The sequence below is a fragment of the Muscardinus avellanarius genome (assembly GCF_963383645.1).
Source record: "Muscardinus avellanarius genome assembly, chromosome: 14".
Taxonomy (NCBI): domain Eukaryota; kingdom Metazoa; phylum Chordata; class Mammalia; order Rodentia; family Gliridae; genus Muscardinus; species Muscardinus avellanarius.
Window position 1 is genome coordinate 7,025,671 of NC_137800.1, and position 61,235 is coordinate 7,086,905.

The 61,235-nt window shown below is 54.7% G+C and overlaps 1 protein-coding gene across 1 annotated transcript; it reads left to right on the top strand.

The window, feature by feature from the left end:
* Positions 1-15,597: 15,597 nt before the first annotated feature.
* On the top strand, positions 15,598-42,745 carry RP1L1 (RP1 like 1; the record flags this gene model as incomplete). Its single annotated transcript, XM_080710191.1, has 10 exons — positions 15,598-16,206; positions 20,050-20,191; positions 22,635-27,245; positions 34,095-34,265; positions 34,814-35,010; positions 35,597-35,666; positions 35,972-36,154; positions 38,045-38,143; positions 39,996-40,060; positions 42,689-42,745. 10 exons carry the CDS (start codon positions 15,598-15,600, stop codon positions 42,743-42,745), a joined length of 6,204 nt encoding a protein of 2,067 aa, XP_080566317.1.
* Between the last annotated feature and the right edge of the window lie 18,490 nt (positions 42,746-61,235).

A 61,235-nucleotide genomic window follows, 5' to 3' on the forward strand; every position in this document is an offset into this window, starting at 1 on the left:
AGTAGAACCCAAAGACAAGCAAAATGCCAGATCCTTGGGGACCCTGTGGCAAACTCATCCCAGGGATGTCCTGCCGGCACCACCCTAAAGAGAGGAAAATGCCTCCGGGCCTTTGCTCGCGCTGCCCCTCCTGCTGGGAATGCCCCCATCTCACCTTTGCCACGGGAAAAGCCCTTCGTCTCTCAGGCTTGCTCTGTGGAACTTTGATGCCAAGGAGGGTTTGGTCCAGCTTTCCCCGGGGCTTTGAACCAGAAAGCATGGCAGTAAGGCGCCCCACTGGCGCGGCTTGTTAAATAAATTCTAAAATCAGTAAGAAGCAAACAAATCGGGGACAGCTCGCCCATGGGATGCATCCCATCGACAGAGTACCGCGTCATGCAACACATGGGCGTCCCGTCTCTCCCCTCCTTCCCGTGTCGTTGAGGTTGCATGGGTCACATCGAGGGATGGCAGGGGCCTTCGCAGAGGTCACGCATGCTCGGATCGCGGGCCCCGCGGCTCTAGTGTCTCCATCCCTCTGTTGAGCAGCGGACAGTTTCCCCGAGTCCTTTTGTATGGTGACCCCCCCCCCCCGCTTACTTATCCTTAGCTTTATTCCCAGTAATTCCAACCCTTCAACAATTTGAGTCAAATTTTTTATCTAATTTTTTTGAAAAATAAAAAAAATCAAGGGCCTTTTTACAATTCTTCCTTTAAATTTTTTTTTTTCCAACATGATACAAGACACCAAGTTCCTGGCTGGGCCCCCAGCCTCTGCGGGAGGTTGCCTCTCATGGAGGCTGTTTTAAGACCCCAGGGGGCCCTCGCTGAGAGTCGGGAGGACCCGCGGGCGGACCAGGCTTTGATGCACTGTCTCGGGGGCCCTGGCACCCTTAGCCAATAGAATGGAGTTCACACGCGTCATCCCCACGCGGAAGCCAGAGCTGCAATCAACCAAACAGTAAGCCCAGAAAAGCAGGTCTCTCCCGGTGGCTCTCCTGGGCTCTGGCTCTGCCGGCTGAGCTGCCCGGCCTCTCAGGCCACCCGGTGGGCACCGTCCACCGCTCTGGTGGCTGAGCGACCTGGCCCTCGGGTTTCAGGAGTGCGAGGCTGACCCAAGAAGCAGCTCCTTATCAGGAGGATACAGAGCCCTGAAAATCCCCCACCCCCGGAGTCTGTGTTTCCTTTCAGATCTCAGAGCATCTTTTGATCTTGAACCTAATCCCATTTTTCCTCTCTCTCTTCCTATCCCCCTCCCCCATCTCTTTCCCTCCTCATCTCCACCAACTCAGGGAAATAAACTCCTATGTGGGAGATAAGTCGCCACAAATAACAGCGACATTAACTCTTTCTGGGCAGGAGAGCTCAGCCGAGGCTGTAAATAACAAGAGACCTAGTAGAACGTCTCTACCAGGTCATGTGGCGATACATGGGGTGTCCTTTTTTTTTTCTCCTCTTTTTTGGTACAGGAACTTGAGCATCTGAGCTACAACTCCAGCCCTGAGTTTTCTTTTGAAACAGGTCTCGCTAAGTTGCTGAGAGTCTTGTTAAGTATCCGAGGCCGGCTGTGAACCCGTGGATCCTCCTGTCTCAGCTTCCCAAATACTGGCATCACAGGTGTGCCCCCTGTACCTAGGTATGGGGGGTCCTTTAAACTGTATTTTATTGCATTTACCCTTCTGTTAATGCCATGCTCGGCATAGAGGGGCTTTCTGATCCTTACATAATGCCACACACAGTAGGTATCATAAAATTTTTGCCCAATTGATTTGATTTGGGGGCACTAGGGAAATACAAGATTATGTGCACAACTCTGGGGCAGGATGCCCAGTTGCTCTGATTCAAGGCTGATCCTTGAGGACTGGTGCCAGGGGGCTGTGCTAGAGGCAGGGGCTCGGCCCTCCTTGCTTGTCCTGCTGCCCAACAGGTCTCTGTCCGCTCTGGGCTTCTCTACCTAAGGGCTCTGCCTACCTCTCTACCTCAAGTTCCCCTGAGGTTGTGGGAGGGTGTGTAACCATGCTCCATGCATTGTTGTGTGTGTGTGTGTGTGTGTGTGTGTGTGTGTGTGTGTGTGTGTTGGGGGTGGAGCCCAGGGTCTTACTACCTCTGGGCTATACTCCTAGACCTATTATATTTTTTTTGGAAACAGGGTCTCACTAAGTTGCTGAGAGCCTCACTAAGTAGCTGAGGCTGGCTTCGAACCCATGCGTTGATCCTCCTGCCTCAACTTCCCAAGTACGGGATTACAAGCGTGCGCCACCACGCCCAGCTTTGCTTTGTGCATTAAAGAGGACACTGTACAAGGTCTTGTTGTCCTGGCTGCGGGTCAGTGGGGTCCAGAGGAAGTGTGGACTTCGGAGGGGTCTTGGGGTGCCTGGAGGACCAGCTCACCCTCACCCTGCTTGCTGTGGCTCTATCTAGGAGACCAGGACCTTCCTGGGGCCACACAGCCCAGAGAGTCCCTGTGATGAGTGGCCTGGGCTGCCCATCACCTAACCCCAGCTGAGAGCATTTTTGATTGCTTGACCTCTGACCTCGCAGCTGGATTATCAGATGCGGCTTGGGGGAATGGCCTTGTTTATAATGCTGGGGACAAAGGACGGAAGCAGAGGGAGGGGCAGCAGCAATCCTTCCTGCGGCCCAGGCCTTTTGTGGAGGTGGAGGAGGAGATCTGGACTCCTTGGGCCAGCCAGCCCGAGATTGCAGGGACTGGGAAGGAAAGAGATCCTGGCCCACAGGAGGGGCTGTGGTCCTGGTCGGGCACAGCCCTGAGGGGCAGGTGTCCAGTCTTCACTAGAAGCCACATCCAGGCCCGGGGTGAGAATTCACTTCCCCGAGGCTGCACTGCGGCACAAGGGTAGCCCTGGGACTTTGCCAGGGATCTGATGACTCCAAACCTGCTTGTCCCCACTTTTCCTGGTGTGGACCGCTTCACCTGCCCCAGATGGCCAACACAGAAGGTGTCCCCTGGTAGACTCAGAAGGCGCAAGCCTCGGAAGGACCTAGAGCATCTTTGAGTCTAAATGACTCGCTTGACAGATGAGGAAACTGAGGCCCAGGGCGGTGAAGCGAGTCCTCCACACACACCCCTTGGGCATTAGGTATCCTGCACAGGGCAGGTGGCCAGCAGAGAGCTGGCAGCAGAGGGCCAGGCGCAGCCCAGCCTACCGCCCCGGTCTCGTAGGACTGTCTGGGGACATGCCTCTAAACAGACACACACCAATCCGCAAAGGTTCCTGAGGTTCCCGTGACTTAGTGCAGGTCTGGAGTCTTCCTGGGGTAACCTGAGTCACACCCTAGAAGTCTAGACCTTCCCCCATGCCTGGGTAGGTTCCTTGATGTCTGACCCTGCAGGATCAAGATGTCGGCAGGATCTCCAATGTTTTGACTGACACCGGGAACCCTGGGCTCCTCTGAGCAGGCTTAGAATGCCCCACGGACTCCCAGTGTCACCTGCACATAGTAGGGCCATGCTGAGCATTAATGGAGCTGATACAGGTGGTTTGTTCCCAAAGGTCTCCAATGTGGTGGTATTAAGAGAGATAGTAGAACTTTTAAAAGGTGGGCTTAGCCAGGCATGATGGATGGCCCATGCCTATAATCCTAATACTTGGGAGGCTCAGGCAGGATTGCAGGTTTGAGGCCAGCGTTGGCAACTTGGTGATAGTTACAGCAACTTAATAAGATCCTGTTTTAAAATAAAAAGGGCTGGGGGTGTAGCTTGGTAGAATGCTCCAGAATTCAATTTCTAGTACCAAAAAAAAGATAAAAGGTGAGACTTCATGCAAGGTAAAATTAGGTCATTGGAGGTGCTGCCCTTGGAAGAGATTAATGTAGCTCTTGTAGGACCCCAATTAATTCTCTTGACAGCAGAATGCTTTAAAAAGAGAAAGCCAACTCCTGAGTGGCTCTGTCTCCCACGTGACCCCTCTTTCACACGTGCTCCCACTAGGATACCCTCCAGCCCGCCATGAAGTGATGTGGCCAAGGGGCCCTCACCAGAGGCTGACCCATGGGGATGATCAATCTTGGCCTTTCAACTTCCAAAACTCAGCTAAATAGACCTCTTTTCTATGTTCCCAGCTTCAGGTGTTTTATTTTAACAATAGAAGATAAACCAAGGCAAGGCGAGGGGCTTATGAAATCTCCATCCCCCACCCCAGATTATTCTTAACTTCTTCCTCACCCTCTGGCTTCTGGTTTGGTTCAGCCCATGGGCAGCACTGGCGGGACAGGAGAGGGCAGGAAAGGGGGAGGGTGCAGTCCTCCTTCTCCATCCCCGTGGGCGCAGCCTGAGCTGTGTCAGGTAGTTGAATTGCTGTCCCTCGTTGGACATAGAGTATCTGCCCACATCTCTAAACTCTCCTCCTGTGCTGACCCTCGAGCTCAGAGTGGCCCCCAGGAGCCTAGCCCAGCACCCTAGAGGGTCGAGGGCAGGGCGAGGCTAGCATTTCCCGAGCCGCAGCCGATGGAGTCCCATGATTCTGGCTGACACGGACTGAGCAGCTTCTCCCAGTAGGCCATTCTTGGCTCCCACCTGTCAGAGCCATCAAGAGCCTAGAAAGCAGGGCCGACCATATAGCCCACCAAGCCCAGACTGGGAACCGGTGCCGTGCGTTCACGAGTGTGCATCTGTTTACTCGCTCAGTCACGCAGACATTCCCTCAGCACCTACGGTAGCTGTGCTATAAACTAAGGACCCCCAGATATCCATGGATGACCTGGCCTTTCCTGGACTCTCCTGGTCTGGAAGGAGAAAGAAGTCCAGCATGCGTATGACAGGGTGCAGCTGTACGTCAGCGTGGGAATGAGAGGAGCTCAGCGGCATGGCCACCAGGGTGCAGCGGGCACCTCCGCCCTGAACAGTGTGGGACTGAATAGCCAGGCTAGCTGTCTACCACTGAGCTGGACTAAAAGAATTATTGCTCTCCTCTCTTTTTTATTTAATTGCTACTGGGAATTGAACCCAGGGGCATTTTTCCTCTGAGCTCCAACCCTAGCCCCGTTTTATGTTGGAGCAGGGTCTCACTAAGTTGTGCAGTGCCTTGCTAAGTTGTAGAGGCTGCCTTTGAACCTGTGACCCTCCCTTCTCAGCATCCCCAGTACAGGCATATGCCGCCATGTCCAGCTGAGGGAACCGCTCCTGATGGCTGACTGTGCGAAGGTAGTGGCAGCCTCAGCTCCGTCGTCCTGGGAATCAGTTGTCCGCACCAGGCAGGGAAGGGAGCGGAGCTTCCAGGACAGACAGTTGCCCCGCCACCTCCAGCTTCAGTCTGCGTCCCAGGCTCTTCTGAACTGTCACACTGACCGCCATCATCCATTTCGCTGAGGAGAAAAGGCTGAAACAGAATGTTCTAGCATGTTCCGTCTCCATCCCAATGAGTTCCGTGTTACCCAGTCATCACTTAGCCCGAGCAGGGTGTTCGGGTCCAGGTTGTTTTGGGTCACTGGGCGGTGAGATGTGGCGACGGGGCTCTCCCGGCCTCTTCCTCGGCTGGGGTCACCCCCTCTCTGCCTCTCTTCTTCCTCCATGGGCCTGCCCTCTGGTGACCTCTCAGGTGCCCCCTACTTCAGCGGGTGACACGGGGACAAAATGCTTTGAAGGGATGGAGCTCTCTGAGCACGGAGGCCACCGCCTGCCAGGGACCGGCTGGACTCCGGTCTCTCAGGGGAGCTCCCAAGTCTGCTCCCTGCAGGCTCCCCCTCCTGACGGCTCAGTACCAGGTCTCTGCAGACGGGGAGCCTGGGCCCTGCGGCCTTGGCTTCCAGGTGCCAGGGAAGGGCGCTCCTCCGCCCTGCGCGGCCTGAGCTTGCCCCCAGCAGAGCGGGAGGAAGCAGAGCCTAGGTCTGAACCTGCAGTCTGAGGGCGGCGCTGGCCCCGGGCACTTGGGAAGCAGAGGCTGGTGTGGGAACCTGGGGCTTCGCCAGACCACCAATTCCTCCTTCGTTGAGGGAATTTCCCGGCCTCCTCCCCCTTCCTCTTCTGTCAGTAATTGTAGAAACAGTTGAGATGATATTTATGTATGTTTGTAATGTACGGTCACTTTGTAAACCAAAAAGAGCCTTATGCATGCCTTTTTAAAATTTTTTGTACTGGGGATCGAACCCAGGGATGTTCTACTTCTGAGCTACACACTCAGCCCTTTTTTATTTTTATATATTTATTTATTCTAAAACAGGGTCTCAGCCGGGCGTGGTGGCGCACGCTTGTAATCCCCGCGCTTGGGAGGCAGAGACAGGAGGATCGCGCAGGTTCGAAGCTAGCCGCGCGCGCTGGCTTAGGAGACCCTGTTTCCAAATAAAAATGTAAAAATAGGTCTGGGAGTGTAGCCCGGAGATAGAAGGGCTTCCAGGAACCCCAGTGCCACCAAAAAAATAAAAATAAAAAATAAATAAAACAGGGTCTCGCTAGATTGCTGAGGCTGGCCTCAAACCTGCAGTCCTCCTGTCTCAGCTTCCTGACTACTGGAGTTACAGGCATGCACCACCACACCCAGCATGTCATTGTACTTTAAAGAAGCACCTCTTCCCAGCATGTGTGTGCGCGTGTGTGCAAATGTGGGGCTATCCTTGCATGACGGGCCCCCCCTCCGCACAGTCCCTCCAAACCATCCTGCTGGTTGATCTTGGCCGATCACCTTTCCCAGTGGGGTCACTTTTCCCAAGCTGGATTGAGCTTTGGACTTGAACTCAGAGGCCCAGGGATATAAAGGCCTTTGCCCACCGTCCTGCAATGAGGCAGAGCCACAGGCCAGGCTTCTTCTACTGGGAAACAGCAGGCAGGTCAAACGCCCCTCCACCCCGAATCTGACTCGAGCTCGGCCTTGCTAGGCCCTCAGCGGCTCTCACACGTCACGCTGCTTTCTCACTTCTCCATCGGAGTGTGGTCCCTGCAAATGTGCCCCGTGAGAGCAGGTGCCCACACAACTCTGGCGGTGGGCTGCCGCCTCTGGGGCTGGCGCAGCCCCTCCTCCTCCTGGACTGTCAGGGCAGCGGGTCAAGCGCGGTCCCTGGCTCGGCGGTCCACTCGCACCTGGGGTCCCTCAGAGACTGCGGGAGTCGGGAGACATCTCCCTGAGGGCAGGGGCTCTTCCCAGCCAAGCACGTGACTGGCTGAAGGAGACCTCTGGCTCCCATTCCCGCTGCCAGCAGGCCTCGCCCGGTGGGTTAAGGCGAAACAGGGAGGAGGAGGTTCTGACGTTCTGTTCCCTTGAGCTACGTTGGTGCTCATGGGTGTGGACAGGACCACGCAGGGCCAAGGCCAGGCAGTCGTGGTGAGCAGAGGCTTGGGGCAGGACCACCCATGCCATGCCGCGTGGTATGCCAGTCAAACTGCAGGCTCGCCGCAGCCCTTCCGTGACGGAGGAGACTTAAGGAGGAGATCTACAATCAGGACAGCAGGGAAGGAGGATGGAAGGAGCCAGGGACATCTGTGTCTCCATCACGTCTCCACGCCAGTCACCCTCCGGTCACCCTTAGTATCTCTAGGGCATTGGCTCTAGGACCCCAAAGAACACCAGTATCTGAAGATGCTCGACACTCATATAAAATGGCTCCGTATTTACTATAATCTACACAATTCTCCCATGTACTTCAATTTTGTGTGCGGTTTGGGGGATTAAACCCAACAGCATTCCACCTCAGAGGTACACTCACTGCATTTTTTAAAAACTTTTCATCAAGCCGGGCGTGGTGGCGCACGCTTGTCATCCCCGCGCTCGGGAGGCGGAGACAGGAGGATCGCGCAGGTTCGAAGCCAGCTGGCTGGCTTAAGAGACCCTGTTTCCAAATAAAATATAAAATAAGCCTGGGAGTGTAGCCCGGAGGTAGAAGGGTTCCATCCCCAGTACCACCAAAAACAACAACAAAAAAACCTTTTTGTCTTGAAACAGGGTCTCCCTAGGTTTCTGAGAGCCTCACTAGGTCACTGAGGCTGGCTTCGAACCCACGCTCCTCCTGCCTCAGCCTCCCGAGCACCAGGATGGCAGGTGGGCGTATGCGCCCCGGAGCTTTCTCTCTCTCTTCTCACCATGGCGCAGGGCCCTGGGCACCCTCATCTCCATTGCGAACATTTGTCAAGCACGAAGGGGGCCCCGAACACGGGACGGGAGACCAAGCAGACCCACTTCCTGCCTTCGGGGGCCCGGGGGTGGGGGTGGGGTGGGATTGGTGACCAGAGACCACCAGCATGTAAGGGCGGGGCAGGAAGCCCCTCTGACCCTGGTTTCTGTTTCGTTTTCTGACAGTTTCCAAGGATTCTACTTCCTGTGTCTGTATCAGGTCTCTTCCAGGCCTGGACACCTTTCCTGAGCCATGGAGTCGTCTGTCCTTCCTTTATTGCCAGACAGAAAGCGAGTCGTCACTGGGAAATGCCCCCCACCCTAGGCAGTACAGGCCAAGCGGGACAGCCATCCTTCCTGTCTCCCTGCCGGGGCCCACGCCCCCTCCCTCTCTAAGAGACAGGGCTTCCCCAGCTGGGCGCTCTGGCTCTTCCAGGGGGCATTTGTGGGTAGCTTCAAAACCCAGGCCCCTGAAGCTGCGTGCTGGATCTCATGCTTAGAGGCTCGGGAGGGAGTTTCTTGCTTGAGGGTCTGGTCACAGTTTTGAAGGGGTGGGGGGCACGTCCTGCAGACGTTTACACTCACGCCTTTGATAATTCTCAGGCTTTGATAATTCTCTGGGTTCAAGGGCAGCCTCTGTGGCACTCGCAAGGCGGGCAGCCTCAGGGCCTTCTGGTTAGCGCCATCGTTCTATGGTTGGGGTCACGGAAGCAGAGTTGTCAAGTAGCTTGCCCACACCGTCAGCTGGCTCCTGGCAGAGCTTTCTAGAAGCGGCCGGGTCACTTAGGACCCAGGTGGCAGAGTCTTGGGGCTTTCTCTGGATTCTAAATTCTGCAGACCAACGTCTAGCACACAGTAGGTGGTCCATGGTGGCTGACAGAGTGCTTGGTGCCGAGTAGCAGAAAGCCCTGTTCTCACTCGTTAAGCCCTTCTTTACCACGCATTCTGCTATCTTCTGTCTGAATGCGACACTCAGAAGCCTGAACTCCAGGGAGCGCCTGTCCAGCTGTGTGGTCTGCAGAAACACTTCCTTACCAAAGCACCTTTTTAAAAATAAGAACAATCATCCAAACCCCTATCACCTTTAAAATTTTTAAATTATGCCGGGCGTGGTGGCGCACGCTTGGTAGTCCCACGCTTGGGAGGCAGAGACAAGAAGATCGCACTGGTTCGAAGCCAGCAGTGCTGGCTTAAGAGACCCTGTTAGGTCTGGGAGTGTAGCCTGGAGGTAGAAGGGCTTCCAGGAACCCCAGTACCACCAAAAAAAAAATTTTATTACTTTATTTCATATTTTATTGTGGTAATATGCACATAACTTCAATTTTGAGGGGAGGGAGGGAGGTGGTACTGGGGATTGAACCCAGGAGTGGTATGTTTCCAAGCCACAACCCCAGCCTTATTTTATTTTATTTTGTATGTATTTATTTATTTATTTATTTATTTATTTATTTATTTATTTTTGTGATACTGGGGATGGAACCCAGGGACATTCTACCTCTGAGCTACACTCCCAGCTCTATTTTTTTATTCTTTATTTTGAAACAGTGTCTCACTGAGTTGCAAAGGGTCTCACTAAGTAGCTGAGGCTGTCCATGAACAGCGATCCTCTGGTCTCAGTCTCCCAAATGCTGAGATTACAAGCGTGCGCCACCACGCCCGGCTTTTTTTTTTTTTTTATTTTGAAACAGGATCTCACCAAGTTTCTGAGGCTGCCCTTGAACCTGCGATCCTCTTGTCTCACCTTATCAGGTGCTGGAATTACAGGGGTGTTCCACCAGACTCCTCGGCTTCAATTTTACCTTTTCAATTACTTTTAAGTTAATGTTGTGGAACCAGCCTCACCATCATCTCTAGAACTTTCCACACTGAAATCCTACACCCACTAAACACTAACCCCTCTTTCCCATCTCCTCCCAGCCCCCGGCAGCTCCCTTTCTGCTGACCGTCTCTGAATTGACTGCTTCAGGGACCTCTAAAAGTAGGATCATAGCTGAGAGTGGTGGTGTTCCCCTGCAATCCCAGCATTTGGGAGGCTGTGACAGGAGGATTATGGTTCATGGACAGCCTCAGCCTTTACAACTAGGTGAGGCCCTCTTTTAAAATAAAGAATAAAAAAAAAATAGGGTTGAAGGTGTAGCTCAAAGGTAGAATGCTCCTGGGTTCCATCCCCAATATTGCGCAAAAAAAAAAAAAAAAAAAAAAGTGGGATCATACAGGTCTTGGGCTTTCATGGCTGCCTTTTTTCACTTAGCAAGATGTCTTCAAGTTTCATCCATCACGTAGTACAAGTCAAAATGTGTTTCCTTTTTAAAGCTGAACAATATCCCATGCATGGCTAGACCATGCATCCGTCGAGTGCACTGGTTGCTTCTCCCTCTTGGCTGCTGGAAATGACGCTGCCCTGAGCATTGGTGCACAGATACCTCTTTAGTCTCCTCGTCAGCTCTCTTGGGTACACCCAGAAATGAATTGCTGGGTCCTAGGCTAATGCTGCAGTTAATTTTTCTGAGGCCTGCCACAGGTTACAGGCTAGCAGCTACGTGGACACGGTGCTTGGCTCGTGGCCGGCCTGCACCCCTCTGACCGACACACAGTCTGGGTTTCTTTGTGTTTCCACATGTCCGATATTGGATGCGTCTTGCAATGAGTGGTACGCCTTCATCTTAGTTGCTCGGCATCCTTTCCCCTTTCCTTCCTACTGTTTCATGAGATCCTGGCGCTCCTTACAACCCAAGGCAAAGACAGGTCCTTGGAAGGTGGCCTTGAAGACGGCTGCCTGGCCCCCTTCAGCGTGGCTAGACCTGTGTGGCAGCGGGGGACCTTACGAGGGCCTTCGCCCTGCTGGGCTCTGGGGCTCTAGTCCTCCCTGGAGGAGCACGCATGCCCAAGCACCTTTCCTGGCGATTGGCACCATCCCCAGGCTCCATCAAGCTGTCCCAATGCGATGCCCACGGCCCTTCGGGTTCTCAGCCCCGGCACCATCTCCGCTCCTCCTGCCCCTCCCTTTAAGGCCTGGCCTTGCTGCCCCTGGGTTGTTCCCGCAGGCTTCTCTCACCTTCCCCTTCCTGAATCTGCCCCTCCAGCTGCCACCCCTCCTCCCGCGCCTCCCCAGGACTGCTCCCCAGGACTGTTTCCTCCGGGCTGCTCTGCCCGACCCCTCACAGGGGCCGCCACCTTTTTTCAGTATTTCCTGTGTTTCCTATTTTTTTCTTCCTGGCTCCTTAATCTGTTTTTCTCTGCTTCCCCGTCCCGTCCACCCCCACAGCTGGAAGGCCTCTGCTTTCTTCCGGCTTCCTCCTGAAATCCCCGCACTCCCCACACCTCGCCCCTCCTGGCCCTGCAGCCTGGGCCCTGGGCTGCTGGGATCCAGCACAGAGTGGGGGCTCCCCACCCTGTGCTCACCAAGACCACCAGCCACAGCTTTCCAGGCCAAGCTCCCAGCCCCTGTGTCGTCCGGCCCCTAGCCTAAAAGGCGGAGGCATGGCCTCCGTCCATTCTGTCTTCATGGACCAGAGGAGGCTCTGCCTCGTGGGAGGCACGGGCTTCTAGGGTACAGTCATGTCCTCGGCTGGTCAAGGGCCTCTGCCTTGTCTGTCTGTCCCCATCCCTGCAGACCCACTGACGCCTTGTCTTACCCGCCCTTCCTCCCACAGTGCTCGCCCCCGGGAGGCTCAGGCCCCTCGCTGTGTCCTCGTTCCCTTCTTGAGGGTCTCCCTGGTGACACTAACGGAGGCAGAGTACCCTCCCTCTGCTGTGGGACAGTCCCAAGATCCCAGGCTGGCCTGGTCTATGACACGCTACAGAGGAACCCCGGGGGTGCGGGCTCCTCTCTCTGGGCCAGCTGGTGTCGGCGTGGCTTGTTAAAGAGGTCACAGCTTCTCCAGTGGCTCCTGCTCTAAGATAAAACCTGGCAGGGAAGGAAACGAGGAAGGGAAATGGGGGTGGGGGTGCTGAGTTCCATATTAGCCAGTGGCTGTCCTCGTCCCGCATCTGAGAGCCTGCCTGGTGGCAGGAACGGGCGGCTGTCCCCTATGGTCCATGGGGCTGCTGGGGACGGGACAGGCGCCTCAGCCTCTCCGCCAAGCTCCTCTAACTCAGATTCAGCCTCTGTGTCTGTGAAAAGCGGGTGCCACTGCTGCTCCCCGGGCTGGCCCACACCACGCAGGCTCCTTCAGCTCACCTGGCAGATCCCCCGGCTTAAGTCCATGAAGCAGGGCATGCAGGGAGAACCATGCGGCTCTGGCAAGTCCACGTGTGGGGTTGGAACGCCTGTGTCAGGAACGCTAGTGCCCAGCCACAGCGTGGCCTTCTCCACCCTGAGTCAGCACTGGGGGAGCCTCGGACCTTTGCCTCGCATCCTGCCAGCTACCCACCCAGCTGGGCAGTGGGGGCACCAGGGCCATCTGCCTTGCCCGTCTCCCTTTGGCCTCAGCTCAGGAGTCTCCACATCACGTCCCCCAAGGCGCCTTCCCTGATCTGCCATCTCCCCCTGCTTCCCGCACGCCCTGTGTCTAGGATGGTGTTTGACATAAGTGTATATAATATAGCATAAGGGTGTCCACTGTCACACAGGAACGTGGCAACTCTGCAGATGGGTGCCGTGTCCTGCTGTCTTTGTTTTCCTGAGGCCCAATAGAGAGCCCAAAACACAATAGATACTCAGACATCATTGTTAGTGATGTCAGGGAATGAGCAGACACCTGGCAGGGCCAGGTGACTTAGAAGGCAAGGGACTGGAAGATCCGTTAAGCCTCTTCAAAGGAGGAGATCTTGCCAGGCGTGTTAGCGTACATCTATAATCCCAGTACTTGGGAGGCTGAGACAGGAGGATCGAAGGCTCAAAGCCAACCTCGGCAACTTAGTGAGACCCTGTTTCAAAATAAAAAATACAATAGGGCTGAGGGTATAGCTCAGAGGTAGAATTTCACTGGGCTCAATCTCCAGTACCAAAAAATACCTGATCTTCCAAGCCCTGACTGCAAGAGAAGTTCAGACTTGGTGCTTCTCCACAGAAGTGAGCCTGCACACCTCTGCGTGTTGAGGCTGAAGAACAGCATGGCCTCTGCCCACCACGCACAGGGTGGGGTTCCTACATGGGCGACCTCACTTTCTGAACCCCGGCCAGCCAGCCCCACTCCTCTCCTTCTCCTGGGCCCCAAATTCTTTCTAAATACATGTGTATATATGCAAGTGAGTGTGTGTGTTTGTGTGTGTGTATGTGTGTGCTGGTGTGAGTGTGTGTTTGTGTGGGGAGTAGAGTGTGTATGCAGTTGTCGGTGTGTAGGTGTGGATGGACCACCCACATCTATCTGCAGACTTGTCGGCCCCGTGAGTGCAGGGAGCGTGCTTGGAGGATGACGAGGACTCCTTACCAGCTCTGGGTATTTGGTCACCCTTGTAGGACACCCCAGCTGCTGTCGGCCTGATCTTCAGCACTTGGCATCCTGCTTTTTAATAATAATAAAAAAATCCAGCTAAAGGTCAGAAATTCTAGTTCTGAAAGAGATTATATTCTTGAGGAAGGGGGCAGCCTGGCACTTGAGCTTGGGGCCACAGAGGGCCAGGCTCCAGCAGAGCTTCTTCCCAGAGGTCCCTTCAGAGTCCCTCTCTGCCAGGCGGGCTGCTGGAGCAGAAGGCCTGGGGCATGCTGAGAGACACTGTGATCCTGAGGGACGTGATGATGCTGGGTGCCACGGTGCTGGGGACATCGGTGGTTTCTTTTCCTCTGGGTCCCTTAGGGAGGACCATGGTCACAAGTGAAAATAAAAATCAGGTAAAAAGAAAAGCTTTCCCTGAGGACTTATCCTGGAGTACCTGCTCCCGGCAGCTGCAGGGACATTAGCTCAGACCTAATGAGAGCAGCTTGTAGGATTAGACACAAGGCAAGAGGTCGAGAAGCTAATTATAAAGCTGTGCCAGGGAGGAGAGGATTACCAGGCCTTCTTGTGCACTGAGCTTTTGAAAACAGAAGAATCTTTCCCTCCAGGTGAACAGGGCTAAATGGAGGGGAGAGGTGAGAGAGGCTGATGCGGTCCTAGTCACTGTGAGTGGGCATGGCGTGGCTGCAGAGGGAAGACGGCCGGTCTCTGTCGTGTGCACGCTAACAAGGGTCCACTATGAGTCTGCTTCTGGGAAGCCTCCTCACCTGACCGTTGCTCACGTGCCAGCTTATCTACAGCTTATCCTGGCTCTGACATGAGGCTCTGGGAAACACTGGCACTATTAATCAGTATGCATTCCCACACACTACCCTGTGCCAAGCTTGGGGCTGGGTACTCTGGACAGGAGAGGTTCTGCTTACCAGACCTTGCTGGAATGTGACAGAAGGGGCACAGCCTGGGAGCCAGGAACCATTGAGAGGCTGCCTTGAAATAGGGGTTGCCACAGGTGTGGGGACTGGGGAGGCTCCCCCAGGAGAAAAGCCATGGTAGCATGCAGAGCAGGGCCACCACACAGGAGAACACCAGGGTTGCACAGTGGTAAAGAAGATGTGAGCCTCGGGGAGTTGGAGGGGACAAGGTGGGACATGCAGGAGAAATCCTTGGATTGCAGATAAAGAGCTGGGCTGTTTCTGTAGAGAGCAGGGAATCACTCCAAGGTTTTGGAACACAGGAAACATTCAAGGGAGAGCTGAGTTTCAGGACCACCTGGCTGGCAGATGCTCAGTAACCTGGGACAGGAAATACACACAGAAGGCATTTGCAGGGCTCCTGTTTGAGGCAATGAGGTTCCCCTGCCATGGAGCAGTGGGAATAAGACTGGACGATGGCCCTGACCCTGTCACAGCTGGTCTGAGCCCCAGTTTCCCTTGTTGATAGCAGCAGGCTGGGATATCCACACATGGGGTTCAGCGTCTTGTAAAGACTTAGGGGTGGCGAGAGGCAGCATAACTTTGACATGAAAGCAAACACCATACAATGAAGAAAACCCAAGACATCTTAGTAGAACATTACAGACACAGTTCCAAGGCTGTCTGCCCCCAAGGAGTTTGGGACCAACACCTTCTGCCACAGCCCTCCTACCCAGCAGCTGGAGGGATGGAGTCCAGAGAAATGGGAATCCCTGGACCTGCCCAAGGTCTCCTGACTCTTCCTCCTGCATTCTTATTCTGCTTTTCATAGCCTTTGCTTTGTTTTTCTACCTCTTTAGGAGAATATCTGAGGGTATTCACAGAAGTTTAGGACTAGGAGGAGAGGGTAAAAGAAACAGCAAGAGGAAGGAGAAAAAGACTTCGGATACTTGCTCTGTACCTAGTGTGTATATGCAGTCTTTTATTTGATGATTATAACCTCTATGCAGAGTAACTGTAGGGGGAACTTTAAAGATGATGGTATTATCCTACTGAGCCACACAGGTCATGAATGCTGAATTTGAGCTTGAATTCAGATCTGCCCAGTGTCAAATCTTTGCTCCTTCTCACACATGGAGGAGCCTACCTATTCAGGGTTGAGCCATTTGGAACTCTTCTATGAAGGATTGAGACAGGAAATGCAAATCCCATGAGCCACCTTTGACTCTTCTCTTCCATTGCCCTTACAGCTGCCCCGGCCTCTGCATCATGAGCAGTACCCCGAGGGATGCTCAGGCCCCAAGCCACCCGCTGTGCCTCCCGCCCTCTGTGGCTCGCACCCCATCTGTCACCCAGGTCACGCCAGCCAAGAAGATAACCTTCCTCAAGCGAGGGGACCCCCGGTTTTCTGGGGTCCGCCTGGCTGTTCACCAGCGCGCCTTCAAGTCCTTCAGCGCCCTGATGGACGAGCTCTCTCAGCGTGTGCCTCTCTCCTTTGGGGTGCGTTCTGTTACCACGCCCCGGGGTCTGCATGGCCTCAGTGCTCTGGAGCAGCTGCAAGACGGTCACTGCTACCTTTGCTCTGATAGGATACCCCCCAGGACCCCTGGTGGGCCAGGCCGGCCACAGGGGAGAAGCCCCTCGGTTCTGCAGTCGCAGGACTCCGAATGTGGGCATGAGGCATCAGGACAATCCTCTTCCTTGAAGGGTCCCAAGGGCCCAAGAAGGATAACACTGGTGAAGAACAGGGACCCCAGATTCCAGGAGACTGTCGTTCTCAGTCACAGAAACACCAGGAACCTGGCAGCCTTTCTCAGCAAAGCCTCAGATCTCCTGCACTTTCGTGTAAAGCAGCTGTACACGACCAGTGGGAAAAAGGTAGGCGATTAGGTTAACGTTTCTTAAACGAGTCTTTTGGACCTCAGATCAGAATCCCTAGATGAAAGCCAGTCATGGTGGCATACACCTGGTAATTCCAGTACTTGGGAGACAGAGGCAGCAGGATCACTGGCTCTAGGCCAGTGTGCAGAAACTTAGGGAGAACCTGCTTCAAATAAACTAAGAAAAGGGGCTGGGAGTATAGGTCAGAGATAGATTAGATAAATCCCCAGTAACACACACACACACACACACACACACACACACACACACACACAGACAACACACACACTTAGATGAAACGGGAGGCTATTCCTGATTGTTCCTCTACTAATTAGAGATGAATGGGGTGGATAAGATGAATTCGGTTAAGTAAATTAATAAACCAGGTAGTTGCTACTCACAATTTTAGTTCCCATTTACTGAGCACGTAGTGAGTGCATTGTTTCTTTCTATGAGATTTCTGTGCAGAAAACAATTCACTCAAGGTACCTTGTGCAGAAAGTGATTCAATCCAGGCACTTTGGAGCTCCCAAGTCTTTGGAAAGCCAGAGAGTGAAATTAAAGCCGGGTTTGCTAGGTTGGCTCCCCGATGCCCTGCAGGAAGCTACTGCCTCTGCTGGAAGCTCCTGTGAACACATGCTCAAGAACACTTCATGGTAAGCTGGGCCCAGGAAGCCCTGGCAGCTGCATCTTCACTCCCAGGCGCACTGGAGTCCAGTGCTGCTACTTTCTGGTCCCCACATGCCGGTCTTGCAACATTACCCAGAAGCAAGAAGAAATGCTACCTGCCCACCTCTGCTCCCCAGTCTCGATCAAGTCCTGTGACTGAAGGAGAATCCAATCTGTGTCTAGACCAACAGCAAAGAAGGCTAGCAAAAGTTACATTTGCCTTTCCAGCTTTTGCAGAGCACGAGTTTCCACCCAAGGTAGGCAGAATGGAGATGGAGGTTGACTGAGTTCCCGTACAATCTAACCCCAGAGCTCCTGAGCTCTGGGCTACACCATTTCACCCGTGCTACATCTACAGACAATGGCTGTAGCAATACGTTTCTAACTGAGAATAATGCAGCTCAGCTTCCTCCTTGTCCAAAACATATTCACTTTCTTCCCAAGTCCCATCATTGCTGGACCACCTGCCTTTTTATTTAGCCATAATCCCACCTTGCTATCTTCTATTGTAAAATTTACCAAAATCCTCAACCATCAAAATACCTTATATAAAGTAGTCTAAGAAATCAAGAACAAAAAATAGAATATTGGTGAATATAGTATATGCCCAGCAGAGATGTACAGAAAATGAGGCTACCTCCCATGAGGCCATCGCTGGTGTTTTAAGCTTCTTTCTGCCCGTCCCATGCCCCTCCTGAGGGAGTGACTGAGCCCTAATGCCGACAGGTGTGGGCCATCGGAGGCCCTCCCTGTGTGGCGCATCTGTGGCCTTGTGTTAACTCTCATTGCGTGGAAGCGGCAGTCACGGAAGGCACCCCGACAGGTGCCACGTCCCCACTGTGGGTCAGCAGCCCGCTTTCCCTTGATAGTGACAACCAGTCACCCCACGCAGCGCAGAAGCTCTTGTTGACTTTGGCTCGTCTTCCTGCGGAACTCCACGCAACCAGGCGACTGTCTCACCTTCCTGCTCTGAGAAGCCCATTGTGTCTCCCAGAGGGAATGTCCTCCCGGGGGTCCTGGGGCCTCTGAGCCAGCAGAGCCCAAAGTTGCTGGAAGGGGAAGCAAAATATTTGCAGACATAGGTGCAAATGAGTGCGAGCCGGTCACAGGTGTCATGACGAGAGAAGCCATCCTCATCTCTTCCCCTTAGGTATCTCTGGTTTGTGGAGAAGTAGCACTACGGATCAGCCACCAGTCTGAGCACCCATCACATGCTGTGAGCTGATGCCGCAACACCATGAAGGATGCCCCAGCTGGCTCCCAAATGGGGGCTTCCGAGAACAGTGCACTGTTGTGGCTGCTTTGGGGGGTGAGGGGGCGTATGGCTACACGGAAAATCCCATGGGTGTTAGCCCACTGCCTCAAATTCTTTGCTTTAAAATCAGTCCTTTGGCTGGAAGTGCCCTTCCCGGGTCACGGCAGTGATGAGTAAGGCACTCAGTGAGTCCGTGGATGAGGATACCTGGAGGATTGTGGGAAAGGAACACAGGTCTGGCCCTGGGAAGATGCGGCAGCCAGATCTCTGCGAATGAGAAGGAGGCAGAGTCTGCACTGCTAGTTCATGCAGCCGTGCCAGCTCGTTTGCTAGTCCATGCCCTTCTGTTCATGAGCTGACTGAGCAGGTCCCAGGTCACCGCAGAAAGAAAGAGACTGGTGTGCACCATGCAGGCTGATTCGCCCACATGATCACAACCTTCTGGTGGACACACACAGGACACAAATGTTCTCACCCTCTGAGCCAATCCAGAGGGATCCTTTCACACATTCATCTTCGGAATTCCTTGCCACCAAGCCTCTAGTCCTGTTTCTTGCGAGCCCTCGATCATCAGATTGGACTGCTAACCACTGTCCATAAATGGCTATAAACCCTCTTGCTGTTGGTCCTTGCATGAAAATAGCCAAGAGTCACACCACCCCCTGCGCTTTCCTCCCCTGCCGTCCCCATGGCCTCCAGTACGTATATAATGCTGCCACGGCCAACTCTGGGTCACATTGGCATATTCTGTGCAGCCCTCTGAGGCCAGGATCCAGTATGCTCTTCTTTAGTAAACTGGTCCTAGGGACTCTCCCAAGAAGACACAAGTGTGTGGCGAGGGGAGGCAGCATCGCAGCAGGCTCAGGGGAGCTGGGGATGGGAGCCACCTGCCCCATCAACGTGCTCGTGTCTTCTTGAGTTTGGTCCAGGGCATGTCACCTCTGCCTGGTATTCAAGTGCAGCTCCAACAGGGGCTCTACAGCTTGATAGACCACAGAACCCAAGTTTAGCTGGGTTTCAGCACCCGGCAGAATCAGCTTGTGCATCTGAGTTCTGACTACAAAAGAGAAGAGATTCTTTGGTGATGGTCGCAGAAGCTCGGGGTCCTCTGGCGGTTCTTGAATGGAGTTTAGATGCGGCGCCTGCCACGGCTTGGGGTCGGAGGCAGCCAACCTTCGCTTAGTCCTCACAGTTACCATCCTTATGACGAGGGTCATTGCAGGAGCCAAAGTTGTGCTCTCAGTGAGCCCTGCTTCTGTATCAGAGCTGATTATCTAATTATAGTGAATCCTAGCAATAACGCAAAACCTCAGATACGCCGGCGCCTCTGGAGCCAGGGAAGAGTCTCTAAAAGCAGGGGCCTGTTTCCATGAGCGGAATCCAGCGGCAATATTGCCCGCTCAACTGGAAGCTGGGGGTGGGCAAGGCCACACCCTGCTCTGGGTCTGGGTGGACAGGGGTCAGGAGCCTGGACCACTATAGGAGCCAGGAAGGGAGGACAGCCTGGAAGAGGAGCGATTTGCCATCTTCGCGCCACTGGGGCACCGGCAGAGACAATGGGCTTGGATCATACTGGAAAACATGGCTCAGGCACCGGAGAGGACTTTCCCATTCAAGAGGGTGGCCTCCTGGAGAGAGAAGAAGCCCGACCGCTGACCTCTTTTTCTTCCAAAATGGCCCATGGTCTTGGCTCACACCTGGTGGATGGAGGGCTATAGGCAGAGAGTGGCCCCATGGGAACACCTCAGCCTCCAGCTAGCGATGGAGGTGTCATGGGGAGTGGGCAGGTGTTTCCTTGGATGGGAGGTAAGATGTGCAGACATTAGGAAGGACTGAAGGGACGATCTTCCTCTCTGTGGCCTTCCTGGGCAGGAGGCCCTGCGGGCCAGGCCTCTGCTCACACTGTCTTCCTGCAGGTGGACTCTCTGCATGCACTGTTGCGCGGCCCCTCCATGCTGGTGTGTGCTGGGAACGAGGCCTTCAGACCTCCAGAGATGGAGACCACCCAGAGAAACAGGACCAAGGCTTTATCTGAGCTGACTTCAAGGAACAAAAACAGTGAGTTGGCTTTGGGCTTCCCCATTCCGATTTGCCCTGGATGGTGGTTTCACAGGGCCGGGCAGAATATCCCCTCCAGGCAATTCTGAAAATGCATCCTGGGTATTCCAGTCCTTTGGGGTCCCTGGTGCTTCTTTCTCCTTCTCATCATCCTTGGCCTTGATTGGGTTGAACGTGTCAGGGGGATATGAGATAGCAGAGTGTGGTGTTTAGAGGCATTAGGAGCTGGGCATGGTGTTGCATGCCTGTAATCCCAGTACTTGGGAGGCTGAGACAGGAAGATCGCGGGTTCAAGGACAACCTCAGCAAGTAGTGAGACTCTCATCAACCTAGCGAGTCCCTGTTTCAAAATAAAAATAAAATAGGGCTGTGGGTGTAGCTCAGAGGTAGAATTCCCTTAAGTTCAATTCCTAGTGCCAATAAATAAATTAATTTTAAAAACTAAAGGCACTAGAAATTAGAAAATCTTGAGCTTCAAGTTTCTAGGGTCTAAAATAGCCTTGGCTGAGCAGCGTGGTGGGCGTGGTATGGAGTGCTGGGCACCCTTTAAGGGTCATGACTGTCTTGGCAACAGTGGTGGCCTGCAGCAAGGTCACACAGACTAAAACCCTCCCTGACAGTGAGTCAAACATCCAGACACAGCGCCAACCAGGTAGCCATGCAACCAGCCTGCACCGGGCCCCGGCCTAGGCTTTGCTATCAAACATGTGATTTAAAAAAGCACAATTGCCGGGCGTGGTGGCGCACACTTGTAATCCCCGCGCTTGGGAGGCGGAGACAGGAGGATCGCGCAGGTTTGAAGCCAGCCGCGCACGCTGGCTTAGGAGACCCTGTTTCCAAATAAAAAATATAAAAATAGGTCTGGGAGTGTAGCCCGGAGGTAGAAGGGCTTCCAGGAACCCAGTACCACCAAAAAAATAAATAAATAAAAATAAATAAATAAAAAATATATAAAATAGGTCTGGGGGTGTAGCCCGGAGGTAGAAGGGCTTCCAGGAACCCCAGTGCCACCAAAATAAATAAATAAATAAATAAATAAATAAATAAATAAATAAAAATAAAAATTATATATATATATATATATATATATATATATATATATATATATATATATATATTAGGTCTGGGAGTGTAGCCCGGAGGTAGAAGGGCTTCCAGGAACCCCAGTACCACCACCAAAAATAAATAAATAAATAAAAAATAAAATAAAAAATCACAATTAACAAATGCAGAATGAAAATGAAGGCGAGATTATTGGAATGACAAGGGGCACATTTTGATGAGGTAACAAAGCGCTGTTAAGAACATCTGTGATGGCGACACTGCTGACTGTGCTTTGGTGATTGTGGCAACCGGAGCCTGAGGCACAGACTGGTCCAGGCCCATCCTCAAAGAGCCCTGAGCTCGTTTTATGCCTTCTTCTCTCCAGATGTGCTTGTGAGGTGTGTCTTGCTGGCTCAGCCTCTCTCCAGGTGTGGCCAAGGAGACGAGATGAGAAAGTGCTCGGGGCTCCGCCCTGTCCCCAGTGGCCTCTTCTCTTTTCCCTGGCTGGGGTGCAGGCTGGACTATTGGGGTTTGATGTTATATGTTCAAACCGTTCTTGGAAGTTGTTTATGAGCTCACAAGCTTGATGAATGTGAGCATGGCCCATCACTACAAACCATCATGGCGTTTTACATTTTGCAGGCAGGTTGGAAGGCAGCTGTGTACTGAGCATGCCCCGGTGTTGCAGGTGGGCGAGGGCGACCTGCAGTGAAGTCGCCTGCAGCCTTCTTTCTCTCCAAAGCCTGTGTGTGAGGGCAGGTTTGCAGCAAACTTTCCATGCACGGCCCACACAAACCTACCCAGCTGATGCTGTTGTGCCTCTTTTACAGCTTAGGAAATGGCTCTGCCAGCTTTACCCAGCTGGGAGCTGGCAATGCAGAAGTCACATTCAGACTCAGAGGAGCATCCAAGGAGAATCTGCCTTCTCCCCTTGCAGTGTCTGATTCCCTAGGAGCTCGGCTACATCTCTAAGTTGATAGGCTTGGGTCATGTTTGTATTTTTTCTTCAGTACTGGGAATGGAACCCAGGGACATTCTGCCTCCGAGCTACACCCAAAGCCCTATATTTTATTCTTTATTTTGAAACAGGGTCTCACTGAGTTGCAAAGGGCCTCACTAAGTAGCTGAGACTGTCCATGAACCACAATCCTCCTGTCTCAGCCTCCCAGATGCTGGGATTACGAGTGTGCGCCACCACGCCCGGCTCATGTTTGTAATTTTGAGGTGCTGGGCTCAGTGGGAACTCCTGACAGCTCTGCAGATATATAGTCCTAGAAAGCCTCTGCCTCTGTGGTGTGTGGCTGCGGCAGTGCGGAGGAGGCGGTCGGAAGCTCCTGGCCCCGATGCTCCCAGCAGCTCACTGTATTTTCCTCTTCTCTCACTCTGTGCTGCGCTCCAGGCTGGGGGCCGAAGGCCAAGCAAAGCGTGATGCACCCCAGGTCCCGGCCCAGCAGCCGTCCGCAGCGGTTCTCCTTGCCATCGGAGAGGCCCGGTGTCAGCGACGCCCCAGCATCCCTGCACGGTGCCTGGGTGGGGCCGGGCCCTGACAGGCACCCTCAGGACACGCCTGGCCAGCCCGGCCCCTTGGTGGCTGGCGAGGACATGGAGAAGAAGGTGCACATGAATGAGGATGGCAGCCTGTCCGTGGAGATGAAGGTCCGCTTCCAGCTCCTGGGCGAGGACACGCTGCGGTGGTCCCAGAGGGTGGGGAGGGCCAGCGTCCTGGCGGGAGCCAGTGCGGAAGGCCCGGGCTCGGGAGAGGTGGACACCCTCTGCTGCAGATGGCGGGACCACCCTTGGGGCTTCTCAGAGCCAGGGGCACAGAGACGGAGTGCCTGTGAGGCAGGGTGCCAGGGAGCGCTGGGTGGGGGCCAGCAGCCAGGACCCGGCTACGAGATCTGGCGGAACCCCCTGTACCTCCCCCAGGGAACAGGGCCAGCTCCCCAGAGGACTGTGGGGCTGGCGCAGCTCACTCACCGCCGGGGCCGCTGGAACCCAAGGGACACGCACGGGAAAAGACAGAGTAAAGATAGCGATAGCTCGGCCTCCAGTGCTGGGCGCCCCGAGGGCTCTGGCCCAGAGTCCTGCAGCCCCGGGACCCCTGGGGGCAGCGGAGGCAGTGAGAGCCTGAGTCCAGCCTCTACAGCAGCTTCCCAGCACAGAGCTGAGCAGGAAGTTGGCGAGGGCCCGTGTCCAGAGGGAGGCGGACAAGGGCAACCTGGATGTCCCCGCAGCCAGGCTGCAAAAGCGTCCCATCCTGGCTCCTCAGCCAACGCCGGGCCTCACAAAGAGTCCCACGAACAGGGCGACCAGCGGCAGGACTGCCTGAGCCCGGTGAGGGCTGTGACTTCCCGGGGGAAGGCCGTCCAGGACCGCAGCCCTGGTGCTCCTACCCCGAGTCCCTCGTCTTTGAGCAATGGGGACCTGGGAACAGAGAGGAGTAGGCAGGTCCCCAGATGCCCTCAGGCGGGAGGTGGGCCTGTGATGGGCCTGTCCCCGGCTCTGGACCACTCTGGCTCTTTGGATGCAGAGGAAAGCTCTTGCCCACTCCCTATCTGCAGCTCAGCCCAGCGGGGGAAGAGGGGACAGCAGAGCCCAGCTAGAGCTGTGTCCTCGCCCAGTGTTCCTGGCCTCAGCCATGAAGCCCAGAGAGGCCATGCCAGGCAGTGCAGGGACACCCACCTCCCGCTGGACTCGCCTGTAGCCCCACAGGCCCCAAGGCCAGGTAGCCCAGGACCGCAGTTTCCTCAGAACCCATCCAGGGGCAGGGAACGGGCCTTGGGGGACCTGCCGTCCTCCTCCCCTGGGTCTCTTGACTCCCAGGACCTGCCAGCAGCCACCGACTCCAGCGTCACACGCGTGAGTTACCCTGACAATGCTTCCAGCCTCTGCCACCATAGCACCCACTCTGCGGGGCTGGAAGGGAACACCCAGGGCAAGGCCTGTTCCCTAGCACACACACAAGGGGCTGGCAGCCAGGGGGGCCAGGCAGGGAGCACCCCCAGACTCTCTGTGCCCTTGGCTTTGCCACTCAGATGTCCTGAGGGGGAAGAGGCAGGAGCCCCACACACTGAGGCATCCTCCATTCCCAGGAGCCCCACTGGTGAAGCGCAGGCCCCACCGGGACCCTTCTCTGAAGCCTGCCGGGTGTGCGGCAGATACTGCCCCGTTCCCCCCGAGGGCCAGCCCCGCACCAAGACGCAAACTTCAAGCAGAGGCAGTGCCGATGGCGGCCACCAAAGGGCTAATGATGGGGGGTCAGGAGGTGTCAGGCTAGGGGAAGAGAGAGGGGAGGTGGAGTGTATATTGTCCCCCCGCCCGAAGTCGGCAGCTGTGGGGAGAACGAGCATCGTGGTAGGAAGAAGCAGCCCCAGGCCTGTTGCTGGGCGCAGGAGGGCGCTGCTGGGGGAGCCGGCTGCTGATGGGGAAGGCCCAGAGAAACAGCGGGGAGAAGGCAGCCGGACACCTGGCGCATTGCCCAGCACCTCGCCCGACACCGTGGTCCGTGAATGGCTGGACAAGATCCCAGAAGAGCCCCTCCTCATGAGATATGAGATGGTGGATGAGACCACACACAGGACAGGCAGCCAAGTCCCCAAGGGCCCTGGCGAGGACCCCAGGGACGGTCCTGCTCTGCCCGGCCTGGGAGAATCAGCTCAGGCCAGACAGCAGCCCCCAGGAGGGGACCCTGAGGAGCACCCAGGGCCAAACAGAGCCTGCCCAGGGACTGGGGATGTGGGCCCCATGCCAGGAGATGGCCCTCACCAAGGGGCGGCTCTGGGTGAAGCGTGCAAGGCCCCTGTGGCAGTCGGAGTGGGAGAAGAGGCCCCTGGGGGCCACAGCGTGAGTCTGGGTGTCCTGCCTCGCCGGGTCTCCACCTCCACCCGGATCATGAAGGCGCTGATGGGCTCCAAGCAGGGCCGGCCCAGCAGCCTGCCCGAGGTGTCGGATGCCGAGGCCCGGAGGCTGAGCTACTCCGCCGGGGCCCTTCTCGCCTGCCTCGAGGGGCTGCAGTTCTTCAGCGAGGATCTTGGATCTTCTTCCGGAAAAGCGAGGCTCGCGGACTCCCCTGGGTACCAGGAGCTGCTGAGCCTCTCACAGAACCTGTGGCCAGGGTGTGGCCTTGGGCGAGGCCAGCTGGACTTGAGCCTCGGAGAGCTCGCTTCCCGCCAGGCCCTGCCGGTGACTGAGAACTTCACGCCTACCTCCTCCTCCGGCGTGGACGTGAACAGCGGCTCGGGAGGCTCTGGGGAGGGGAGCGCGCCCTGTGCTGTAGACTGTGGCCTGGTCCCTGACAGGATGGAGCTGTCCCCGAGGATCTCCCAGAGACCAGATTCCAGTGCCTCGGAGCAGCTGGCGGATGTAGGAACCCCGCACCTGAGTTGCCCCGGGGCCTCTCCCGGGCCCCCAGCCTGGGAGTATGCCTCCTCGAGCAGAGAAAATATAGAAAGAGGCAGCGGCGAGCAGACTTCCAGTGACAACCTGGGCCAGCTGGTTGAAAGTGCAGCGCAGGCGGGAGGGGTGCACTTAGAAGCAACAGAAGAAATAGACTGCCAAAGACCCCAGGAAGAAGGTGTCGAGGAGGCGGGGCTTCCAGAAGACCCAAGAGCCAGCCAGCAGGAATTGTCAGGGGCTGGCTCCCGGGATGGGGAGGGTCCCGGAGAAGACCTGGGAGAGGGAGCAGGAAGAGACCCTGCCTCTCCAGGGCTGTGCCCCCCTGCAAGAACAGAGACGGCCACCCAGCATCCCCAGCACCCTCTCAGTGAGAAAGACTCAAAGTCTAGTGACAGTCAGGCTGGGCCCAAGTCAGAACCCAGTTCCAAAGAGCTGCCCAGAGCCACAGTGACCGTCTGTGGGCAGGGCCGGGCCTGGTCCTCCCTGGGGACTAGAGAGATGAGCACATCCGGGGCCTCTAGAGCGTCCCCAGACCCCGACCCCATCTGGCTGGCCCAGTTACTGACGAAGATGGAGAAGGCCTTCCTGGTTCACCTGTCCCACGCCACGGCCGAGCTCCGAGCCCGCTGGAGCCTGCAGGACAACTGCCTGCTGGACCAGATGGTGGCTGAGCTGGAGCGGGACGTGGCCCTGCGGCTCCAGGGCAGCACGGAGCGAGAGATCCGGAAGATCCAGAGCCGGGCTGGGAGGCGGGCCCTCAGAGGGCAGGCATCCCTGCAGACCGAGCAGCGCCGGCGCCGCCTCCAAGGCCTGCGCAACCTCTCTGCCTTCCCCGAGGCCGGCGGGGGTCCCCCGTCCCTCACCCTGGAGGAGGGGTCCACCCTCCGTGCAGCCCTGGGCACCCGGCCGGGTGGAGAGGCTGAGGGGGACGAGTTTTGTCCCTGCGAGGCCTGTGTGAGGAAGAAAGTGACTGCCACGTCCCCAAAGGACACAGCAGAGGCCTCCAGTGCACCTATCAAAAAGGCCTTTGACCTGTGGCAAATTCTGCAGAAGAAGAAAGGAACTTGTGCTGAGGGGGAAGGGGAAGAGGGGGATCCTGAGAAGATAAGGGCAGAGCCACCCCAGGATGAGACCAGGGTTGCTGAGGCCCCTGATGGAGGGCGAGAGCCAGGGCTGAGCTCGGATCGCTGGGCAGGCAGGGCAGGGGAGGGCCTCAGCGGGAGCCAGAGGCCCAGCAGAGGCAGAGAACCAGAGCTAGTGGAGGCCACTGGGGCTGGCTACCAAGATAGAGAGGAAGATGGAGCAGCTGGGGAGAGGGAAGGCAGAGTCCACACTAGCCTCTGCAGCCCCCGGGAGGAAGCTGAGCCGCTGGCAGAGAGGGAAGGAGCCTTGCCTGAGCCCCCTGGGCATGCCGACACTTCCGAGGCCACAGGACGGAGCGATGGTGTGGACGCCGCAGAGGCCCAGGAAGCTGGAGAGCCCAAGTCAGAAGGAGGAAGTCAAGGCGAGAAAGAAGGTGGCCCTGGGGCTGGCCCAGCACAGGGCCAGGGAGGGGAGAGCTCTGGAAACAGCAGCACAGACCAGGAGGGAAAGCCTGTGCTGCCCCCTGCCCCAGGTGGGGACACCCCTCCTGCAAGGCCAGGCCCCCAAACACAGGGTCACTCCTCCAGCTCATTATCTCTGAGCAACTGCTCCCAGACCTCCCAGAAGGGCTCACGTGAAGAGCATCCACGCAGAGACCTGCGGGGCACCGCGGCAGAGGCAGAGGGAGTCTCACACGCAGAGAGAAAAGTCAACAGGATGTATCCAGAAAGTTCCACCTCTGACCAAGAAGGGGCGCCTTCAGGCCAGGGGACTCCAGAGCAGGGGGTGGGCGAGGAGGCGGCCAGAAGCCGCGACCAGACCTGGCGCGGGGCAGAGGGCTTCAGCCAAGAAGACTTAGATTTCTAGGCGCCCAGGGGCAAGAGAAGCGCGGGTTCCGGGGCTGTGCTTGTGAATATTCTGTCTACAAACCTGAGTGAGGCTCAGACCATCAGAGACAGCTCGGAGGATGGACAAAGACGAGGACCTGCCAAGGACCCTGCCCACGCCACAGTATCCCCGAGGTCTAAACCCCGAGGCTTCAGAGGGCCCACAGGCAGGGTGAGGAGGTTTATCTGCACATCCAAGTGTTATCTCGGGTCAGAGTGAGATACCAACGGGAACTCCTTGGTGGGCGTTGGCTTCCGCTAGCAATGGCTGGTCCCGTCCTTTCCCGCTGATCTCCTGCTGTTTCTCCTTGGTCTCTCCTGGCACCTCATTTGACTTTGAGGGACTTTTTTTCTTTTTGCTAGTCTTAAATATATTTGGTGACTCTGTAGATGTAAATACTTGGGAAAAGCGGAGAAATTCAGGGTCATTGAGTAAAGCTTGTTCTCAGCCCCCAAAGTCCAAGGGTTTTTCCTTAGTTCAGATACTGGTGATGAGAAAGTCTCATCCATCAGAGGTGGCTCCTGTTACGTGAGTTTCCTTCCATCGAAGACTCCTTTTCTAAACATGTCTGGTTGAGATTGCTCTCCATATGACACAAACCACTTTTTAATAAACTACACTCAGAGCTGGACGCGGTGGCACACTCCCAGTACTTAGGACGCTGAGACAGGAGGAGCACAGGTTTGAGGCCAGCCTCAGCAACTTAGTGAGGCACTCCACAATTTAGTGGAAATCTGTTTCAAAATAAAAACTAAGATAGGACTGGAGGTAGCCCGGCGTGGCGGCGCACGCTTGTAATCCCAGCATTCAGGAGGCTGAGACCGGATGATTGCGGTTCGCAGACAGCCTCAGGTACTTAGTGAGGCCCTTTGCAACTCAGTGAGACCCTGTTTCAAAATAAGGAATAAAAAAATAGGGCTGGGAGTGTATCTCAGAGGTACAATACCCCTGGTTCCATCCCCAGTACACCACACACACACACGCGCGCGCGCACACACACACACACACACACACACTAGGACTGGAGGTGTAGCTCTCAGAGGTAGACTGCCACTAGTACCACAAAGCTACCCATGGTAAGAATTTTCCCCATTTACTTCCAAAGCTGCCCAAACCTAACTCTTAATACCAGAAGAATGTTCCATTAGGAGAATATAAAATACTTCATCATTCTCCCTACCCTTTTTTTGACCATTTATGCTTGTGTGTGTGTGTGTGTGGGGGGGGTACTGACAGTTGAACCCGGTGGCATTCTCCTTCTGAGTCACACCCCCAGACTGATCTTATTTCTTATTTGGGAACAGGGTCTCCCTAGGTTGCTGAGAGCCTCGCTAAATTGATGAGGCTGTTCTTGAACCTGAGATCCTCCTGTCTCCGCCTCCCAAGTACTAAAATTACAAGTGTGCAATGCCACACCCGGCTGTTTCCATTTTTGTTGTTGTTGTTGTTATTCTTAAATTTTTTTCTCCTTAAATTTCTGATATTTATTTAAGATAGATTTCTAAGCATGAAATTACTGGGGTTTTTTTTGTTTTTGTTTTTGTTTGGTGGTACTGGAGGTAGAACCTAGAGGCTTTCTACCTCTAGGCTATACTCCCAGACCTATTTTATATTTTATTTAGAAACAAGGTCTCACTAAGTTGCTGAGAGCCTCACTAAGTAGCTGAGGCTGGCTTCGAACCTGTGCGATCCTCCTGTCTCAGCCTCCCAAGTGCGGTGATTACAAGCGTGCGCCACCACGCCCGGCTCTGAAATTACTGGTTTAAAGGTTAAATTACGTTGACTTTTTTTTTTTTTTTTTTTTTTGGTGGTGGTACTGGGGTTCCTGGAAGCCCTTCTACCTCTGGGCTACACTCCCAGACCTATTTTATATTTTTGAAACAGGGTCTCTTACGCCAGCGTGGCTGGCTTCGAACCTGCGCGGTCCTCCTGTCTCCGCCTCCCAAGCACGGGGATTACAAGCGTGTGCCACCACGCCCGGCCTTACGTTGACCTTTTCAAGACTCTTGAAATACTTTGGCCAAATTATTTCCCCTAAAGGTCGGCAGTGTTGAACATCACCTGCCCTACCGCACATGGGTCAGTGTTGACATTTTTGTTAAAAGAGAGAAATTGCAGCCGGACGTGGTGGCGCACGCTCGTAATCTCTGCACTTGGGAGGCAGAGACGGGAGGATCGCACAGGTTCAAAGCCAGCCGCGCTGGCTTAAGAGACCCTGTTTCCAAAAAAACACCCAAGAAAAGTATAAAATAGGTCTAGGAGTGTAGCCAGGAGGTAGAAGGGTTTCCAGGAGCCCTAGTACCACAGAGAGAGAGAGAGAGAGAGAGAGAGAGAGAGAGAGAGAGAGAGAGAGAGAGATTATTTGCTAATTTAATGGGCAAAAACAAGGGCTTCATTTTAATATGGTACTATTTTAGATCTATTTGATTACTAATGAAATTAAAATCTTTTCTAGCTTAAAAAATTTGCTTACAAATTATGTGTATGCCTTTTACCTATTTTTTCAACTGAGGCCCCAGCTTTTTTTTTTTAACAAGCTGATTTACATGGGCCCTTTGTCATGTTTTTAAAATTTCTATTCGTTATTTTTGAGATGTATAAAATGCCGTCTGTCCACAGCCTTCTATAGCAGGCCTTGGACTGGGTCCTGTCTAGGAGGGAGCTCCTGGGGAGGGCTGAGTTTCTCTGGTTCTCACCCACTACCCTGTTCATTTAGACCTTTTCAGAATCTCTAGGTTTATGAAAACAGCAGTGTGGGCCACACGAACAGGAATTGGTCGCTGGCTATCTTAATGTATCCACCCGAAGCCACTGGTGCATCCTGCATCTGCAGTACCTACCCCGCAGAGGGAGAGGCACTTAATAAAATGTGATATGTTTTTAAATTTCTATAGAGGTGATTCTTTAAGGATGTTACAACCTAGACGTGAGTTTCTGCGTCTGTGAGTGTATGCGTCACACTTTTGTCTATTTGGGGGTAGAGTGTTGCTGGAGATTGCGTTGACTCCCAGAGCCCGTCAGCATCCGTTAACACTGGTACTGGCAGAGTGGCTGGTGAGGACACCACACTTGTGGTCAGTCAGGGTGACCAAGTGGCCTCTCGGACCGGAGCCCCGGGGGAGAGATGGCATCGCGAGCTTGGCCTGCAGGTGGAGTTGGGCAGAGCTGTCCAGCCTTGTCACTGAGTTGGCAGGAGGCCCCAGCACACACCTCCTCTGCTACGTGAGGTCCCCACCCATCCCCCAAGAGATGTGTGAGGGTGCTGTTTCACTCCCCGTGGCCCTCCCCACCCGACGCTTCACTAGAACAGCCTCTGCCTCTGGTCAGGGGGTGCAGCGGGAAGAGTGTGAGACATGGGTCGGAGGACCTAGGCTCAAGTCCCGGAGAAAACACCTCAGTTTCGACACCTATAAAATGGGCTGGGTAAGGTTTTCCTCACTGTACTGTTGAGAAACAGAGGAGATGACGTGAGAGACGACGTCGCGCCTGTGCTGGGGAGTACCAACGTGCTGATCTTAACTGCGGTGTGCTTGGCGCTCACAGCGCACGGGGTACCACGTGGGAATCTTCCCAGAAACAATCCCTCTTCCCCACGCCGCTGCGCCCTTTTCACAGATGGACTAGACGAGATGTGTCGACTTGCCTTTGCTCACCCGGCTAGTCGGGGGCGATTGCAAGGTCTAAACTCAGCTATTTCAGATTCTAAAGTTCATGCCTGCTTTTATCGTATCTTTTTTTTTTTCATTTTAATTCAGGCCTCATGAATACGTAACTTAGCTAAAGGTGGTCAACGCTTTGTTGAATTAATTGACCTCAAACTGCTGAAGACTTAGGAAAGTAAAGATGGCTTTTTGTTGTTATCATTTGACTGATTACATGCTGTCTTCAGTAATGTTCTACTTCTGTGCAGATATCAATAGCTGGTGATAACCTGGTTTCAGAAAGCCCAGGGCTAAACTGAAAACTTATCTAAACACGGGATTCTCCTCTTAGTTACAAACTCATCTGCTTTAAGACCCTAAACATTTCTGTCCTTTATATTTTAAAAAAAATTGCCGTTAATGGACAACTCAGGGCTTTCTTCTGACCTGGAGATAAGGCATGTCAGGGTCCTAACTAAGGTGGAGACCTCGGTATCTCCTCCCCACCCCTTTCACTGAAGCAACCGCCCTGCACAGACCTCTGCAATTCAACATCTCTTGAAAAGGTTGGCATTCCTGTGGTCTTAGCCAGCTCCTGAGTCCAGACCTGGTCATACATCATCCCAAATCCCGCCTCAGTGATTACAGTTTGTATGGTAATGCAAGTGGCTGGCAGGCTGCTTTCTGAGCAGCAGGAGAAGGAACCAACCCTTCTCCCTAACCACATTGTCCAGCTAGCAGGGATCAGCGGCTGAGAACCAAAGACTCCCATCCAGGCCCCACACCAGAGACTGATGACTGGTCTAGTTAGGGCTTCAGCTCCGCTTCTTTCTTTTTTCTTTTTTTTTTCTTTTTTTCTCCTCTCTCTCTCTCTCTCTCTCTCTCTCTCTCTCTCTCTCTCTCTCTCTCTCTCTCTTTCTCTCTCTCTCCTTCTTGCGGTACTGGGGATAGAATCCAGGGGCATTCTATCTCTGAGCTACACCCACAGCCTTACTTTATATTCTTTATTTTGAAACAGGGTGTCACTGAGTTGCAAAGGGCCTCACTAAGGAGCTGAGGCTGTCTGCGAACTGCAATCCTCCAGTCTCAGCCTCCCGAATGCTGGGATTACAAGTGTGCACCACTATGCCTGGCTCACTCTGCTCCTTTTATTTTTTTTATTTTTTATTTTTTGTGGTACTGGGGTTCCTGGAAGCCCTTCTACCTCCGGGCTACACTCCCAGACCTATTTTTATACTTTTAAATTTGGAAACAGGGTCTCTTAAGCCAGCGCGGCTGGCTTCGAACCTGCGCGATCCTCCTGTCTCCGCCTCCCAAGCACAGGGATGACAAGCGTGTGCCACCACGCCCGGCTCACTCCGCTCCTTCTGAAAGCTTCCAGATGAGTAGGCTACTGGGTTAGTCCAACATCCTTTGGACAGATCCACCTCGAAGACATGACCACGCAAGTAGCCAGGATCACACACAAGGCCTTTTTCCATCTCTCTTATCCCTCATGCAGGAGTAAGAGTCTGCAGAGAAATGTAGCACACAGCAAATCAACCCCTGGCCATCAGGCAAGGTGCTCTTCCTGCACACCCCGCACCCCCAACATCCTTGCACTGATATAAGCCTCCACAGGGCCTTCTAAGTGGCCTGAGAGGTGATCTGCCCTTAGTCTGATAGAACCCTGAATACAAGCGCATGTTTGGAGGGCACGGCTGGGGGTGGCAAACAAAACAGGCCAGCCGTGTCCCCCTCCACTGTAATGAGCATAAGATCCGCCTAGAGAAGGGCTTACACAGACAGCACCACCCTTTGACATCCCGACCCAAGGTGTGAGAGGGGTGGGAAACGTGCATCCCAGTAGACTTGTGGAGGAAAACCAGCTTGAGTCCCCGCTTGAGTCCGACCTACACCCGGCACCTGCACTGCACCCGGGCTCCAGAGAGAGGCTGAGCACCTCCGGCCAGCCTCAGCCCAACCAGTGTGCAACACACACACACACACACACACACACACACACACACACGGCTTCTTTGCTCTCCGTTTTTACATAGTTTCCCCAAAGGAGCGTGGGTCTGCCAGTGTCGACCTCTTTCTCCACCTCCTTCTCCTGAGAGGCAATTAGGTGTGTAAAATGGCTTCCTCCCTGACCCTCCTCTACCCCCAGGGCCACAGGCCCAGCTGGCAGCGCAGGCCCCTGGGGACTTTGTAGGGAGGAGCCCCCAGGACACGGGACTTGCAGGCCTGGTCCGCCAGGTCCCTGAGCTCGCTCCCTCTCACAGACCCACCTCGCTTCATGACTTGTGCTGGGGCCAGCGGGCTTGCCCTCCTGGGTGCTCAGTACAGGGCCTTAGGGCTGCCAACCAGTGACTGCATCCCACGGGGAGGGCAGCTGCCTCAAGTCGCCCCTCCTTGGGACCCCCCACCTTCCCACTGTCCCCCATCCCCAGAGCCACCTAGGCCTGCATCCCTGAGGGCCTTCCCCAAGCTCTCTGTGACCCCTGGCTCCTGGATTTATTTTTTTTTATTTTTATTTTTTATTATTATTATTATTATTATTATTATTATTATTATTATTTTTTTTGCGGTACTGGGGATGGAATCCAGGGGCATTCTACCTCTGAGCTACACTCCCAGCCCTATTTTTTATTCTTTATTTTGAAACCGGGTCTCACTGAGTTGCAAAGGGCCTCACTAAGTAGCTGAGGCTGTCCTCGAACCACGATCCTGTAGTCTCAGCCTCCTGAATGCTGGGATTACAAGCACACCATGCCCACTCCTGGATTTTGAGAACTGGCTCGTGGTGATCCGTCTGAGGCACGGGTTCCTCGCTGTGATGGAAGCCCCTTCCCTCCTGCCTCCCCCAGCCCAGATGTGGCTCCTGCGGGGGAGATTATTGCCCGCATTCCGGCTGTACTCAGCGCCCCTGCCCGGCCATCTACGCTCCTACTTTTGGGCCGAGGCGCCGAGTCTAGGCTCCCACCAGGCCCTGCCTGAGCCCCAGCTGCTACATTGTCCTAAGCCAGGACACTCAGCAGGTATGGCCAGAGCGGGCCTGGGTCCCGGCAGGGTCAGAGGCAGGCTGCTGGAGGAGTCCTGCTGAGTGTCCTGGCCATCTCAGCCTGCGCACACCCACCAGTGAAGCCGCCCCAGGCCTGGCAGTTGGTCCTCACCATCACCTCCCCCATCTGCTAAGCTACATTCTCTCCCTCCTAGTCCTCACCCTCCACCCTCCCAGAGAAGTACCTCTCCAAGTTGCTTTGGTCTGCTTGTGTGTGTGTGTGTGTGTGTGTGTGTGTGTGTTCACGCGCGCGTGCGTGCGTGCACACACGGTACTGAAGATTGAACCCCAAACCCTTTTTATCTTTTATTTTGAGACAAGGTCTCATTAAGTTGCTGAGTCTGGCCTCAAACTCGGCAATCCTCCTGTCTCAGCCTCCCGAGTACTGGGATTACAGGCCTGTATTGCTGTTCCCAGCTTTTGGTCTGTATCTTGTCAAGAGCAATGGCCATGGGGAGTCAAGGAGTCAAGGCCAAGTTTGGAAAGGCTTGGGTGCAGCCCTCGGGCCACGCCCCCCCAGCCCAGGCCTGAGATGCGGGAGCACCGGCCCCTTCCTGGCTCAGCACCAGAGGCCTGACCTCCAGGACTTTCTGCGCAGTGATCTGCCCTGCCAGGGCCAGGCCCGCACAGGCTCACACGGGCGGAACTATGGCAGCTCTGCTGCGTGGATGGAAATCCCACACTTTGGCTTTGGCCTGGGCTGCAGCCCTCTGCTCGGGGGAGTACCTGGCCTTTTCTTGGGGTCTGGCACCTTCAGGTTCACAGTGGCCTGGAGCAAAGAGTCGGAGGCTCGTGTTGTAGCCCCTTTCTAGTTCTTCCCGGGCCCAGCAGCCATGGGTTCCCTTGGGCTCTGAGGCCTTTCCTTTCTGGAGTACCCTGCACCTTTCTGGGTCCAGAAACCTGAGGGTGGCACATATCTGACCGCAGGGTGCACTTTGGAATCCCCTCTCCCTCCCAGGCCCAGCACCCACAGGCTCACACTGACCTCAGCTTCCAGGCTTTTTCTCTGTAACATTCCTATGCTTGGTGGAGTCCCCAACCCTGACCAGGCCTAGCTGCTGCAGTCTCACACTGGCCTCAGCCAAGGCCCTGTGCTCAGGAGTGCCTGAGGGCTCTCCCCGGCCTGGGCCCTGGGGCCTCCACTGTGTGTGCAGGCCTGCACCTTCCTGCCCAGCGCTAGAACCACACACACTGCGTCCCCCCAAAATCAGGATCTCTTCCCAACATCCCAGGCTGCCTCGGGAGCGTCCTGCCTGGAAGCAAAGCACAGGGTGCCTTCTCAAAGCTCTGGCCGCCCTGCCGTTCTAGAACAAGCAAACCCAGGACAGACTCTCGCTGGGCACAGGGACCGGGAAGCGGGAGGGCCGCGGATCAGAAAGTGACTCATTTTCTGGGACAAGCCTGCGTCCCGCATCCCATTTCCTTCTGCCCCAACACAGCGAGCTGTCCTTGGCGGCGAGAGACAAGTCCGACTGGCCAGGCGGCTCCAAACAGTGCTGGGGACGCGGGGTAGAGGGCCGCCTCGCAGCTCTTCCCTTCTGCTATGGGCGGCCACTAGCTCACGCTGCCTTTCTGTCACGGTCTATCACGATGCCCATCGGAACAAACCAGCAAGCGCTGAGCGCGAATGCTGGGGAGAGGCTCTCTTCCAGGCCTCTCCGAGCCTGTGCCCTGTGGGTCCAGGGCTCTTCGGCCCTGGGATGAAGCTGGGTAGTGGCTGGTCCATCTGGTTGGAGCAGAATGCTCTGCAGCCAGCCCTGCTCGGCCTGGGACCTGGGCTCCACGAGACCCACCCTGTGGGCAGCAGCCATGACCGAGGATCCAGGGTAAAGAGGGAAGACTTCCAGGTCTTCCCGTCAGACAGGCGTGAGACTTTGAGGCAGGGGGCCACACAGCTTCGTTTCTATCCCTGTTACTGGATATTTGTCGTCCAACAGCCAACTCAGAGATGAAGAAGAGCATAAAGGCCCAGAGAGGTCATGCCCCTGCCCAGGTCACTCAGCAAGTCCTGCAGAGCCAGGGCTAGGAAACAGGCAACCTGACTTGCAAGCTCCATGGGGCAAGAACTTAAGCCTCAGATCCTGCTCCTCCCGGCTCCGCTCAGCTCGGGCTGGGCAGGGAGGGCAGCGTCCCAGCCTAATTAGAAGCTGTAGAGGAGCAGGGACATGGGGGCCCGTGCTCCAAGATTAGCGCCCCCTCCATAGATCATAGGCGTGCCAAGGACATAATAAATAATCTGCCCAAAGGTTTTAAAGGTAAAAATCAGCAAACCATTAATAACGTCCCGGGGACCATACATCACCCTGAAATCTTCCCATTACGCGCTCCGGGCCGATGTGCATCTCCCGGGCTGCTGCTCCCCCTCCCTTTCCCAAGCTGTTTTGCTGCAGTTTGGGAGCCCCTCCCCCACGGCCTGGCGGGAGGATGAGGTGTGAGGCCTTTTAGGGGACAGGGGCATTTGCCATCCCCAAGAGGTGGGAAGGGGAGGGGCCGCTACCTCTCTGGGGCCCCCACATTCTGCTTCCAGGGTTCCTTCCAGTGGGTGGATGGAGTTTGCAACATCGGCTCCCTCCCCCAGCTCTGGGCAGGGCTAATGCTGTGGCCTCCCGCTCAGCAACAAGGAGGTTTAATTAATTAACACATCAGGGTCACTTTAAATAAGAGAAGTGCTGATGGCAGCGGTTTCCAATCCTGGTGTACCTGCCCACGGCAGCTGGGCGAGAGGCAGGACGCAGGGCCAGGCCCGGCTCCCCACGTGTGGGTTGATGGGATGCAGAGCTTTGTCTGGAACCTTCCTCCAGCACAGGTTGAGACACACACACACCCAGTCACTCCCTCCACTGCCAAGCAGGTGAGTTAGAAGACAATCCTAAGGCCTGGGCAAGAGAATTGCAGGTTCCAGGCCAGCCTCAGCAACTTAGGGGACCCTGTTTCTAAAGGAAAAATGTAAAAGGGCTGGGGGGACGTGGGGTAATAGCTCAAAGGTAGAATGTCCCTGAGTTCCATTCCCAATACCAAAAGGTGAATAAATGCAGCGAAATAAACTGCGATCCTTGGCGGCTCTTCGTGGCAGGTGCACGCCGCGGTCCACAAGCTACTTCTTTGCCGGGCTTGTGGCCTGAGTGGCTCTTCACACTGTCACGAGGAAAGGTTTCACGGAAGAAGGCGCAATGCAGAAAGCAGGAGGAATTCTGCGCCCACTGACCTGCTCCTCCGAGGAGCCTCGGGACCCCTGCGGCTTGGGGCGGTGGGTTTGGGGGTCGCTCTTTCCTAGGATGTCACTGAGCCATCCTCCTCGCCTTCCTGGGGCTCTTTCCTCACCTACAGTTCCCAAAGTCCCTCCCAGCTCTGGAACACAGGCGGTGTGCCTGTCCATGTTGTCCCTTGTCCTCGCTGGGTGGAGATGTCCACAGGCGGCTGGGTCTCCTGGAGCACTGGGTGGTGCTGGCGCACGGCTACCAGCTGCAGCCAGCCTTCCTCCCGGCTAGAACACACCGTCCCCTCTCCACTGCTCAAGGCTCTGCCGCCAGTGTTTCCTGGGTCAGTCGCCCCATACATTTTACAAAAGCCCCACCTGGTTTCTTTCGCTCTCAGAACAGCCTGGACAAGGGCCAGGCGGAGCCTGTGAGGCGATGGGTGAGGACTGGAGACATCCTTGCAGTGACGGATCTTTTATGGAGAGCCGCTGGAGAGCCCTGCGCCAGCACAGCCAGTGGTGAAGGCCTGGGGCTGGGTGGTTCTGATCTCCTCTGGCAGATTCCCCTGAAATACCAGCGTTCCTGAACCTGGGGGACACCCTGAGCTTCCTGCAGGGGGCCCTCCTCTGGCACAGGGTCCCTCATGGCGCAGCTGCAGGTCTGGAAGGGTCGGCTGGCGGGGCCCTCTGGCATCCCCTCCTGCCCCACTCTGCTTACCACGATCATCATTTGGGAGATTACCACTGTCTTCGAGCCTCAGTTTACCCACTTATCAACACTGGCTTCATGCCTGCCTGCCTAATTGGTTGTGCGAACTCAACGGTAGAATAAATGGTCACATCACAGGCAATATTTAGTGATGTTGTTATTACCATTTGGCTTAAGAGGTAGAGAGGCTATTAGTGTCCAACTGGGCAGAGAAGCACGTTCAAGTGGGATGGGGGCGCGCTGAAAGAGACATTCTGTTAGCAGCTCTCCAGGAAGAGGAAGGGCTCCAGAAGGGGGAGTGGGGAGCTGGGGGTTGCAGGGAGTGGTCAGAATAGTCCACAGCACAGTGGTCCGAGTGAGGGGCTATCTTGGCGGGAGCCAAGCAGGCATGGGGACCGGGCGCCTAGCTCCGAAGGGAAGGGCCCCTCCCTCAGGCCGGGCCGCGCTCCTGCAGAGGTATCAACGAGGATGATGGAGTGCACTTTGCCAACCATCTGTCCTAAGAGACTCGGGCTTCGCTCACCTCCCCATCAGGGTGACAGACCCCCGGCCCCCTCGCGCCTTGATGGATGGCCCGAGCTGGCTTTCATGTATCTCCGTCTTCCCCAGAAGCGGTGACACGAGTAATTGGTGTCACCTCTGTGATGCGTGCCAAGGGCTGACAGAACAGTCTATAGCAGGGACTCCAGTGGTCCGCCCCGCCTGTGGGGGAGGGCACCGCTCGGGCGGCCCAGGCTCTGGGGTCCCAACCCGGAGCGGCTCCTGGAGTTCTGTGCTGGCACGGCTGGCATCTGGGATCACACTTGTCCCCGGGTTGTCCCCGGCGTATGACGCACGGCTCTCTGCATCTTGGGAAACGGAGTCAGAGGCCCTTGGAGAGCCGCCGCCCCCTGGCTCCTGCCAGCAAAGCGGCCTTTGTTCCCCTTGGGGCTGATCCGCCCAAGGCCAAGTGAAGTTGACCCGGAATAGAATGAGACGTGGGCAGAGGGCAGAGGGCAGGTGCTGGGGATGCCCCTGGACAAAGCCAGGCGACCTGGGGCACTTTATGTTAGGCTGGGCTTGACCTTCCTGGTCACGTGGAGACACGCAGGGTGACCTCTGGGACATCTCATGTCCCACAAGAGCGTGGCAGCCCAGCACACACACAGCTTAGTGCAGAGGAAGCCAGGACCGTGCACACGGCTTTCCTGGTGGTGGCCCAAGGGGCACAGATCCTCAGCCCCTGTTCAACAGTAGACCTCTGATGAGCCATCCACAAATGGCGGCTGTCTCCCGACACCTCAGTGGCCAGTCCTGACTGTGGAAGGAGTAGGTCCTCTTGAGGATCCCTCTTTGGGCTCCTGTAGGGCGCTCAGTCATTGGGAAAGAGTGGCCTAATGTTTGCCCAAGCCCTGTGGCATCTGGTCTCCTTCCTGCCCCAAAGGGCCAGCCTGCCTGAGGTCCCATGGGTCCCAGCCTCGCTCAGGGCTGGGCTGAAGAGCCATCCTGCTGGGCATGGACAGGTGGCGCCAGTGCCATCCTCAGAGCACTTGTCCTGCCTGTCTCCCTTGTGGGGTTAGTGGCTCCCAGTCTGCACCTGCCCCACCCACGGAGAGAGGGGCTCTGGGCAGCCCAGACAGAGGAGGGCGGCTCCCTGGGGAGTGGAAGACCGCCACCCACCCTCCCCAATTGCCCGTTCTAGAGCAGTCTCCAGCCTGCCCGGGACCTGCAGATCCTTCCTCGATCTGCGCGGCGGGAGAGCCCCTGCCGCCGCTCATTGTCCCCGTTACCACTTTTCCTCTGCCACATTTTTCCCTTATCAGTATCCTACACGCCGCAGCGGCTGCACAGGAAAGCGTGGCTGTCGCCGAGACTGCAGACTGGCCAGGTGTCCTGCCCCACAATTGGTCCCTGCAAGCCTGTCCCAGAGTCCCAGCCGCCTGGTCCTCTGTGGCGGTGGAGTACCAGGCACACGGCCTGGCCTGTCTGGAGTATCCTAGGCCCCGTGCTCAGGGTGGGGATGGGAGACGCTGGACCTGGGCCTCTGCTTCCCAGCTGAGATCACAAGGAGCAGGTGGCATCTCTGAGTCCCTCCACTGAGGTGGATGCTTTGCCCGAGAGGGCGTCTCTGAATCTGTGTCTCATGTTAAGCACAGGTCTGTCAGGTCCATTGGAAGGAGAAAAACAAGCAAGAACATAAAAGTGTTTTGGAGACTGATGGACTGATGGACAAGTGTCGGGGCTGTTGGCGGGAGCAACCCAGCCCTCCCCCAGCCCGCAATCCCTGACTACGATTAGGGTTAGATTAGGGCTGGCCCAGGAAGGCGGCTCACACCCCCCCAAGCTTGGGGAGCGGAGGATGGGGGAAGAGGGAAGGAACCCACTTTTTGTCTGTGCTGGGCTAGCATATCCTGGGTCCTCGGTGCGAGCTGGCTGGTGGAGATGCAGCAGATACAAGGCACCTAGTTACATTCACATCTTCAGACAAAGAATGCTTGAAAAAAATATTAGTATGGCCATGCCGTATTTGGCACAGATATGCTAAAAAAAAATTGCTCTTCGTTTTATATGAAATCCAAATGTAACTGGGTGTCCTGTATTTTTATCCAGTGCAGAGCATGGCAGGGAGGTCCTAGGGAGGTTCAGACAGGGCAGAGCGTGAGTGGCATCCTCGCGGCCCAGCCTTGGTCCTGGAGTTCCTCCTCAGCAACTCTCCTGAGTTTTCTAAGGGAGGTCTACAGGCAGGAGCGGCTTTCCAGGAAGAGATGCTCCGGGATTGAAGGCTCTCAGCACAGTCTGGGTGGGTCCAGCCTGGGCCCGGGGGTCTCTGCTGCCTCCTGGGTGGGATGGGAGCTTCGTCAGGGCAGGTGGGTACAGAAGGGGAAATCAGCCCAGGAAGGAACCATCAGCCAGTTATTCCCACAGGTGGGTGCGTTTCGCCCCCTGCTGGCAACAGCGGGTATGACGGGTCCCATTCAGGGTTGTCCTCAAGCACTTCAGGATCTGGCTCAACTCTTCCTGTTGAAAAATCTGAACTGCAGGTTTTCTATGAAGAAAATTTCACCATTTTGAGCCTTCACTGCTGAAAACCCTCCGTTTCTTTTATTCTAGTCAAGTGGGAACTTGGAGAAAACACAATACAAAGTTTGCCCGTTTTGTGTTTCGGAAGGAGGGAGATTGAAAACATCAAGAAACATAAATAAATAAATAAATAAATAAATAAATAAATAAATATAAAAAAGAAAATAGCTGGATGAGGTGGTGCATGACTGAAATCTCACTACTTGAGACTGGAGGTTCACCAGTTCGAGACCAGCCTCAGCAACTTAGAGAGGCTCTCGGCCAACCTAGAGAGACCCCGTTTCAAAACAAAAACTCAAAAAAGGGCTGGGAGTGTAGCTTAGAGGTAGAATGCCCCTGGAACCAATCTCCAGGACCACAGATAAAATAAAATGAAGCAAAAATGCATGCATGAGTCTTGAGGGAATGTCTCCCAGGCCCCTAAGGCTGGGATGACCAACAGGGCTGGTCACCAGGGCAGGAAGTCCTTATCTCATTTACTGTACTATGAAGGAGACTCCAAAGCCAGGCTATGTGTTTGCTGTCCCCACCTCTTGACGTGGGTGACTGCATACTTCCTGTGATCGTCTTGGCTACAGCTCAACACCTCCAAGTGCCCAGTCACCCCAGGGCCAAATCCTCTGCACTCTGCCCAAAGGGCCTGCAGCGCAATTAGCACCCTGCAAATCACTGGAGGAGATTGCAAGGGGTCAGTTAACACCCATCAGAGAAAGGTTTATCTGATGCCTGGAACACAGGAAGTGGTAGACACTTCCACAACCCAAGGGGAAATGGCATACTTGCAATATGACCATGGAGATATGCTGCACACAGACAGGGTAGACCTAGGTTCTGTGGGGCCTCAACCATTGGGAGTCTCCTAAAGAAACAGAGTAGAGCTGGCCATGGTGGCGCATGCTTGTAATCCCAGCATTTGGGAGGCTGAGCAAGATTCATGGCCAGCCTCAGCTACTTAGTGAGACCCTATTTCAAAAATAAAGAATGAAAAAATAGGACTGGGGCTGGGTGTGGTGGCACACGCTTGTAATCCCAGCATTTGGGAGTCTCAGACAGGAAGATCCAGGTTCGCGGCCCGCCTCAGCTACTTAGGCCCTCTGACACTCAGTGAGACCCTGTTTCAAAAACAAAGAATTAAAAAAATGGGCCTGGGGTTGTAACCTGGAGGTAGAATACCCCTGGGCCCAATCCCTAGTACCTCAAAAAAGCAAGAAAGCAAGAAAGCAAGAAAGCAAGCAAGCAAGCAAGCAAGAAAGAAAGAAAGGAAACAATATAATATTGCAAATATACTCTTTGGCTCAAAAGTCAACATTCATTTGGCTTGAGCAAGTAAATCACACAAATAGCATATTGTTAAGCAGACTTTATCATCAAGGGCAGTTTTAGGTTCACTGCAAAGCTGAGAGCACAGAGCTTTTCCCTGTGTCTCTGTCCTCAGACAGGCACAACCTCCCTGACTAGCCGCAGTCTCGCCAGCCTGGTGCAGGTGTTATAACCGATGCACTTGCACTGATACATCCTTAGCACCCAAAGTTCGCCACTCACATTAGGGTGCAATGTGCTTGGTGGCATGATTTCTGTGGGTTTGGACTAATGTGAAGTGACATGTATGACCCACCGTAGTAGCATGCAGAGAAGTCTCACTGCCCTAACACTCCCTGAGCTCAGCATATCCATGACCCGCCCCACTCCGAACCCTGGCAGCCACTGGTCTTTGCACTATATCCATGGTTTTGCCCAAATCGTGCATTGTTGGGTGCAGAGAAGTCCACGAGTGTCACCAGAAATCAGAAAAACAATCAGGACACACTTCTGGCTGTGCACGTTTTGAATCCTGTTTCTCTTCCACCCGATGCATGGCATGGTGCCGGAACCCTCAGGCATGCTCCCTGTCTGGTATGTCCTCAGGGTGTATCCAGGAACTGCTATTACTAGGACAGTTTAGCAGTCTAACACCAACAGAAGGGCCTGAAGTCTATAAAAATGCCATCGAACCCACCTTCAACTCAGCATCTTTCTTAAACAGGTCTTAGAAACATCCTTGGTCCCTCAGTGCCACCCGGCAACAGGGTAAGTACGACGGAGGGCCAGTCAGAATGGAAACAAACAGTGGTCTCGACTAATTCATGGCTAAAATAGCCAACTTCTGCAAATTTCACAAGTGCACGTGTCCTGTAAACACATACAAGGTGCTTTGTCTAGTAGCAAGGGACCCTGAGGCTTAACCTACATTCTAATGGGGTGGGTACTGGACAATGAACCCAGTACCTCCAAGCTACACCTCCAGCCCTCTTTATTTTTGTTTTGCAATAGGGTCTCACGAGGTTGCTGAAAGTCTCCCTACATTGCTGAGGTGTCTTTGAACCCATCTCGGCCTCCCAAGTGCTGGGATCACAGGGGTTGGCCACCGTACCTGGCTAAGCTCCATCAACTTCACCAGAAACTTCCCAGTTCATGGATGCCAAAGCCAAATCTCAACACAAATACCATTATGTTTTACATACACACACACACACACACACACACACACACACACACACGATATTTAGAGAATGAAGTTTTGAAAATATGGATGTTTAGAGGGCATTTTCCAAGAAGCATAGCACTGTATGAGTGACTAATTGACTGTGTGTGTGTGTGTGTGTGTGCGCGCGCGTGTCTGGCGAATAAACCTGGGGCCATTCTATCTCTGAGCTGTACCCGTAGCCCTATTCTATTTTAATTTCTATTTAGAAATAAATAAAGGGTCTTTCTAAGTTGCTGAGGGCCTTGCTAAATTGCTGAGGCTGGCTTCAAACCTGGAATCCTACTGTCTCAGCCTCCCAGGTACTGGGATTACAGATGTGGGCCACCATGCCTGGCTTCTTCTGACTCTTAAGCCCAGTAAGTAACCAGATGCTCTTTATCTACCATGTATGAGAACTATCTTTATCCTGAGCTTTCAGACAACATTAAGTTTAATCTGCCAATATTCAAAGCAGCCCCCAGTGCGAGCTGCCCCAACCTTACCCCGCCTCCCACCCCAGGGACCTTAGCCTGGTAGCAAACGCCTGGTGAATAAGAAGAATCGTGGGAAGGCATCTTGGGGAAGTCATCTGATCTGCTGTGATGTGAAGGTGAGGTTCAAAGTCTGTGGAACAGAACAAGAGGAAATACAACACAATGGGTGCCGGTGGCCGTAAGGGCTTCATGATCCAGAGGGTGGCAGCCTCCGGGCCGAGTTCCTGGGCAAGGCAGGACAGCTGTTGGACTTGACCGCCTTCTAGTCTACTGGCTGGTTTGGATGTGGCCTGGAGGGGACCAATTTGGTGACCACTCTAAGGGTATCAGAATTCTCCCTCTGCCTAGGTTCATGCTTGGATTTTAGGTAAACAGTGCCCTCTACTGCTAAGTGGTTTGCATAACAGCTCAGAGGTTTCCCACTCTACAGCAAACCCCAAAGGGAAGCGGAACACGAGGGAATCAGTAAATGATGGTGTGCTCCCTAAGGAAACGAGCGCCTTCCACCGAAACAGAGGTGTCCATCTCAGCAAGATACAGCTGGCTTTTTGTATCTCCAAGTTCAGGACTTGAGGATTCAACCAACTGCCAGTCACAAACATCGGGAGGCCTCAGGAGCATACACAGACATTTTTCTGTCATTATTCCCTAAACAAGGCAGTAGGACAACTCTCCACATAGCGTTTATACCGTGTTAGCTATTAGAAGTAATTTAGAGATGTTTAAAGGTATACAAGAGGATAGACACAGAGTGTATCCAAATAGTACCTTTTTTGGTGCAGGGAATTGAAACCAGGGGCATTCTAACTTTGAGCTACACCCCAAGCCCTGTTTTATTACTTATTTAGAAACAGGGTCTTGCTAAGTTGCTGGGAGCCTCACTAGTAACTGAGGCTGGCTTTGAACCTGTGATCCTCTTGTCTCAGCCTCCCAAATACTGGGATTACAGGTATGTGCCACCACACCTGGCTTAAATACTACAACCTTTTAATATAAAGGACTTGAGCATGTGTGGATTTGGGTATCTGTGAGGAGTTCTGGAACCAATGCCTTTCGGGCACCAAAGAATATATTTAGACTTCATATGGCTGAGGTTTGATTACTGAGGTCCCTCAGAATTCTATCAGCACCAAAACTCAAGAATACGCAAAATTGTTGGACAATTAAAAAAGCGAAACACTTTTCTATCTGTAAAGTAAGGAAACAGATTGGACTAGATGGTGCCTAACACTATCTTTCAACTCCTTCTGAGACATTAAGTCCCACGTCTTTCACAAACGTCTGCTAGGCTCGTTCCGGGTAGACCAGTTGCCTTCCTGGGATGGGGCAAGAGGTCCTAGCAATGGGTGTCTAATACCAGGTATCCTCAGCAGCCTGGGGACCAGCCACTTGCTCTGTGACCTGTGCAATTAAAATCTGAAGACTGAAAGTGTCTGCCCCTTCCCAGTATGAGAACAAATGATACCAAGAAAAGCCGTTCATGCCCTGGGGAAGGCAGGTGCATCGCATGCCCTTGCTTAACCATTGTGGGTGATCTGACAAGCTAGTCTCACTGGTGAAATTGGCTGCATTAGGCAAGAAATGCCAGGACTCCTCTAAGCTGATATTTCTAGGGCTTTAAAGTAGCTGGAAAACCATGTCCAAGGGATCCAATCTCATTTTCGTGGTAGACATTACTGGATGGGCTGGTGGGGTGTGAACATCTTCTGGTATTAAAGCAGGCGATACCTGGGTCCCAGGTAGGGCCAGACCAGGTGCTGAGAGGTGGCAGAAGTTCTCAAAGAGGTGACTCCAAGGAGAACCGACTCTACCAACTGTGCGCTGTTTGAATTCTCCTTTCAGGTCCTTGGCAAGCTGAGGACTGCCTGGAGGGGAGAGCCAGAGAAAGTCAAAAGGGAATCCAGGAAGCAGGGCACGGTGGCACCTGTCATCCAGTGCCTGAGAGGCTGAGGCAGGAGGATTGCAGGTTCAAGGCCAGCCTCAGCAATTTAGTCAGGCCCTTAGCAACTTAGTCTATTTCAATAAAATAAAATGGGGCCAGGCATGGAGCTCTGAGGTAGAACACCCCTAGATATTCTCTCTCTCTCTCTCTCTCTCTCACACACACACACACACACACACACACACACACACACACACACACACTTTCTCTCTCTCTCTCTAAATAAAATAAATAAGTAAATAAATAAATAAAATGAAAATGTAAAAATCTGGGATATTTAGGCAGGTGTTTTGAGAGCCTCTTAAAGAACCCCCAGGCATGGAAGTCCACTCAGAAGATAGCAAATATTAGCAAGAGTTGGAATCTGGACCCTGCAGCTCTCCTTTGATCTACTTCTTCCTTTGCAGGGTCTAGGCGCCTGGGTTCCTCGTCCACTGAGGAGTTTTGTTCTACTGTCCTGCCTTCTAATAAAAACAGAAGCTCCAGCTTCCCCCGAGCTACAAAGCAAGCCCAGGAGGAAGCTCTCCAGGGACAGAGTTCTGTCCCCACCCCCTCCAGCTTTGGGAGGTCCATGTCCAGAGAATCCTGGCGCCTTAAACTATGTGAGGTTTGGGTGGAGAACTGAGAAAGTGAAAAGCACACTCACGTGCACACGCAGACACACACAACCATACTCACACACACACACCCCTCTGACTGTAAATACAGGATCCAGCCTATAAATGAAACAATAAGCTGAATTCAATGAGGTCCCCCAGCAAGCGGAGTGTTTAGGGTTCTGTTGGGATTCTATTGTGTGGCCTGGGGTTTCTTAATACAGAAGGACAGCAAGCCAGCTTCCTGTTTTGGAAATAGTCAAACCCTGACATTCAGAAAGTCAATCTATACAACAACTGGATAAACAACCAAGATAATCATCGGCCATAAAGGACACAATGGCCAAGAGGGCATTGCTTGGGGAAAGGGGCTGGCGCAGACCCAAGCGATTCAGAGTACAGTACAAGCCGCGTCCTGACGACAGTCCCGAATTCACGGAGCCCTGGGCTTGTGCCCGCGCTGGGCACCGGGGCCTGTAGGGTGCGTGCACTGGCCCCAGTGCTATTTATAGGCTCACCTGTTGGGAACCCTGTGTCTGGCTCTCAGGGTGACCCTCTGCAGCCCGCGTGGGGCACTGCGCCATCTTCGCCAGCCTGAATTTGGAGCAAGGACCCTCCAGTTTGGAGCAGTGACCCTCTGTCCCTCAGAGCGTGAGCCTGGCTCAGCTGGCTTTGCATCAGCAGCAAGAGCATCTTTATAACCTGTGCAGCTCTTCCGCCCTGTTTCCTCCAAGGGCTGCACACATGGCGGCGACTTGGAGTTTAGAAGCAAGGGCAGCAGAAACTGCTTTGTTTTATCAAGTATCTAAACACCAGGCTCTGCCCTTTTGTAATTGAAAGACAGCACAGTGAGACCTATTCTCTGTCCTCTGAACCACCTGGTCCCTGTTAGCCCTTCCCCCACATGTCCAGCTGGCTCACCTGCCCGGATGTCGGCTCATCACAGAGAATGGCCAATCTTCTAGCTGGGTGCGTGGCCTGTTACCCACGTGTCCTGGCCTGGAGGGCTCTTGAAGCTCTGACACCTCCCCAGACCTCCCTTAGCAGCCAACCTCTGAAAGGAGGTAGCCAGCACCTGACCTCTGGGTTAGAGGACAAGCTGGTTCGATGCGGTTGGGCATCATGTCAAGGCAGCGCTGTGTAGTGGACAGAAGTCGGCCAAGGAGATCCAGCCACTGGGGGCTCAAGACTTTCTCTGTGCCTAGGTCTCTTAGGGAAGGAGGGAGAAGTCATTCAGAGGTGCATGCGGAGGCCATATGCTCCATGGTATTGAGCTTACCTCTAGCAGGAAGGCCTGGAATCTAAGGACTGTAGTTTCAAGTTTCCATGGGGCAGGAATTTGCTTTTCAGAGCCAGCAGCCTCTCCTCACCTGGACAGGAGGGGAGCCAGCGGGCCGGAAGCTCCCTCCAATCCCGGCCCCGCTCTGGGGGCTCACCGGGGCTGGCCATCTTCTGGCAGCTCCACCTTCCCGACCACTGGGGAGCAGGGTCCACGGCTGCCAAGGCCAGCGTGAGGACCCTGAGCAAGGGTGTCTTCAGGCCAAGAACTCGAGAACCAGAGTGCTTCCCAGAGTGTGCACAGCACTTTACAGTATGTACAGCACTTTCTTACAATAGCCAGACATCCATCCTGCACACCCACGCTCGCCTAGGGCTCAGTGTCTGGGCTAGCACGCTCCTGAGGGGCCTGCGGCCAGGCCCGTAACTCAGAGCCCAGTGCCCATTGCACGGAATCTCCCCACCCCTCCACTCCACGCACCTGCAGGAACACCACCCGGCCAGCAGGTGGGATGAGCGACTTTGCTCAGGTTCACCGCTCCCTCCTCTCCTCTCCTCTCCTCCCTTCCCCTCCCCTCCCCTCCTCTTCCCTTTCTTCCCTCCTTCCTTCCTTCCTTCCTTTCTACCTCCCTCCTTCTTTCCTTCCTCCCTCCTTTCCTTCTTTCCTTCCTTTCCTCCCTCCCTCCCTCCCTTTCCTTCCCTCCTTCCTTCATTCCTTCTACTGGAGACTGAACCCAGGGGCATTCTACCTCTGATATATTTTTATTTTGAAGCAGGGTCTTACTGAGTTAATGAGGTCCCCACTAAGCAGCCGAGGCTGGCCTTGAGCCCTTGGTCCTCCCGTCACAGCTTCCCAAGTACTGGGAGCATAGGTGTGGGCCACCAGGTTTGGTTCACCTGGCAGCTTTCAAACTCACACTAAACACCATTGCTCAGCTGCTGCTGGTCAGACTGAAAGGCCGAACTCTGTGTCCCTATTAATCTGGTGTTCTTAGAGTAAAACCCTGATTTCTGTGGTCCCCATGTCTCCATGATGGAGAGATGAGCCGCTTTGAAGGACACACGTAGAATAATAAAGATGTGCCTGGACAAGGAGGCCAGGAAAAGGAAGCCCCTGTCGGCGTCCTCCTCCAGAGACAGGCGGCCTTCTGGACTCAGCTTCCAGAGTTCTTGGCCTTGGCTCCACAGCTGGGAAGACAGAGCGATGAGCTTCTGCCCAGGGGCGGGGATGACCCTACAGGACTGCCGGCCAGGACCCCTCCCCCTTCTTGCTGCGATGCTCAGGGCCTGGACTCCGGTTTCCTTCCGGCCTTGAGTTTTCTGGTAGTGGCTCACATGGTTTGGTGCCTCCCAGGGTCAACACCCACGCCAGATCACACCCTGGCTCAGCTCTGGCCGGACACAGAGATGTTATGATGTGGGGTGAAATCTCACAAAGACTCCACCCTGATTCTGTAGCTAATCCGTGGCAGGAGCTGGTCTCTGATTGTGGGGCTCGGGGTCTGCTCTTCCTTCGAGCATGTTCTCACTGGTCCTTGGGCTCTGCAGATTTAGGCCCATCGGGGAAGGAAGCCTCCGCCTCCGCCCTGGCCTCCTCCCGCCCTGCTGGCCTCTGGCACCTGCCTCTCAACAGCCAGGCCACCTGCTGCTATCCCTACTCACGATGTAGGGCAATAGTGGGGGAATAAAAGCCAGTCAGCCATGTTCATGTCCAACCCACGCAGACTGTAGAGGTACACGCAAGAGCCCAGCTGGCTCCTGGGCTCCTCCCGGTCTCTGCCATTGCTGGTGCTAAGGCTGGACTCGCAGGCTTTCCAGAATCCACAAAAAGATCCCACGAGGTCACCTCTAACTCAGCCACGAGTGCCAGGAAGGTGGTGTTCTTTGTCCCAAACCCAGAGCCACCTGTCTTGCCTGCAGAGAAAGTCCTGCCCTGGCCGGGTACCCAGCTACCCACTGCATGCTTCCCATCCTCCACACCCCAATCTCTCCTTCCCAGTGGCCTCCCTCTCCCAATCCTCATGAGGGTGCCTTTGGGAGACCTTCCCATATGATCCTGTTTGTTTAATGGGGATCAGTGGGGTTGAACAATCTGACCGAAGTTGCACAGCCAGGCCCGGGACTCGGGAATCAAGGGTCTTCCGCTGAACCCTGCCTCCTCCTCCCGAGGGGCCAGTGGGATGGCACACGAGGCTCACTGCTGGGTGCTGAGGACCTAAGTGTTCCCAGTCCCCCTGCCTGGGGACAGGCACCCAGGATGTTACTCTGTCACCTGAAAGAGGACCAGGCACATCTCGGGTACCCAGGCAGCCCCCTCAATGAAGGCCACAGTATTCACTGGTGACATCCTTATTGATGGCAACAGCTGCCACTCATTGAGCCCAGCTGTGCCTGGTGTGCTCTGTAACTTCCAACACATCCTCCCACTGGGGCTCACCTCCACTCTCAAGGTAAGTTTATTTCGATTTTCCGAGGAAGCCTCTGGGCTCGGAAGGCGCTTGACCTCCACGTTCTCCCCACACTCCAGCCGCGTGAGGCGCGTTTGGATGGTCATATCTATACCACCATTGGCAAAATGGGGGCTCAAAGGATCTCAGCCCGGGCTCGGAGGTGGTGCAGCTGGATGGGATCCCAGAGCAGAGGCCGGCTCATCCCCGGGGCCACTCCGAGGCTGCCGATGGAGCAGGAGAGGTGCAGACCCTCCGCCCGGCAGCCCGGCAGCCCGTGCTGACCCAGTGTGCAGCGTGGGCCGTGGCCTCTGGATGACCCAAGCGGGGCTCCCATTGTTCAACCCAGTGGAGGAAAGGAGTGGGGGAGGGCTCAGGCCGTTCACAGGAGAACAGAAAACTCCAAAGGAAGACTCTGTGAGGCGCGCACCACTGCTTCAAGGGACAATGAGGCGAGTTCCATCGGATGCGTGAGACCCTTGGTCACCCGAGGATCCCAAGACCGTGTCCTTGGCTGCATGTCATGGGCAGGTGGCGCCCTGAGCCTCTGACTCTAATGTGGGGGAATGGTCCCAAGGACTTATTTCTTTGGCAGTAGACTCATTTATTGAGTACCAATTGATGCCCTGTTTTTTGTTTTTGTTTTTGTTTTTGTTATTTGGCTTTGATTTTTTTTTCTGGAACTGGGGATGGAACCCAGGGGCATTCTACCTCCGAGCGTCAACCCAAGCCCTATTTTTTATTCTTTATTTTGAAAAAGGGTCTCATTGATTTGCGTATGTCCTACTAAGTAGGAGCTGAGGCTGTCCTCGAACCGTGATCCTTCTGTCTCAGCCTCCTGGATGTTGGGATTGCGAGCGTGCGCCCCCACGCCCAGCCCAACCGATGCCCCTTTAGAAGCCAAAAGCACGAGGGCGGGTGAGACACTCCAGGGCCTGTTCTTGTGGGGAGAAGAGTGAGAAGCATCAGAGAGCCAGACAGTGGAAACAAATACAGAGGATGCTGCCAGGCAGGGAGAATTAACCAATGTTAAATCCGGAAAATATATATATATTTTGTGTGTGTGGTACTGGGGATGGAACCCAGGGGCATTCTACCTCCGAGAGACACCTCCAGCCCTATTTTTTATTCTGTATTTTGAAACAGGGTCTCACTGAGTTGCAAAGGCCTTCACTAAGAAGCTGAGGCTGTTCATTAACCATGATCCTCCTGTCTCAGCCTCCCAAATGCTGGGATTACCAGCGTGCGCCACCACGCCTCGCTATCATAGAGAATATAAATAGGTAGAGAGAGAGGAGAGGGAGAGAAAGACAGAAAGGGTCGGGGTGGGCGGGGTGAGCAGGCCCTGCTGAGTCTGTCCCTCTCCCCTGCCCTGATGGGACCCAGGACAGGACTGTCTTCACTGGCTCATGTGTGAGTTCTCTGTGTCTCCCTCCACCCTGCCTGACAGTCTTCATCCTACATTTCCTGTTCCAATGGGGTGAGGGCCATGGCCTGCTGGATTCCATCACAGCCAGGCTCCTCTTCTCAGGAGACTCCATCCCTGCTGGGATAGGATTCTCAGCTCCGGGGATGGTGGCCTGGCAGCTATAGCAAGTCAGTGAGAAACCCAGATACCAAATCGCCACGTCTGCACCCAGCGGTGGTGACAGAATCCTCCGCTTCTCCCTGCTTGCCCTCCTGCACCCTTCCAAGAGGCATGAGATTGGAGAGAATCTTCAGGTGGGCCCAGATGTGGTGGTGGCGAGGTGAGGGTGCCCCGGAGGAGCCAGGGGGCTGTGCTGCCTGGGACCCGTGCTGGGCTCTCTGGACAGTGGGTATTGGAGTTCGGTTTGGGATCTCCAGAGGTGCAGGGCTGTGGTTTGCCCATGCAAAGGGGGAAGTGCCCTAGAGGTAGAGACAGGCTGGGGAAGGCCGGGCCAGGCCAGGCTGGGCCAGGGAGCTGCTGGTTCCTAGCAAGTCTTGCCCCAAGGGTGGCTGAGATTTGGACAAGAAGCAGGGAAGCTTTTCCACATGGAGGCAGCTCCAGCCTCCTGCTCTCTTTCTTCTTCCTCCCGGGAAAGGGTGGTCTCAGCGTAGCCTCTGCTCCGGGGCTCCTGGAAGTTCCTGGTGCCAGTTTAGAATGTTGGTAATAAATCCAGAAGGACCATGAAAGTCTATCTAATCTAACTTCCCCCTTGCAGATGAGGAGACCGAGGTCAGAGTGAAGGTGTTCACTCAACTAGATCACACAGCCATAGGTGGCCGGCCGCCTTGGTTCCATCCAGAGGTTAGCCAACCTGCCCAGCACTTTTTCCAGCAGTGCTTCTGGTCAACTTTGGCCTGACGGTCCTGAGCCCAGCACGTGTGCAGACCAAAGGGCAACGTTATCACCATCCCTCAAGCTCTGGCAGAGGCCCTGGGCGCCGCTGCCTTCCCACAGAGCTGGAGGAGGATCTGGTTTCCGTATTTCTGATAAGAGAATCTAAAGTCACCCAGTGCCGGTGGCGTTTCCGCAGTGTGGACAGCGTTCAGTGGCTCAGTGCCTTCTGGTGGGTGCCACCCTGGCAGATAGTGCTACACACACATGGCTTTCTTGGCCACAGAAAAAGTTAGTCTCTGCCATTTGTAAGATTTCTGACGACCTGTGTGCTTCCATGAGTCAGAGTTGGTATCTGTACAGTGGCCTACACTGCTGACAACCTTAGTTGCTAGACCGAAACTACAATATGGGATCTGAAGAGTGCGTGTAGCCCTGCATTGCCGCGGAAGCTGTTTCTAGACCTCGTCTTTGTCATCCTGGTTATCATCATCTTCAAGGCCTGCGGGATCTGACAAGACACGCCATCTTGGATGTCATTTCCCATCACACTGATGATTACTGAAGACACCGGTGGGGTCGTGGTAATCATCAGGCTCTAGTAGGTTCTTAGTAAATACCGATTGCTGGGCATCCAAGTGGTGGGGTAACGGTTCTTCTGCCTGCCATGGCTGTGCTGACAGCAGCCCGTCCCAGGTGGCTGGGCCTTAGTGACGAGGAGGTCAGGGGTCCATGCAACGTGAGGCTGAGTCCCCCAGGGGAGGGGGCCTCTCCCTTGGCTGGGGTAGGAGGGACCCATCCTCAGAGCAGGACCCGGGCTCTGGCTGGACCCAGATCTCAGCTAGAATGTATTGCAAGTCATCAGCATAGAATTGTGATATATTTTCCACCTTGAGAGAATATCCCTTCCCGCTCTGGAATACAAAGCTGTCCCTTGTCTCGGTGAAACCGGTGCATTCCCAGCTAAAGCACCGCCTTGACCTCTCATCCATGGCTTCCAAGAGGCTGTGTGTGTGGACGGGGTTAGGGGCAGGGGCAGGTGTGAGTCCCACGGCATGTCATGTTGCAAGAAGCTGCAGGCAGAGAGGTGACCCGCCCTTGGTCCCCATCACTCCCAGTCTTACGCCAGGCCCACTCTGCTCACCTGGCCATGCTGCTGGTCCGTGTGGCATGGGGGACACAGCCTCCTTCGCCCTTTGGTTAGATAGACTCTCCTGGATGCGAGCTGGCTTCTGGTCTGAGATGCGCTAGGCTATGTGTACAGCCCATCCTGGCCCTCTTCCCTGGACTCAGGCTGCTGGCCCTCACTGCTGCACTGGCAGCCCAGGGGGATGGGCCTCAGCCCTACCGAAGACAGAAGGTCCTGCTTGGCTTCTGACCCCAACCCTCCCTGCTGCTGGGGCCTCCTGACCCGGGCCCCCATCACCATAGCTCGCTACGCCTCCTTCATGTGTGCATAGGTCGCCTCCCTCCGCTGCCCCGGTGGAATCCAAGGTGCGCAGCAGACCTGGGAGAGCTAGAAGGTAGCCCCCTTCTTCCCAGACCCTGCCATCTCCTCCGTTCTAGAACAAAGTCCACAGAGGGGAAATGAACAGGAGGGATCAGAGGGCGTACATTACAGAGTCCCAGGCGCCCAGGCCCGAGTGGGCTCTCGTGGCTGCAGGGAGGTCAGGGGCATGAGCGAGGGGCCCGGGTCGGGCAGGAGCTGGGGGGAGATTTGGCAGCAGCGGCCATCCCCGGGCTGAATGAATGGAAATCCCGGCGGAAACACCTGGTGGTAACGGAAATCCAGGACAACTTTTATTATCCCTGTTCACAGGTCCCTCCAGCCCGCATTGGGGGCTTCCTATTTCCTCTGCTGGCACCTCACACTCATTCATAACAAGAAAAGCCATTGTGTTCCCGAGTTATGGGCCGAGGGTCCCCATGGGGCGGGCACTAAACACACTAACCAGGGACTTATTTTTAAGATCGTGTAGCCGGCCAGGTCCCAGCCTCTTATTTTCCCCTCCTCCCACAGTGAAAAGTATAGCGGGTGTTTTTCTTCAACCCCCCAAGACGCAACTGTGAAAAACCACTGTGTGACCTTTCTGACCCCCTTCCCTGGTCATCTGGGGTCCTGTGGCCTGGGAAGGGGACTGCCCTCGGGCCCAGCTTCAGTGCTAACATGGGGTTTACCCACACCCCAGCAGGTGGCCTGCGATGGGGATTTAACCCCAGGGTTCAGATCCCAACCATCAGACGATGGGGGGCAGGCTCTGAGGGTCTCTAGGTCCCCACATCCTGGGAGTCCTGTGTGGTCCTCTCTGGTCCGTGGAGAAGAGCTTCCCTTTGGAGAGAACACGGGCGACCAGCACTTGGGTTCCTCTCCGACCCTCTCCAGAACAAAGGTGGCGGAGCGCGCCTCAGGAGACGGCCGTGGTGCAGGGTGGCCCCGGCTCCAGATCTCAGTAGGACCCTTCATGAAGACACGTCCAGCTTCGGCAGCCATCAGCTGGCCCATATTTGGACTCTCCAGGAGCTCAGCTCCAGGGCCGGTGCCTGGAGGCACTGGGAATTCTGTCAGCGTCTCAGATTCCTGCGAGGCTGCTCAGGCGGCGGGGCCTTCTGCCCGTCACTGCCGGGTAGAGCTGGCCGTCCGTATGGAGCTGGGCAGCTGGAGAATCCTACACAGACGCGTGTGTTCTGCAGAGCTGCCAAGGGAGCAGAGTCACTTGGTTTTTGTTTGATCTTATTACTTATTAAAAAAAAAAATTCTTTTGACACTTGTTGAAATAGTAAGAGGGACTTGACTCAAAACTGCCCTGATAGGTATTGAGACTATCACAGCAGGGAAGGATGATTTGATTCAACTGTGTGTGTGTGTGTGTGTGTGTGTGTGTGTGTGTGTGTGTGTTACTATAGACTAAACTCGGGAACGTTCTACCCCTGCGCCACATACCCCCAGCCTTTTTCTATTTCTTATTTTGAAACAGAGTCTCACTAAATTGCTGAGGGTCCACGTTGCTGAGGCTGGCCTTGAACCTGCGATCCTCCTGCCCCAGCCTCCCAAGTACTGGGATTACAGGTGTTCACGACAGCACCTGGCCAAGCTCAACTCATGATGCAAGAACAGGGGGTTCGTAGCTATAGCAGGTTAGTGGGGGCTGGTGGATGGAGACTTACCGAGAGGAGCCATCAAGGAGACGTTCTGGCCCGACCCAGCAAGGGGACTCTTGCTGAAAGCGGGTCAGGGAGAGAGGCCTGCCTCTCCTGGGCCCGACGCTCCTGGTTGGGTGAGTTCTTCTCTCCAGTCTCCTTCTGGTGGGGAGAGTGTCTCTCTCTTGATGGGAACTGAGTCCAGATCCCGACTCGGTTGCTTTCTGAGTTTGGAGACATGCTCTGGGAAGGACGTGGAGCTATGGGGCTGCTGGGTCCCTGTTCCCTCCTCAATCTAGGCAACTGGCACTTCTTCCTCACTCAGTTGCTTGTAGCTAAAGGGAGGGGCCCCAAGAACTATCAACTCCTGGAGGACAGGACAGAGCCGGCTGATCTCAGCAGCATACTGAGTCTCAACTCTCCCTGCCAGCTCGGTCGACAGTGAGCCCAAGTGGGTGTGTGAGGGAGGTGTGCAGGGAGGGTGGATCCCGGGGTGCAGGAAGGGTGGATCCCGGGGTGCAGGGAGGGTGGGTTCCCGGGTGCAGGGAGGGTGGATCCCGGGGTGCAGGGAGGGTGGGGCCTGGGGTGTGCCCCTGATCTCCGGGGAGGGGTGATGCGACAAGGCTGTGGGGACCCTCAGCACACCTGGGTTCTGAGAAGGGTCCAGGTTGCCTTCTCTGTCTTCTTCACTCTCTCCTGGAGTTTTGCTAGTTGGGGAATCCCTGGGAGTAAAAACCAGAAAAGAAAGTCAGTGGGAACCCCAGCTTCCTGTTGGTCTCAGACTTCAGCAGGTCGGATTAGGGCCAGCCTTGGGGAAACCAATGAGACAAGAGATCCCTGTGGACAGGCAGGTGAGACAGAGGACATGCTCCCTGTCTCCTCCCCAGCGCGCTCTGGGTGGCCCTGGCTGGCCACTTTCCCTCGGAGGTGAAGGACAGAGGCAGGGCTGACCCACTTACGGATCGGGCACGCTTGCTGACTGACCTACCCAGCACACCAGCCTCCAAAAAGTCCTTCGTGTCCTGCTTTACATCCCAGGACCCTGGGGTTCAGAGGTCCACTTTACCAAGGTGATGTGGTTGCCAAGTGCGGAGCCAGGATCCCAGCCCCGGCTCCCCTCCAAGCTGTGCAGCAGGGTGGATGCTGCTCCCTGCTTCGGCCTACCCTGAGGCTCACACAGAGGACTTGCAGGGTGCCTCCATGTCTCCTAAGGCCTCCGGGATGGTCCCGACCCGTGGCTCACCCAGTCCATGCACCTCCACCCCCATTCCTCCCGATGTACCTTTCAGCCGATTCCCTCCTCGGTGTCCCAAATGTCACCACCCTGTCTCAGGCCTGAGAGCCTGGCTGCGAGCCCAGGGAAGGCCACGCCTGGTGCTTCAGGCCGCCCCGGGGCCCACAGGTTGTGCAGGTTTGGCATGGGGCCCCTCCTTTGCATTCTGCGGCTCCCCACTTTCGGCCCTCACACCGTCCTTCAATCCCAGACCCACAGTTTGTCTCTGCCTTTTATTGCTTTCCTCCTCTGGCCGGCGGACAACTCATAGAAGGCTCTGGCGGGGACCAGAAGAGAGGGAGCACCCCCAGTGTGATGCGATGCGCAGGGCTGACCGTGCCCCGGGATTCTGACATTGGAGGCGTGACCCCAGTACTCAGGGTGACTGTATTGAAAGGGGGGCCTTTAAAGAGGTGGTTAAGACGACATCGTCCGGTGACAGTCCCTCATCCAATGTGACTGCTGTCCATCAGAAGAAATTGACCCAGCCGGGCGTGGTGGCGCACACTTGTAATCCCCGCGCTTGGGAGGCGGAGACAGGAGGATCGCGCAGGTTCGAAGCCAGCCCGTGGGCTGGCTTAGGAGACCCTGTTTCCAACTTTTAAAAAAATGTAAAAATAGGTCTGGGAGTGTAGCCCGGAGGTAGAAGGGCTTCCAGCAACCCCAGTACCACCAAAAAATTAAAAAAAGAAAAGAAAAGAAAAGAAATTGACCCAGACACATGCAGGGAGAGACCAAGTGGTCAAGGGTGGGGGCCTCAGGAGCAGTCTAGACTTCCGACACTTTGTCTCAGGCACCCAGCCCCTGAACGAGGAGGAAAAACATCTCTTGGTCAAGCCAGGCAGTCTGCGGTGTCTATTAGGGCAACGTGAGCAGACAGACATGGCCCCCGCCACCCCATGCCCACACACCTGAGGGCGTACTGGGAGAGGAGTGGGGTGCGGAGGGCGCTCGGCGCTGCGCTGTGCTCTTGGGGTGGCTGGAGGACGCTCAGCTTTTTTTTGTGTGTGTGTGTGGTACTGAGGATGGAACTCAAGGGCATTCTACCTCTGAGCTACACCCCCAGCCTTATTTTTTTTTGTTTTTTGTTTTAATTTTTGAAAGCAGGTCTCATTGAGTTGCGGAGAGCCTCCTAAGTAGCGGCTACTTAGGATCCTCCGGTGTCCGCGATGCTCAGCCATTTTTGCAGACAGCTTCAGCCCCTGACACACACACACTCCATCCTCTTCCCCTAAGTACTGCCCCGTCCCCTCGTCCCCTCATCCCAGCAGCCTCCTCTTTCAGTGTTAAATTCACGATCCCCCAAACACTTCTTGCCCACGCCCTCCTGGAACCCTGTGCTTCTGTCTTTAGCAAATCTAGAAGGGGGTCAGGCTCCTAGACTGCCAGCCTGTCACGGAGGGGAGCCCCATGTCTCCTCCTGCCCTGCTAAGGGTTAACAGGCCGGGATAGGAAGTGGCCCCTGGAAAGGGCAGGATATATATTGCCTTTTTATCCAGGTTACAATGCTGACAGCCAGCCAGTTGGGGGCAGGGCTGGAAGCCAAAATACACCCCCCAATAAAATCGTGAATGGGCAGCTACACAATGAGCCCCACCCCCACTGTGCCTGTTGACAAGCTGCAAGGTCAGGCCCCGGCCTGTAAACAAGGGCTCACAATGCCCCACTTTCCTCCGGAGAGCCAGCTCCTCTCCAGGGCGGTCCCCAGGGCCCGGCCTCCGCTGTCCCTCATCCTTGGGCAGCCTGGGACAGCAAAGCCTCTGCCGCTTCCTCAGGGAAAAGCCGGGGCTTTGTGCCGGGCTTCCTCCCCCTGTGGGAACCTCTGGCCAGGACATCTGCCTCCAGCCCAGCGTCTTTCTCAGGGGCCCAAGGTGGGAAAGCGGAGGGGCCGGCGCAGGGGAGGGGGCCGCGACCTGGGGTTGCGATTGTCATCACTGGACAGGAACAATGAGGGCACCCAGCTCCCCCTGCCGGGAGCTTTCCTCTTCCCACCCCGTTCTCCTTTGTGTGCTTGCGGGAGGGTAGGGGATTCTTTTGTTTTATTTGGTTTCCCTGTTTTTTTGGTTTGGCCTTTGGCTAGCCCCTGGGTCAGGAGTCTGAGCGTGTCCTGCCAACAGGAATAGGTTGGCCAGGCAGGCAGACAGCACGGGGATTTGCAGAAGAGGTAGGGCTCGGCGTTTCCTTTCGTGCCCGGAATCCTGAAGGGGTGCTCTCTCCTGGGGAAGGGGTCCCAGCCCGGGCAAGCCTCGGGCAAGCGCAGGGCTCATGGCTATTGAGAGGGGCTGGGGACACAGACCAGGAGCCCTGTCTGGAGGAGAGAGAGACCAGCTGGAAACTTCTCTGGCTCCCTTGTTCTCGGTGCATTCCAGGAAACGGGTCCAGGGAAGCCCTCCCAACGTCCCTAGCTATAGACATGTGCCCCGTGGAGCCCATTTTGTGACTGAAACAGACAGGGACGTTGGTCCCAGCACCCAAGGGAGCCCAGAGAGGCGCTCCAGGAAAGAAGATACCTGGATGTTGGTTTCTAGCACTAGGATGGGCTCATGGATGAGTTCTGAGATAAAGTGGGCTGCATCCTCTGGAAAATCCTTAGGAGCCAGGTGCACGCCTGTAATCCTAGTACTTGGGAGGCTGAGACAGGAGGATTGCGGCTTTGAGGCCAGTCTCGGTAATTTAGCAAGACTCTGCTTCAAAATAAAAAATTAATTTTCAAAAAGTTCTAGGGGAACCAGGCCAGGTGGTGCACACCTGTAATCCCAGTACTTGGGATGCTGAGATAGGAGGATTTGAGGACAGCCTCAATAAGTAGTGACTCTCAACAACCTAGCAAGACCCTGTTTCAAAATAAAAGTAAAACAGGACTAGGGGTGTAGTATGGAGGCAGAATGGCTCTGAGTTCAATCCTTAGCACCCAAAACAAAACAAAACAAAACAAAAAAGTCTAGGGGTGTAGCTCAGAGTTAGAATGCCCCTAAGTAGTTTTACTGTCCTATTCTCTCTCTGTCTGTCTGTCTGTCTGTCTCTCTCTCTCTCTCTCTCTCTCTCTCTCTCTCACACACACACACACACACACACACACACACACACACACACACATTCCTCAGCACCCAAGACATGGGAGGTAACAGATCAGATGGGGGACATAAGCCCAGGCCGCAAAGCTCAGCCTGATTCCCAGCTAGCTGAATTTAGACTCAGTCGCTACCACCACCAGAAACCAGTAGGAAAGCCCCTGCGAGCCCTCGTCCCCCGGGCTCCCATCCCAGGCCATAGGGAATTTTAAAAAAGAATTGGGGAGGGGGCACTCTGGAATGTGTAAAAAATGAATGTGCCATCAATAGCCCCCCCCACCCCCGCCCCAGCAACTCAGCGACGCTGAGGTGGGACAGCTGGATCTTATGGTAGCTTTCTTCTCTCTTTTCTCTTTTTCTTTCTTGGTGCTAGATATTGAACCCAGGGCTATCTGCTCAACCCTTTTCATGTTTTATAAAACAGGGTCTTGTTGAGCTGCGGAGGGTTTTGTTAGTTGCTGAGGCTGGCCTCAAACCTGTGATCTTCCTGTCTCAGCCTCCCAAGGACTGAGATTACAGGTATGTGCCACTGTGCCTGGCTCTAGTTTTTATTTTAATTTTTATTTATTTTAATTTTTTAATTTTTTAAATTTTTAATTTAATTTAATTTTTATTTTTTTTGAGGAGCCTCCATACTGTTCCTCACACCTGTAGTAATGTACATCCCCCCAACAGTGTGCTGGGTTTTCTTTATTCCGCAACCATGCCGACACTTACTACTGTCGATCCTAGCCACTCTAACACGAGTGAGGGGTATCGCATCGTGGCTTTGATTTGCAGTTCCCCAGTGATTAGTGATGCCCGGCATGTTTTACGTGCCTTTCAGCAATATGTATGTCTTCTTTTGACAAGCGTTATGACCTTTGCTTGTTTTAAAATCAGGTTGTTTTCTTGCTATTGAGCCGAGTTCCTTAAATATGTTGGGTATTAAAAGCCTTATC